Genomic DNA, 71166 nt, shown 5'->3' with positions numbered 1-71166 from the left:
TTGCAGTGTCCCTGGATCTCAGAGACTGCTCAGCAGAGTGACTGTCAAATTCCTTGGACATCCTGACCCACCACGCAAGTCCATCACATGATACAGGGTCTATTCTGACATATCAAATATTTCCTGCTCAAATTACCCGTGGTTTTATCAGGGTGGTGAGGCTCTTGGTCTCCACCCATGGAATAATTATGGACAAAGCTTTTGCAAAAGTGTTGTGCATGCAATCCAAGGCAGAAGGCATCTAAACGTGCAATGTCTAAATGTCATCTAAATGCACATCCAGGGCTGTGAGATGCTTTTAAGGAGCTGGGCCATGCATCACTTAGACACAGTGTCACACGGCAGACACATGGCCCTGAGCTCAGTCTCAGCCTAGGGCTACAAAGGACAGAGGTCACTTTGGAAAAATAAAAACATTTTCCTTGTGAAATAGCCCCCCAGATGTCACCTAGACCTGTCCAAAAAGTCATTTTGAACTTGCCCTGGTGTTACTGCATCTCTTCTACACTGCATATGGGAATTCACTAGGAGATGAAAAGTTCAGTGTTGAAATAAAAAGGTAGAAACAATTCCTCCACCTTTTTCTCAGCGCATTCATCATAGTACCCCCAGACCTGCTCCAGAGCTGGGGCTCCTGCCCACGGTCAGCAAAGGACACCTTGTAGGACCTCCAGGAAAGTACAGCTGTGATGGAGCTGTGATGCTACAGAGCAATGACAAACTCCTGGTCCAACTGGACCATCAGCAGTGGCGTGACATTGCAAGGTCCCTGCCCACCAGTCAGCTGCACTTCAAAGCAGAGAGCCCTTCATCACAGCAGCTTGGAATTGGACTCAGAGCATCATATAGATTGAAGGAAACCTCCAGTCCAACTGTCCTACCCAAAGCAAGACCAGTTTTGAAGTTAAAACTAAGTTGCTTAGGGTTTTGCCCAGCTGAGTTTTGAATATCCTGATTTAAATATCTCAGCTTCCCCAGGGAGAGCTCTGCAACGTTGCGTTTGAGACCCCCACTCACAATGGATCTAATTTTATCAACAGTCTTATCCCCAGAGGAGAGGAACTTCCCAGACCTTACAGCATGGTCCACACACCTCCAAACCAGAGCAAGAACCCAAAGTGTGCAACACACTCTTACAACCAGGACAGGAGACAACATAAACCACCATGGTGAGCAATAACTAACCTGCACACTTCATTGCCTCCTGGATGGGAAACACGAGGAGATCCCAACCATTGTTAGTTCAGTCCTAGTTTAGTCAGCACCAGGGGTCACATCTCCGAGTCACCAAGGACTCTGCTCGGCTCATGGAGGCTCACAAGCGCTCTAGACACTTCCTCATTTGTTGTTACTCCATGAAGGAAAATAAGCTCTTGAGCCGCGGACGTGCAGTTGATTCATACATCACTGGGGAGAGGCACAGACATTTCTGCAACACATTCTGTGCAGCAGCCGTGAGCTGCAATGCAGTGTCATCAGATAAATCTGTTACTCTGGGCTGGAAAACCATTTGGATTGCACTCAAATTCTCAAACTTCCAACTGGGTTCCAGGCACTATTTTTGACTTACAACAATCAGGAGCTGTTTCATAAATCCCCACCGGAGAGAGGCCTCGGTGCCTCCTCTCTCACCGGGCAATTTCAAAGCTGTGCTCTGCAGGAACGCGCTCTGCTCGGTTGACTGCTGGGAAGCTTCTTGCTCTCCGGGTCCTGCTGCACCTTTGCAGAGCGATGGCTCTTCGGTGAGGTGCAGGCACAGCTCGGCACAACCAGCAAGGGTTGCAGACCCGAGCATACTCGTCCCTATCCATGCCTCCCCTTCCTGACAAGGGCACGCACTGGTGTCACCTGTGTCACGGGAGGTACCAGGAATGGAACCCATGGTCCTGGTGCTGCACAAGCAGAGGAAGAACCGGGTGGCACAGGAGCTGTATCCATTTGGAGATGGTTGATCCCAGGCAGGAGGGTCATCCCACGAGCTCCTCCAGGAGCAAAGGCCACTTCTGAGCAGGGACCACCAACATGGCTGCTTGGGCTCCTTTCCCCATGTGAGCCCCAGGGCTATGCATCAAGACCTAGAACAGCCCTTCCACCAGCTTTCATCTCATTTTTAGCGCTTGGGAAGGGGATGAAGACCCTGGCTTGGATATGTTCATTCACAGAAACCTTCAGGCTCAGAGCGTGAACAGCACTGTTCAATGTCCCAGGACACTGAGCTTCCCATCCAACAAGTCACGGATCTGCAGGTGGCCCTTGTCGTAACCAGCCCCTCACAGGGACGTCTCAGATCCCCTGGTCCAACATCTGGTAGTCGGGCTGAGCCCTCAGAGTCTGCTAGGCTGAAAGAGAGGAAGAGAAAACCCTGGGGAGGCTTTGCAGCTCGCAGACAGACAAACCCAGGATGAGCCCCAGGCATCCCGCCAGCCGAGCCGGCAGCCACTGACTCAGCCTGCTCTGCTCTGAGCGACACCCCGCTCCGGGTCTGTTTAACCATAACCACATACTTAAATAGTTGTCTTGGCTGACTAGGGCCTCGCTTTCCCCTCAGGAGTCTGGATGCTCTTTCTGAGGCAGCTCAAGCCTGGCTCTCCCCAGGCTCAGCTGGCAGGTCCCTGCCAGGGCTCCATTCCTGCCAGCCTCCCTCAGTCCCTGCCAGCTCTGCCTGAGCGCTCGGCAGTTTCAAGCATGCCTCCAGCATGGTTCTCAAGGCAATATCCCCCCCGGCAGAAGCCACTCTGCTGCTGGTTCTGCTATTTGTGTCTTGATCTGCCCCCTCCAGATGTGAACTGGTCCACACTGATCCCCTGCAAGCTCCGAGGTGCTCGTGGGACCCAGCACTGAAACACGGGCCCCCACCATCACCCCAGAAACAGCCTCCAAGCCACGTCCCACAGTCAATATTTTGGAAACAATGAGATCAGTGATGGTCAGAGCTCCTCGTGCCTCCCCGAAACATCCAGTCAACAGCAAGAAGAATCATGATGTCAAACAGCAAAATGAAACAGTGAAAGCAGGGACCACTGGGCTCTTGTCAGGGACACACGGTCTTCTCTGGAACATTCCTTGAAGCAAAATAAAGGTAAAACATCCAAGAGAAGAGCAGGCTGGGCTTCACCAGGAGAGATCACACCACTCTCAGTCCTTGGAGCTGCAATGACCTTCATGAGTCATGAAACCTGGCACAACGTCTCAGCCAAGGGAAATATCCAGAAGGAAACCCAGCTATGTTCCAGCAAAGGGCAGCCACTGCCACCATCTTCAATTGATTTGGTCATGGAAAATCTGTAATTTACAGGACAAACTGTGACTGTTCATCTCAAATGTGATTTCTACCTTAATATACGGCATGAAGGCTGGAAACCCACCAAAGGTGCAGATGGACGTCAGAGTGCTGCTGAAAACAAAGAACCGAGGAAAACATGAAAGGTGAAATGGTATAAATCTGTCCTGAGCACCAAGATTCATTGCAAAGGCCAGGAACTTATTATCTCCAGTGCTGTCCAGGAAGAAAAAAGAAATCTCTGGGGGATGAAGTAAAGCTGGATCAGGTGCCACAGCTGCCTTGGCAGAGGAGCTGTGAGGAGAGGTGCCCATGAGCTACCGACCATCAAACACCACCTGGAGAGAGAAACCTTTGGGGTGTAGGGTGTGAAGAGCATCTCAGAGCAAACAGAAAAAGCAAAGCCCTACTCAGCCCTTGAACGAGCCTTGGCAGCGTAGAAATGACTCTCATTTAGTGACTGTCTTCAGCAGTGGATCTTCTTCCTCCATGCTCCTCTTTAAAAACACAAAGGACAAGCCCAAAAGGCTTGAGATTGACTTGGCTGCAGAGAGGCTCCGCTGCTTGGCCTCTTCCTCTTGGAAAGCAGAAGTGTCTCCTGTCATCTGAGGAAGTTGGAAAAGGTTGATTATGACCATAGAGATTGGATCTGGAAGTGGTGGCAATGCCAAGAAGGGAGAACAGGAGCCAGACAGAAAAGGTTTGAGCTTGCTGCCTGTCCCTGCCCCACCTGTGCTGCAGCAGCAGCAGGTTTTGGTGTGGGACAGGCTGAGGAGCGAGTGGAAGGGACCTCTCACCCCAGGGGAAGGCTCGTGTACTCCACTGTCCTAGGGTAGGGCAGGGCTTGCTATCCTGTACAGCCAGAGCCCAGTGGGGACAGGCTTAGCTCAGGGTGGGCAGTCAGGGCAACCCCCTCCTTCCAGGGCAGCCAGCCCACCAAATGCTCCCACACATCAGGGTGGTGGTAGCACCTTGCAAGGCTCAAGGCATGGCTGGATCTGTGGCAAGCCAGAGCAGAAACACCACAAGAGGTTGTTTATTACAGTCATGGTCACTTAACTGGCTTAAATGAGTATTTAGGAGCTATTACAGTGAATCATGACTGTGTCTGATCTGAATACACAGTGCAGGAGCCACTGCAGGCAGGCTAAGAATTAGCTGGCAAAGATAAATGAAGAAAGATTAGAGTCTGGAGATGACCAGGGAAAATATTTTTCAGTTTCAGGTGATGCACAAGGAAAGCAGACGAGTTATCTGAGGAGCTTGTGGCTGACTGTCCCATCAAGCAGCATGTGGCCAAGAGCTCCCCCGTTTCCAGAACCCTGCAGCGTTGTGTGTCAGCTTCGGGACAGATCATGCTAAATACTGGAAATCAGTCACCAGCAGCAGACGAGTGCCAGAGGGAGGGGGCAAGGACTGAGATAAGTCACCTCACTAGAACAGTCATTGCGTTTTCTTTTGGATTTATAGGTTTCTCATGAGCGAGATTTGAGCCAAGGTGTTCACACCCTTCCCACAGGGCAGGAGCATCCCTGATCTGATGTGAGCTAACATCCCGGCAGCACAACCCCAGAGCTACCCTGAGCAGTCCTGGATGCTGCACAATCCAGTGCTTTCAGCAAATGAGAGATTTATTTATAACAACGGTAATCACAGAGTTACAACAGCAGGAGGAACGGGATAAGCTATGAATATTCATAGAAGAACCTCACAGCCCAGGACCAAAGAGCAAAATCTTGTGGGAATGGCTTGTGAGTAACCAATTTGAGTTTGATTTTTCCATGCATAAAAAAAATACTGAACCCATTTCTTAAGGAACTTTTCATTCTGAAGCTTGTATCTTCTCCAAAGAGAAAGCCTTCAAGAACGGAAAGCTGTAACTGTATTGAGATTGATACCTGACACTTCTGGAGGCAGATGGAAGTGCCCAGCATCTGAAAGTCAGATCATATTCACCAAATCTCACACCTGAATTTTTGGGGCCAGACCCCCCAGGTCCCTGAATGTTGATCCGATTTCTGGCAACTTATGTCCAAAGTGACGGCAACACTTTGCTGTGTCTGTACAACTACTCCAGCCCTCCTGATCATGTGGAGACCCCGAGGGGGGAATCACACCCCGAGGTGACCCCACCTCTTCAGCTTGGCTTATTCCTGAGTACGGCCCTCACAAAGCCCAGCTTCATCAGCACCAGTTACTCTGAACAACGGCAGCTTCCCGATGAACCCAACACCCTCCTCTCCGTCCTGCCGGCTCCTCAGGCACGCCTCACAGGGTCGGATTTGTCAGAGGCCACGAAGGGATGTGTTTATCACTCTGACATCGCCGAGATGAGCTAAAGTGATTCCATTCATCTCGGAGGAGTCGCACGCTGACAGCCTGGCAGCGCAGGGGACGCAGAGGAGGAGGCCACCGCTCCCAGCTCGGTCCTCGCTGCGTTGGCCAAGCACAACGCCGTGTGCGGTGCAGGAGCTGCCTGCTGTGCTGGCGCAGCGCGGAGCTGCGTGGAGGAACAAGCCCCCCACAGGCTGCCGAGCACCAAGGAGCCAAGGTGCTTTGGATGACTGTCACCTTCTTCCCACTTCATCGCTACCGGAGGGTCTCTCGATGGCCCTGCTGTCATGAGAAAAAACAGGAATAAGTCAAGTTCAACCTTCCAGGGAGAGCTGATGGCTGGATCAATAGTGTGAGAGCAAACTCCTTGGGAATGGACACAAAGCTCACGCCCTGTCTGGAGGCAAGATTTCAGAGCAGCTCCCACCATGCTCAGAGACGGCCACAGGGCAACCAGGGAGGAAGATGGGAGAGTGGCCAGGGCTCTGTGCTCTGGCCAAGCTAGGAAAGGCACCAAGCCCAGTCCTCCAGAATCAGCCTCCCCTGTTGATGTGCCCTGTGCGCCTCTGGCCAGCGCTGGATGGGGAGGGAAGCCAGGACTGCGTTTGGAGGACAAGCATCACAAGCTTTAGCGTCACCATCTGAACCCCGTGTGCCCTTCCTGCCTACCACAAACGCAGAACCTGGTTATAGGGCCCACAAGCCAGCAGAAGCACAAGGGGCTGCCAAATCCCCCCGCCTGGGACTCCAGCCATGGCAGCGACACCCTCCAACGCAGCCTTGAGGAGGACAAACCCTTTCCCAGCCTTTCCCCATCACGGCACGGCCCAGAGAGGGGTTGGGGTTGTAGCCTGGCAGACCCCCTGCCAAGGGAACGGTGGGTTTGGTGCCAGCTGGGCTCCCCGGGGAGACCTCGTGGCCCCTCTCCAGCCCCAGGCTTTGGCGGTGGTGGGTGCTCCCACACCTCTGCGCAGGCACAGCCAGGAAGGCGAGCTGTCCGCAGAGCGAGCTTTTGGGAGAAAAGTTACCACAGGGAGCATTTAGCTTCAGTCCCAGCTGTCTCCCAAAGAGTAAATCAATTGCTTCTACCAGTCCCACAAATCAATCTGCCCAAGCTGTCTAATTAGACAGTGGCCAGCTCCTTCCACACATCAGTGGCCACCGGCAATACCAGGGAGCAAAAGGTCTGATCACAAAGGGCCCAACAGGGTTTCTGAGCAGGAGCAGGGGAAACGTGGGATGTGCTCTCACTCCATCACCTCCCTGCCAAGGACAGAGCATCAGTCCCAGCCTGTCCTCCTGCCCCACATGGCCTGGGTCAGAGGAAAGCACCTCGTTTTGCTTTGGGTATGGGTTAACTCGAGCAGCACCCACTGCCTGAGCAGGGGACTGGGGGTGATGAGGGGACATCCCAGCCTGGGCAGGAGGACCTCCAGCCACCACAGAAAACTGACTGTGCCAAGGGAGTGCTTTAGGGACGGACAGAGAATGCGGGGTCTAACCAAACTAATGTCACCTCCTGAAATTCCTATTTACCTCAAAATTGTTCAGTTTTCATGGGAATATCTGAATGAGAATATTTTTCAAGAAAATACCAACACATTTCTGTGGTCAGAAATGTGGTCATACTGGGTCAAATACATCCATGCAGGGAAGTGGGGAGGGTTTCCACAAAAGATTGAAATTTTCCACTGCAAATGCCTGTAACAAATGTTGCCACTTCCATCAAAGTTTTATATGAAAAGCTAATTCCAAACAGCTGTAGTGACACATTTTTATTTGTTTGTTTCTTTATGATTTCTAAATAGAGCCTCTACCCATAAAAGTTATTTAATTTCCTGAAAATAATGAGCCATCTTTTGAGAGTTTTGGCAAATCCTGTGGGAAAAAAAATAAAATCAATCTGAGCCTGTGCCTGGTGCAGGGGCCTGGTGCAGCCCTGCATCCCCCCACTGCGGGATGCCACCAGCTGCAGCTCATGCAGCGATGGACCAGCACCGAGTCGCCCCAAGTCCCCGCTCGGGGATGGGGAGCAGGAGCTTGTGGGTGACTCTCATACACGTCCTCAGCAAGGTCAGCTGCATCCTCCCTGCTAATCCTGGGCTGGATCCCTGCTGGGGGGGTGGCCAGGACTCCCCCACCTGGGGATGGGGCTCTTTGCTGGCAGGGGGAGCTCATCCAGGGTGTCAAACAGCCCCGTTGGGCTCTTCCAGGCTCTGTCTGCTGCAGACTCGTTCCCCCTTACTCCTGCCCAGGCCCTACAGAATCACTCGGGATAAATGCAAGAGCCTGTTTGTATCCGAGGAGTAACCGGGCAGCGCGTCGTCACCCAGGTTAATTGCTGTCCCCTCCCCAGCAGCCTCACACCCTGCAGCACTCACCAAGCTTGTTAAACGCTGCAATGCACCGCTGTTAATTGGCTTAGCCCAAAACCCCTCCACTTTGGCAGGGTTCAGGCCCTAATTACAGCAAATTATCCTTTATTCAATATTAATGAAATGCAAATTCACAGGAGCAAACAGTCCCCTGGGGTTCGGGACACAGGGCTGCAGTGTTTTCTCTTGCCAGCTCTTGGGGGGAAGGATGGTTATTGTCCCCAAACCACTGGTGTCCCCGAGCCACCAGTGCCAGGCTGGTGGGTCTGCACTGTCTTGGGGCTGGGCACCAGGGCATCGAAGGAGGGGATGGCTTCTCCCCACAGCACATCTTGGCAGCTGGAGGGGGCTATGCCAGGCCTGGGGAGCCAGGCTGTCCCAGCAGCACTGCCCGCACCCTGCTGCAGTCCACCCCATCCCCTCAGCTCCTTCTGCCCCTCTTCTGTTTCCCAGTTTGGGCTTTGCCTTGGCAAAGTCCTCCCCAGGCTGTTACTCCTTCTGCCGTGCTGTGGCACTGCCCTCACCCAGGGCAAATCCAGCCCCCGCCGAGGCTGGCAGAGGGGTTCAGCTGTGCTCCTCCGAGAGCTGATGGCACCATGGGCTCCAACAACTCCCCAGAATCACAGAACCATCTCAGTTGGAAAAGACCTTGAAGCTGCTCCAGTCCAACCATGAACCTCACCCTGACCGTTCCCAACTCCACCAGATCCCTCAGCGCTGGGTCAACCCGACTCTTCAACCCCTCCAGGGATGGGGACTCCCCCCCTGCCCTGGGCAGCCCATTCCAACGCCCAACAACCCCTTCTGCAAAGAAATCCTTCCTAAGAGCCAGTCTGACCCTGCCCTGACGCAGCTTGAGGCCATTCCCTCTTGTCCTGGCACTGGGTCCTTGGCTCAAGAGACTCATCCCCCCTCTCTGCACCCTCCTTTCGGGGAGTTGTAGAGGGCCATGAGGTCTCCCCTCAGCCTCCTCTTCTCCAGACTAAACCCCCCCAGTTCCCTCAGCCGCTCCCCATCAGACCTGTGCTCCAGACCCTGCACCAGCTCCGTTGCCCTTCTCTGGACACGCTCGAGTCATTCAATGGCCTTTTTGGAGTGAGGGGCCCAAAACTGAACCCAGTCATTGAGGGGCGGCCTCACCAGTGCTGAGCACAGGGGTAAGATCCCTTCCCTGTCCCTGCTGGCCACGCTAGTGCTGATGCAAGCCAGGATGCCATTGGCCTTCTTGGCATCCCTCCCCCCAAGGATATTACTGGCCCCCAAAATGCAACGTTCTCTCTACTAGCCCCCACAAGAGCCCTGCTGGGGTCACAGCAAGCTGCTCCACCAGCTCCGAACCCCCTGCAACATTACAGCTGCCCCACGAGTTACCCCAACCCAGCTTTCAGGGAGAGAACATGAGCAAGGAGCTCAGCAGGTCAGCGAGGACTTGAGAGGGGCTGGCTGAGCATCCTCAGCCGGCATCCAGGATGGAGAGAGGTGTGCTCAGGGCCAGAGAGGACGCGTGGCCCCCTCAGATGTGTCTCTGGTGAGGGGCTGGACACTGGTTAAACAGCACCACCATCCTCAGCAGCAATCCCAGCCCTCCTGCCCGGGGGTTTCCATCAAGGACAGGGCAGATACACCCAGGTCTCCCACGGGTTCCTGGTCCAAGCTTCCCAGCTCTTGCCCCGGGCAGACACTGTTTCCCTGTCCCACAGTGTCCTCAAGCCCCCCGGCATGTCCAGCCACCCCTTCCCCAGCCCCGTGGCACGGGACAGAGGTGATGTGCGGTGCCTCGGCAGAGGCTAGCAGGGAACACAGCAAGAGCATGTCTGCCAGCATCTTACAGCACAGGTCACATCCAGGTAATTGGGAACAGGCTCAGTGGAGCAGAAGTGAGCCCCCAGATACAGCAGGCTCAGCCTGCGAGGCAGTAATTCCTACTGCCCTGATCTGACACCCCGTTAATAGAGAGACACGCATTAAATAACCCCCTGCGCGCAGCCAAGCAGCAGCTGCTCCAAAGGGCTGCCAGGAACCAGTACAGGCTCGAGGCTGGTGTGTGACAACAACAGCGATGTCCCCAAACACCAGAGTTGGGTTAATTCACCCTCATTCACCCAAATATCCTTGTGGGCTGGACAACACTAGATCTCACGTGCTTCTGGTGACACACTGACCCCGCTGCCAGCGGCTGTGTCCCACTGCCAAGCATCTTCTCCTGCCAGCTGCTTCTCCTCGGTCAGAAAAAGGAGAAAAAGTTGCCCTTTGCAAAGCCAAAAGATCCAAGGAGATGACAGGCTCAGCTCGCTGCACCTCAGGGAGAAGCCTGCCCCTTGCCGCCAGGCAGCAGCGGGTCAGCACTGACCCGGGTGCAAACCCATCCCTGCTTGAGGAGCGGGGAACGCTGGCCAAAATTCCTTCTGCATCTGCCTTGTCCCTGCCGAGCCAGCGTCCCGCGGTCGAGTCCTGTGCTGCTGCACAAAAACTGGCTCCAGCACCCCGCTGCCGTGAGCTGCGATCCCTCCAGGGAGCCGACGACACCTACAAGCACCGTCCTGTGCCAGGATGGTCCCTCTCAGAAGCCCTGCAAAGACCTCGGGAGACTCTGTCTTTTGTGACAAGGACCTGCTCCCCCTGCCCTTTCCAGCGGGATGATCTGGGTTCGGGGCGCTCTCCCCAAGAAGCGGGGTTGAAGAGCATCCTTTTGCCACCATGACTGTCCCACGTACTGGCACAAGGCGTTCATCACTAAATCCCTCTCCCAGGACTCCGTCACTGCCGCCTCCCCACCGACGCAGACTGCTGAACGCATCTACAGAAATAGCAGCTGGGCACACGTGGTTTCAGCCAGCTACCGATATATCTCTGACTTTAAAAGCTCTCGTCAAGCGAGCTGCACATTTTCGTGTTGACAGAGCACAGCGAGTAACCAGCTACACAACACACGGTATTTAATATTTAAAGCAGAATTAAACCAGGCTTCACAAACACGCATGCGGTACTTGGCAAAAGATACTACTGCAAGTGATGAAATAGGTTTGCAGAGCACAGCCAAGAAAAATAGCAATTATCTAAACCTCTGCACAAGTTGTAGTGCAACGAGACCTGTGAAATGGGACTCTAGTGCTGGAGGAGGGACAAGAAAATTTGGGGCTGAGGGAAGAGTCTTGTTGCGAGGAACAGCAGTAATGACAGCTTCTCTGCAGTAGGTAATCCAGGAAAAGACACAAATCTCTTTTTTCAATATGTAGAATCGATGTGATGGTAAAATTATTAAAGTGAGTAATGCAGTTATTGACTTAGAGATTTACAGTGTTGTCACAATGATCTCAAATCTCTTTATCAAGCAGAAAAGTTTTCGAAACACCTCTGTGCAAAAGGGAAACATTAGAACCCAAACACTGAACCTGTGGTTAAGGAGGGCTTCTTCCCCCGCACAGGGACGACTGCTGCGGGAATTACCTGAGTCTCACCATGACCCTCGTGCTCCTATTTAACGGGCAGAGGGACCTTTGGTGCTTCAAAGCAATGACAGGGATGCCCTAATGGCTCAGGCCTTCCTCCCAAGCCACCCCCAGGCTCATTTCTAGCCCTTTGGCAGGAAGATGTGATGCTTTCCAGGTATTTCCACTCTTTTAGCAGTCACGTTTCTGCAGGGACCATTCCCTCCCTGCCTGGCTCAGACCCTGCACCCCTGACGCCACGCGCAGCCCACGTGTGACTGCTGAAGGAGACCAGGGACAGTGACACTTACGTGTACGTATTTTTGGCTTTGCATTGGTTCTTGTAGGAGAAAGCAGGAAGGGGAGGGTTACTCTAGTACCAGCCATTTCATTCAACAGACGAGGCTCGCAAGGCACTGGGCAGATGAAGTGTGCCACGGTGATCCTGTGGCCCCAGGATTAACCACTTCCAGGTCCCACGTCCATCCTTTGGCATCTCCAAAACTGCACCAGGCTGCTCCCCGCAGGAGGCTGGACTTTCAGAGGTCCTGCCCTATCACTGCTAACTTGGCTCCAGCTCAAGCCCAGCCTCCTGCAAGACCTTCATCCCCATGAAACTGCCCTTTGCACAGGGACCAGAGCACTTTATATTATTACAATTATTGTATTTAATCCCCAGTGCAACAGGCTGGAGAGGCTGAGCCCCAAGATGCAGCCCATGAGTGCAGATCTCCCCATCCCGGGTGCTCTCCCAGTACCAATTTGACTCATTATTTTTTTTTAGAGAGATTTATAAGCACCACCAAGATCTCGCCACACACCAGTGCCTTTACAGCAGTGCCATTGTGGTGGCTGCCAGCAAGCCCAGGCCTGTGCAGTGCTACTATAACTCAGTGCTGCAAAATATTTACAGCCCACTGTAAATCTGCTCACTCATGAGAAGTATTTAAAAATAATTTAAAATCTTCCTCCTGCTATGTGCAAGCTGAGCACTGCTTTCCTATCCAAACTATCTGCACCTCCCAGGAGACTGCTGCTTGTAGCTACTTAAAAAATATAAAATCCCAAGATAATTAATTATCCCAAGAGCTAAAAAAATAATTAAGTTACACTTCCCTCTGAGATGCAGCAAGTGAAATCTCTCTACTGTCCCTTTAGCACAGGGTTTGGGGATGAGGGATGTCCCAGGGCAAGGGGAAATGGGTCCCTCCTCGGGCAGGATCCTGCCCACAGACACCCCTTCCCACATGCTAGTCATGACCCCCAAGATGTGGGGAAAGAGGTTTCAGAAGCCTGGCGAGCAGCTAGGCTCCCACTGCCAGCCCATCGCAGCGAGGCTCTGCCAAGCAAAGCAGATCCGAGCTGCCCAGAGCTCCACCAGAGCCCCTCTAACCGCGTCCAGAAGGGATGTGGGGTGTGGAGTCCCCGGCTCCATCCCAGTCTGAGCTTGGGCAGAGGTCTGAGAGAGGAAGGGCTGGGCAGTGACAGCCTCCACCTCTCCCACAACCACCACGGATCTCTCATGGTTGGGCAGAGCTTAGAGATGGTTCATTTCAGCAGCTGGGATTTCCGCTGCTTCTTGAAGGTCCCTCAGGTCCTGGGGCTCTCCCACCCGGCCAGGACAGCAGCTCACCAGCTTGCTCATGGGGAGGAGCAACCCCCAGGCTCCCAGGCCCCACACCATGCACCAATTCTGCTGGAAAACCAAGAGGTGGATTCAGCACAGTCACCTTGAATCCCGAGGTGACCAGCAACCCACGCTGCAGACCAGGCTACGGTGAATGCCTGGCAGATGCCACAGTCACGGGTTTAGGGTGGTTAACCCTCACTCCTCCTCCACGGCTTAAATCTCATTTAACTGCCTTCATGCCACTGCACCTCTGGAGAAAAGCTGCTAGCAAGCAAGACAGCAGCTGAAGGAAACGTCCCATGTACATGCCAGAAGTCCCCACAGGGAGCAGCCAGCACCACAACCTGCCCTTCAGGGAAGGATTTTCTGTAGCAGCAGCATCACTGGGGCACCACCAGCTCTGCCCCCTCTGCTCGCTGGGGACAGGCAGGGCTGACCCCGTGTTCCCAGGTTAAGCCAACCAACACGAGATACTGCTACCCCACCACGGCTGGGTTACTGCAGTTCTGGGCAGACCAACTAGTTTTACACTCTTAATTCAGATCTTTTTTCTCCATCACCAGTTAAACAAAAGTGAAAAGTACACTGAGTAAAGGAAGTTTTGCACATGCTTCACAGAAGCATCCCAAAAGACTTGGACAACAGGTCGCACATACGTACCCAAGCTGCAGGCTCCTCTCTGATCGGCGACTGTCTGCCTCCAGCTACTGAGGAAGCAGGGCAGGAGGTGACCAGGCTTCATTTTCAGAGGGCACTGACTCAATTTCTGCACAGTCTTGGCGATGAGACTTTCCCCATCCCTGATGAGGTTCAAAAAGCATCTCAAAGACACTCACTGTCAACACTGCATTGGCACTCAGTGGTCTTGGTGTTCAAATAAAGGGTAAGTCTCTGCACACACAACAGAGCCTGTGTGCAGAGATGTGAGATGGGATCTGTCCCTGGAAGAGCCTCACTGAATGAGGCCCGCATCAAACCACCACTTCTGAAGGCAGTCAGACACAGGGATTCCCTATTTCACAGCCAATTTCTGCATTGTGGAATTTATTCTGCTCAGATCTTCCGTTTGTGTACTAGTGCTTAAGATACTGAGTAAAAATCTGAAGTTATTTCACTGACAAAAGCACCAGTGAGAAAACTGTGTGATGAGGGAGGCAGCAGGGACCGTGTCCCACCCGCAGCCTGCCCTGACAGCAGCAGAAATACCGAGCGTGGCAGCCAGACAGCAGGTCTGGGCATCTTCCAAGGGCACAGGGCAGACTCTGCTGTTGAATTTGCCACACTTATTGCCTCTCGCTCTAAGAAAGCTGCTAGAGTTAAACGTCTCACCCAAGGGCTGGGAGATAATCCCACTGACATTCAAAGGAACTGATCCGGACACTCACAAGAGAAGGAAGAACTGGCAATTACTCTCTTTAATCATAATGTCAAGGAAGTGCTGTCCTGCATCACCCTGTTTTGTGCACAGGCAGAACACAGCAGCAGATCAGTCCTTTGATTTCCTATTCCACGATCAATGTTTCTTCCCCCAACCTCACTTTCCGTTAAGAGGAGGCAGGTGACGAATCGACCCACATCACAGCTCCCAAACTGAGCCCTCAGCAGAAATCCTAGAGTCCATGTGAGCGTGCCAGCAGCTGCCCCTCTGCCATCTTCCAGTGGCTACCTGGGACCCCCAGGCCAGGTGTGCCACCCCCCTGACACACAAGTCCAGCTGGTGAAGCCACGCTTGTAATGCACTTTACACTGGAGGTGTGTGAGCTGCGCCCTCTTTTCCCGTCTCACATAATAAATACCTGAGCTACAAGAGGTGATTTTCTACCTGCTATTGCATTTTATTTACTCATTTGTTGCTCGTCTGTCCACCCCTACTCGTGACCTCTGTTCCGGCACTCTGCCCGCTCCCTCACAGCCGGTTACAGCCTCTCTCCTCCACACCATCAGATGAACCCAACAGAGATGCGGTTGTGCGCTCTTTAGTGGCACCAGCTGACGCAATGAACAAACACCAGAAACAGTAATGTTTCCCCTGCAAAGCTGTGGATATGTAAATATTATCACTGGCAGCAAACTCCATCCCTGCAACCAGCCTCCAGAACCTGCCTGATGATGCCCACACCTCCTGAGCCCACACCAGCAGAGAGTCATATGCAAAGTCCTGATTGTACTTGGTTCGGTAAAGTGCAAGACACTGCAGCAACAGAAGGCTTATTGGTGCATCCTGTGCAAGAGATGTATGTTAGCTAAGACCAACACGCCTTAAAGCACCTCTAAGACCTTCTCAGGGATGCTTTGAGGCCACCAGAGGACGACAGCAGATGGGAACTAGACCTGTGACATCTCACTCTCCAATACCCACCTCTGTCCATCACTGGAAACACTGGGAAACACACAGGACCCAAACCAGCCTCCTTCAGCCACAATTAAAAAAGGAGCCAACAGCAGCTGCTAGTGTCTCAGACCATTCACGTTGAACTCTACCGTACATCCTTACAGTGCGATACTACACAGCAAAGCGTAAGGCAGGTATGTCAGACTCGTCCAGTTCGTTACAGGGATTGGTATAACGAGGGCACACCGAATAGCCTGTTCTTCTGAAAAGGAACCAACCCAGCCTCTTCCCCCACAGTCCCTCATACAGCAGACTGGTGCCAGTTCAGAGCCGGCGTGGCTTCAAGAGAGGTACAGGAAGCCCTTGGATGCAATTCTTCTCAGAGAACCTGCTCAGTGCTCGATGAGGAAATGTCCAATAACCTCCACGCAGCGTAGGGGTTGAGCTCATCCTGGTCTCTGCAGAGTGCCCACACGTACAGCATCCGCAGAACCTTGTCCTGGAAGGAAAATCCTGCCGTTAGAACGTGCGTGGTGGTCACAGACCTCCTGGCTCAGAGCTGACGGGGACATGCTCCTCACTTCCTCCAGAGATTGTTCTTGTGGTTTTGCTCTCTGGTTCTAAGCCCGAAGGTCCCGAATAAGGACAGCTCCAGCAACATCTACTAGATTGTGGTTAGACTCTTATCACAGTCAGGAACAGATAAACTTGATTTCCAAAAACAGAATTAGGGTTTCCAAATATCTCTGGCTGACATACATTAACTGGCACCAGTGCCAAGATTGATATCTGACCTTATTTTTAAATATAAATTTCTGGTTTCAAATTGGTTTGGCCGCCAGGCTGTACTGCTCTCTGTAACCTCCAATCAAGTTTAGGCTCTTTCCTGCAGCTATAACTCTGCTTCTCCCACATCAGCCCATGAGCTGCATCCCCTCCCCACAGCTCCCGCACTAGCTCTCACACTTCCATTTGAGCAGCTCAAATTACCCAAAAATTATCATCACCAGGTCTGAGGAGAGACAGAGAGTTAAAACAACAACATTTATCCATGACAATCAGATCATACCAAGTCCAGCCATAGCGTCAGCCACAGAGACACACTAATTCTGCAATCAAATCTTTGCTGTGCAGACAGTGCTTTCACCATCTGGGGTTACGGACTGAAACAGAACTATCAGCTTTTCCATCCCTGATGCACGTAATGAGAATGCCAGCAGTTTTGTTCAGAGTAAGTGAATAAGGATGAAAGCTGTATCTCAGCACATCCTGAGGCCATCGCTCATGGTCTTATGAAAACAACTCCCTGAAGAGTCACTGCAGCTACCAGTGACAAAGTCGCTGCCTCTCCCAGCAGAGAGGTGACACCGCCCATCAGAGACTGGGCTGCCAGGAGCCCAAATCTGGCAGTGTCACAGATCCACTCTGCAAATCAAAGGCTATTTTGATTTTATCATTTAACCATTAACCATGGAGAGTATTTCCCTCAGATAAGAAGTATCACTGAGGGATCAGACTGTGCATTGGCTCAGCTCCCAGATCTGTACTTAACTACTACATTTTTGATCGAATGCATGAATCTTTATAGGTTATAATTTAGGTACACAAATGTGAGAGGGGAGACTTTCTGTACCAGACCAGTCATTAGAAAACTAATGCTTTAGAAACATCACATATCATAAAGCCATTTTTTTCTTGCTCAGTGTTTCAGAACATTAACTTGCTTCAGCTCTGCTCAAAAGCGTTGGAAGTGATTGAAAACTTGAGTCATACAGATGTTTGGGATATGTCAGAAGAGCAGAAGGGACAAGAGAAGAAAAACAACAAAATTTCTGCCTGCTTGAGACAGGCTGTACGTTGATGTACAGTCACAGCAAGGCTAACAGATCTTTCCTGAGTATAAACCACTAAGTATAAGCTCAAAATGAAGTGGGTAACATAACTGATTTAACATTGCCAGTGGAACTTTAATTTGCATGAATTTTGTGATTTTCAAAGTCCATCTCGTAAGATTGTGATGAATGGCAATTTAATCACACACTTCAGCATCAAAGCTCTGCTACATCTGGAAAAGTTTATGTTCTTGAACGTGGGATTTCTGAAGGGATGAACAGCAGATAAACTTAGCGTTACTGGTAATCTTGCAGCATGCAGTACTGAACAAGCAGCACAGCTTTCTTCCTGGAAATGAGACGTGATGAAACATAAAAATTACGTGTTCAGAGTGAAGAGATCTCTGTTTTTCTGACCTGGTGCTTTTATTAATAGCGTACATCTTAATCCTCAATGTACAGTGCATGCTGCTGCATATATTCACAGAAAGTGGGACAGCAAACGCGTGGCCCCCCAAAGGCAGATTTCTATCATGGCCATGCATGTGAGGCAAAAATTTGTCCTTTAATCCCCCAGTCTGCTAGGACAAACAGCATCCTGTCTCACAGTCCTTCAGGGGCTAATTTTAAAAAGACCCCCTTGACCTGGCAGCACTGCTCGCTGGGTTGACTAAGGCCTCATTGTCCCAGATTTGATTTTGTGGTGCTCCGTGGGGACCCCCCTGCGTTAACTACCACAACACCGGGTGCCACCCCGTCCCAGGCTGCCTGGTCTCCCCACACCTCACTGGGGGTGAGCCTGCAGCACAGCAGTGGGAACCTGAACAACTGCAACTAGGTGAAATACCGCAGCAATTACAAGCATATGATTTCTATTTAGAGAGTTTACAATTTGAGGCTCCTTTTCCCTTGAACGTCATTTGTTCAGTACTCCGCAGGAGCAGCTCAGCAGTTAACACCAAATCATAGTTACCAGCCAGCCCGCATCTGACATTTGATTAAAGCTGAAGTTTTGTTTCCAATGGAGAATTTTAATGCATCTCCTTGATTCATTGCCGCTCCAGAGAAATCAGACAGCAAACAGACTTAGATATCCTGTTCAATAATTATCACATCAATATCTATCTTCTAGGAATGCAGTAATTTAATGCAAGAAATCACTCTATCAGCTGTTCCACCCCTGCAGTTGATGTGACAGGCTGTAAATCAGTCCAGATGGGCCCCATCATTAAAATTAGTCCCTTTTTTTTGAAAACTTATAGCTTGGACTGAAGAGAATGGTTGCAAAAAGCCAATATTTATTAAATGCATGTATTAATTTTAATGGAAGTCTGATAGAAACTGCCAGCTCCAGGCCTCTCACAATGTCCCCCATTATATATCATTAAGCTACTTAAACATTCACAGACACAGTGCAAGCCAGAGCTGTCGGGATAGCGAGCCACTCGAGAACAAACGTATTCCAGAAAATGCACAGGGCTCCTTGAGCCTGCTGTGTCATTAACTCTGGGAACAAGCATATTCTGTGGTTATGTCTGACAGGCTCAGTTTAGCATCCCTCACAACAGATTATGCAGGCTGGACTCGCAGGTTAAAAGCTAAACCACAACGAAGTACAATCCAGGGATTTGCTGCACAAATCACCCTGTGTCAGAGGTTCCCACCAGAAGCCTGTACCATGTACAGCATTTAACACAACTGGATACGGGAGAGTTTCAGTAAGTAAAGGCTTGTGGTGCTGTAGATATTTTGTACTAGTGCAGGGAGGCAGCAGCCAAAAACATGAACTTGTACTTTCAGTTGTTTACAGTGATTTTCCCCACCTCCTGCAAATGACTTAAATAACTCCAGCTCCCACCCTGTTTACCAAACATCTTTGTGCTCTGTTCTTACAGCGCCCTTTATGAAAGGAAAAGGGAGAAAAAAAGAACAGGATCAGGAGGGAGCTGTGTGATGGAGCTTTAACTAGCAGCAGGACAGTTCAATTCTGTCCCAGAGGGTGCCAGAGGGGCAGAACTCAGGTGGTAACTGCAGGCAGGGAGGGTGCTAGCCAGGCTCAGCAGCAACTGGAAGGGAAAGCACTGCCAGTGGTCATAGCTCCAGCTCCTCTCCCAACTGGGATTTTAAAATCACAGAATCATCTCGACTGGAAAAGACCCTGAAGAACATCCAGTCCAACCATTAACCTCACACTGACCGTTCTCAACTCCTCCAGATCCCTCAGCGCTGGGTCAATTGAGATAACAATTCTCAATTAATAAGTCGTAACACCTCAGGAGTCTGACAGGAACAAATAGCCCACACCGAGCTGAACCAAGGCCTGACCCACAAGGGCACTACACACACGAGTGAATGAGGACATGCAGACACTTGCTGCTCCACGCACACCCAGGACCCCCTAAGAACGGAGACAGCCAGCAGAGCACCCGGGGAAACTGTGTGAAGCTGAGGAGCATCACTTACCGGGTCACCTTCCACCACCTCCCCTTTCTGGTTCTTAATTACCATCACGACCTGAGCCTGAAAAGTGATGATTAACACTGGTCCCTGCTCCATCATCTTCCCCATAGCCAGCTGCAATGAAAGAAAATTCCATTAGAAAACAAACAATTTCTGTAGATTAATGTAAAAACGTCGGCTATTTAACCCAACTCCTATGGCTTGACACAGGTAACAATCCCATCTTCTCCCAGAGCTGAATCTAGTTATTTTAATCAGGTTATACCTGCTCTGTTAATACAGATGCTGTAGACGCTATTGCAAAGCATTTTACTGAAAACCTTCCCTGTATTTAAAAGCTTTCCCAAAATTGTTCTGAAATTTTTCGTAATTTTTCCAAGTCTAAATATCCGGGAAACATGAACAAGCTCTGTTCCATTATTTCCAAATTAAAAACCAAAAATAAAGGAAACCCTGCTTTTGAAAAAAATTACATTTTCTGAAGAAAGTACACCAACTGAAGTTTCTTCTCTTGCTTTTCAATGAATCTGACATGAAATTGTACTGAACTAGATAAACAGAAGTAAGTAACAGAAAGACTTCAAGGCGAGACCTTTTGTTTGACAGGATTTTTTTCTCTATTCTAAGGTCACTCCATTAAATATTTAAAGAATTTATTAAGTGAAATGCAAAGAGGAATGGAGAATTTTTTCTCCCAAAGCTGTGCTCTTCAAAAATACAACCCTCTTTCTGTCTCTTTTGTGGGAATGCAGTATGCTACAGAATATCTTGCTATTCAGTAACTCTGGAGTTACTGGCTGTGTTACCCAAAAAGGTACTCTACCACCTCAAACTTAAGGTAGCATGATTGTATTCTTTTGTCTATGAGAGATACTGTTTCAAAAACATTGCATTTTCTCATATAATAAAGAATGTAACACAAGAGACAGTTACAAGACTGTGCCATAATTCACCAAAAAAATATAAATATGTGTATTTATATTTTACTCTCCCCTGAGGAAAACAGCACTGCTGCAATGCTCCTTTGCTTAATCTGAGGGAATCTGTTCCCTAGCTCTGCAGTAACTCACGCCATCCCAGTCCACACTGCATTTCTGGAACTGGCCTGACTCATTCAGCAATGATAACGCCTTCCACCCAACTATCAAAAACCAGATCCCACAGCTCTTCGTCAGACCAGTTTCCATGACAGATATTTTATATGACGCCACTTGGCATTGATAATTCGACAACATAAATTTGCATGTGGGTTTCAAGGAGGAGGAGGACTGTTCACTGAATAGGCTGTATCCCTTAAGGGCACCAAGGCTTCCATACTGGTATTGATTTATTTTTTAGTATTACGATCCCAAAAAAGCTCTATAATCAAGACATTATTTATATCACTCCTCCCACACTAAGTTCAGAAACCCCGTTTCACAAGTCACATACTTAAAACTGCATTTAGGCAGCCAAATAAATAGTCCTAATAAATATCAAGGATCCAAAATTCCATTAAATTTAAAGGCAGTAGTTGTCTAGTGAAGTCAAAAGTGCTTAAGCAAGTACCTGGAACATGAGTTCAGATGCTTATGTTTGAAAGACTTGATCTTAATTTTAATGCTGCCAATTTTGCAGCATGTGAATTCCCTTAAATCTTCTACATGGGTTTTTTTTTTTTCCAGGCTCACTGAACTGTTTTTCTGGATGAGATCACTCAACATACTCCCATAAATCTCCTCTAGAGAAACACATTTAAAAATTTAAACACACAACACCCTTTACCCCCCTTCTCGCACTACAGAGAGCGTAAGAACTGCACTCATTTATGTTCCATATCAATCATTTTCCAGCTAAGATGTAATTTTCTTGAGAAATTTCATGCAAAAATATAGGCATCTAAAACAAGTTAATAACGAAATGTCTTTCCAGTCACCACTCAGAATCTGTGCACAACTCTATGCTAATTAGTATCTACAGAGGAAAAAAGTTATTTAGCATACAATGAAATCAAGTCTCCTAGACACTAACAGTACAGGAAAAACCTTTGATTTAAATAAGATGCTTAAAAAAAGCAATCATGAGTATTACTTCCATAGCTTTAATTTTGTTAGACCACATTATTTATTGCTGAAGATAATCAAGAGAATTGCAGATGCCGCAGAAATTTTCCTGCTCATTTGGCATGTGCTTGCAGTTAATATTCAGTTACCGAAGAGGCAGGAATGGCTTCCTCTGAACCCAGATGGATGAGAGAAAATGAGAAGCCTATCAAGACCAAAAGGCAAAACAGTCCTAGGAAGGGGACCAGACATTAGCCTTTTGTGTTAGGAGATGCCCTGTAGATGATCTTCTCGCTCGCTGTGACGATACGTGGTCATTAATCAAGTCAGTTCCCGCTGTTCTTTTGTAGGGCTACACAGGTCAAATTAAGTCTCTCACTGTAGGGCATTTTCTCACAGGTTTCTGGAGCTCTCCTGCACCCACTGCAGTTTTTTAATGATGTGCACACAAAAAGAGAGACTCTGCACAGGGCTGCACAGAGAGAAGAATCACCATCAGTAGTCCTCCTTTCAGGAAACCACCAACAGCATCTGATTTTGTTCCCTCGGTTTTCCATGACAGTTGCTGAATTCTTCCTGCCTTGCAGGGGTGTGACCACAAGTAAGAAACATCTGGCCAGCCAATACATCCAACAACATCTGGAACAGCTCTCCCTTTCTGAACAGCAGCCTTTTACCGCCAGGCTCCGTTTCCATCTCCACCTGAGAGCTTCCAACCCTCCGCTTCCTCACCTCGGTCCAGATCACCACTGGGTTTAAACCCCTATTAAATAGCTCTAACCGTGTCCTCTGTTCCTACAGGAATGCCCCTGCAGTTGGCTTTAAGTTAATTGTCTGAAGGGGTTCAGCTTATCATTTTATTGAGTATAATACTGCCCAGCTGCACAATATTGGACAAGTACACCACAATACTTGGCTCCAACAGAAGCAGGTACTGAATGTTGCTGCCTTTGAGTTAGCACCTTTGATGACAAAGGCAAACAGCCGCTCTGACTTCAGACTATTTCCACCCGTGTTTTAAAGCACCAGTGTAGAGCTGCCCTGTTCCCCTCCTCCCCTTGCACATTTCCTTTGAGGCAGAGCTAGTTATGGGATATGAAAGGCCTGACTAAAGGTGGTAATTTCTTTGAGATACCTTTGCCATTGCAAGAAAGATCTGAAGAAAACTTAAGAGGCCAGTGACAGATGACACTAAAGACTTAAATGAAAGTACTGCTGTAGACTTACTGCTAAGTAGAACAATAACACCTCTGGCTCCTCAATAAAGGGGAACGCAGAGAGGATTACAACTGTGCAGACATCTGGCCAGAGTCCCCAACTACCAGCACTGCTCCTAAGGAGGCAACGGCTCCGCTCACAGCCGTTACCTCCCCGCTCATCAAGAGCCATCCAGAACAGCAGTTAAATCTCTCAAACAGCCACTCCTGCACTGCGCAACCTTGAGCCACAGACGTACTGCACGTCATCTTCCAGAGTAAGCACCAACAAAGCCCTTTGTGAAAGCACTGGGTCAGTGCTATTTGCCTTTATTATTAGCCTTTCTCAGTCTATATGCTGGTGATTGAGACCAAGCTGCCCTGGCAGAGAGGAGACAAACCACAGCTCCGTAACCGAGGCTTGATCACACAGTGGCAAACGTCCCAGGAGCTCTCCCTTCCAGCAGCGGTGACCTGTTCCTCTGTTAGCAGAAAGGGCAAACACCAGAGTGGTGTGAGGCAAAAAACCAGCAGTCAGAGCGGAGAAGAAAACCCCTTCTCAGGCCCTGAGTTTCTAATTCATCCCCCAAGGTGAAATACAGAAAAGGACACTCACATCAATGTTGTCAATGTCAAGAATCCTGGAGTGGAACTGGAGACCCATGGCTTTGGCTTGCTGGATTGGATGAGCAAGCTGACTGTAAGTCTAAATGAAGCAACAAACTTGTGTTACACGTTTGAATTTGTTCTGTCACAAAGAAAAAAGGATTTTCTGCTTAAAGAGTACCACCAAAAAAGAGAAGAATAAAAGTCATTTTTTTGCAAATACGCTGAACACGTCTGTCTTGCAAGGTATCAAACAGCTACATCAAATGCTCTGGGCTCCACATAAGCAAATTCTCACTAAAAATCCCACCTCCCCTGGCCAGAGCAGGAGATCCATCAGTCACTACAGAGTATGTACATCGAGTGCACCTGATAGCTGAGGCACTCGCGATTCTGATTCGACAGCAGACGAGGAGAAACAGTCTGGGAACCGAGCTATTTTCCCAATACCCAGCCAGACCCTGGAGGCAGACCAGCATTTCCTGGCTCCTTTTAGGCACATGCACATATGCTTCATTATTTATGCATCGTGAGCTGTTGTTTGGGACAGTGAATTTCTACTTGCTTCCAGCATTATCACCATATTCTTGGCAGGTATCGAACAAACAGGAGGCAGTCCCTACCTGCCTCCCCACCATGGATCTTCTAACCTTCATCACAAGCATTTAAAAGCAAATATCCTACAGAAGTTGCTGGCAAAGTCACTAGAATGAAGTTGGAGTTACAGATCAGGGATTTTAAGGACAGTAGGCAGGGCAGCTCCATGAACCACGAACTATACCTAAGCCAGTGGGCTGACAGCAACCTGCAGCTCGGTTGGTAAACCTACCACTTAAAGAAGTTTTTGCTTTACTGGTCTGTATTCCAACACTTTAGTGAGCAATATCACACACTTCATGCTTGTGGTATGATCTGTTCAAGAGCCTTATCTCCTGGATTCACAGTAATAGGATTCTCATTTCCTCCTTTGGCTTATTTTATGGATGATTCTTGACTTATGAGCTTAATTTATAACTACAACTAGCTTAGAAGGGTTTGCTTTTTGTCTTATAAACTGCAATGAATCTGCTACTTCCCTCTAGAGATTTGAGAGGAATTCTACGGTGTCATTTCAAAGGCTGCTTGAACCAGTAAAGAACTTTGTTTACTTTACTGCTTTGAATATCTGATTCTTACATACCGCAATACTGTTATGAAGATGTTAATCACAACTAACAACAACAAAATTAAATACAAAAAACTGCCTCTTCCAGTGTGTGCATTTCCAGCCCTCTGCTGGTGGTGATCAGTAAGAAGAACATTCACTTTAAGCAATTAAATTCTTTATTTAATGGCTCTGCGTTGCCTACAACACAATTATTTTGGAGCAGCGTGAAGACCAGAACAAGTGTCCATCTACGTTGTCAGGAAAGGATCTGCTTTCATGAAGTTAAGTGGACAATCACTGAATTGCAAGCAATTCATACTCACTATTTCAAGAAGTGGATCCAATACTGAAAATCTATCCCAACACAAAATCAGTTTTTGTACAACAAAAGAAAGATCTGTCTTCTGCAGTGAGATTATCCAGGCTGCAGACCATCTCTGATGCAATTTCAGAAAAAACTTCAGCCTGCCAGGATTATTTGCTGGGATACTGCAGTGGAGCTGTGTTTGTGTAACAGCTCCAGGGACAACTTGACTCTGTAAGCAGAAAAGCATCGCCTTTTTGGGTCAGCTCAAATGTCTCTGCACCTTCTCATCACGTATCTGGGATACAGGCTCTGCTAAAGCCCATCCAAATCAAGAAGAGCAGTGCAGAACTGGAGCTAGTGACTAGTCTGAGCTTAGCTCTTGATTCGCTGTCTGTCTCTAAAGCTCTTCTCTCACATCCAGACTATTTCAGAAGTCCAGCGTGTACACTTGATTGCATTTGTCTTTTATAGTATGAACACGTTACATGGGGAAGCAGCTGAGCAAAGCAGGTAAGCAACATCATAGATACAACAGCTGGACAGCTTGCAAGCAAAGATAGTCCAATACACCTACTTAAAAGAGAGAATCATAACCTTTTCAGACATTTTTAGGAGCTCCACTTACCGCTTCATAGCACCAATCTTTAAGGATATCAAGCTCTCCAGACATCATAGCCTAAGAGAGGAAAATCAAATAAAATATGAACATTTTAAAACACCTCCTATATCAGAGTTGAAATTATTGGTGGCAAGGTACTTCAAATCCTACATCTTGTGAAACCCTGAATAAAGACAGGAGCTTCAAAGGGGAGCAGCACTAAGAACTTCTATAAACATGCACGTACTGAGTCAGATGTACATAAACCTTTCAATAATTAAGATAAAAGCTATCTTAAACTTTCCTGTCCAAAAAGTCAGAACACCCACTACCCAGAAACCCTGGGAGGTGGGATTAACAGAGGCAGGAGTACAAACCAGAAGTAGATCTACAGTTCTCAAGACTGTGAAAAATTCAGGGCACCAAATGAACAGAAGAATCTGCAATTCATGGAAAGCTTTATCTTTAAATAACGGTGTAATAAACACCTGGGATTCATGAGACAGAAGCTGGGAATTCAGCAGATTTCAAAATAAAGTTAGTTACATGTGGCAGGGTGTTTTTCCAATCTAATGCCTATAAATCTTCATACTTGATGGCATCTGTAAGCTGGCTGCCTACAGTTTGAAAAAACCTCTCCTGTGAAAATTCATTCTCTAAGAGTCAAGAGCCCATTTTTTGCAGCTCGCTTTAGTGACATGGCACCGTTAGGAAAAGCAGATTCACCATGACAGGTCTGTCTTACTTCACTGTCGACTTTACACTTCCAGTCCCAGATCTGATGCACAAGTCAGTCACTACAAAGACAGCAGTGACAAAACCTAACTATGCATCAGTTTGAATGTTTGTATCTGTAAGCATCAAATTATTTTTATTCACCCTATAATGCTAGCTCATGACTAGCAGTATCATAAATATTTCTACACGTGTATTAGCATGTATCAATTTGAGATATGATCACTCACTGCACTGCAGGATGAGAAAATAACACTTTGCTCTATCTTAGTGTTTGTTTATCTCTTCCAAACCTCAGTATTTCCAGTCTCACACAAATCTCTCAAAACAATTTCTGCTGTACTTTCTCAAATCCCCTACTTTCACTCTGTCTTTTCTGACATACTGTTACGGTGAGAGGAACTATATCCATTTATACTTGAAGCCACATCCTTCACCAGTGCTATCCTCTGTGTGTTTTTATGCTTTAGTCTTTAAAAACATTAAGTTCCACATATTTTCTTGACTAGTGCCAGAAATACTTTCACTAAACCATTTGTCATGAGCTGGTCTTCTTCCCAAGCAGTCACAGATCATTTAGAATCCAGTAGTACATACGCACCAAATCCTTTATCAATATTTGATATCACCATTTTCCCAGTACTGTTCATTCACCTACTTCAGTTTGATCCCTCTGATGCCCATATCATTTCTCATGGAAGATAATTAGTTGTTCTTGAGGCCAGAAAAAAAATTTACCAGTCTACTAAACTATGAAGTATAGTTTTAAACTAAATTGTTACGTGGGATTCAACTTCCTTTTCCCAAGGTTATCTCATGTTCTGTGCAAAGCTGGATGCTTGAGAAGCAAATGCTGTCCCAGCTTTTAATTTTAGCATCAGAAAACTAAAAGAAAAACCTTCCATGTTATAGTGAAAGAAAAAAATAAAACAAATGCATCATACTCTACCCCCACCTTACCTCCAAGACATTGGGGATTATATCATACTCGCATTGCTTTAAAAACCGATCTTTGTCAAAGGATGGATCCACTTTGAGTATCTCTGTCAAAACTTCAGACATTTCTGTCTTCGAGAACAATCCTCCTAATAAAACAATTCAGTGAGACTGGTGGCACAATAACTGTCGCCAGAAAACAAGAGAAAAACCCTTGGTTATACACCAGAGGGAAGGAACCTGGGAACGACTGCAGACTTTAGGTTAGGCTTGAGATTTATCCCCTACAAGGGCTTGTCATCGTACAGCACTTCTGATCCCGTAGCAGGTTGCTGCGCTGCATGATACTGGATAATGATCCATGCAAAGTATTATAAAGCTCCAGAATCTGCCCCAAAGGTTAGTAACACATGGAGGACAACAGCACGAACAGTCACTAGGAACAGAACTAACACTTTCACAGCAACGATGAAACATTACCTATTAAGTCAGTGACTTTGTCTGTGACAGCTCTGGAAGCTCGAATGAATGCATTATCACTTTCATCATACTTCATTTTCATTTCAAAGAACCCTGAAAGGAGAGGAGACATGAGCAGCAGCGTCCTTCCACTACATTCCCGAATCAGGAAACAACATGCAATGGGTTGTAGATCAAACCTGCTAGTTCGCTTCTAAATCTCTTTGTTGATTAACAAGTATCTATTTCAAAAGTTACTGTTCTCATCTTCCTGCAATGTTCTTAACTATTAGTAACTGTCATTAAGAGAATGATGGTGTTTCTCTGACGTCAGCTGCCAGTAACTCTGGACCTTCTATGCAGATTTTCAGAGAGAAAATACAGTAGACTTGCTCACACCAGTAACAGTCTGCTTACACCTCTTGATTCAGTCTGCTACAAGGGGTAGCAGGATGTGAAACCAATACCAGAAAGTTTAACTGGGAGACAAGTCAAGAATAGACCTTAAATCTTGCAAATTTGTAATAAAATAGCAAGAGATCAGTAAGGATGCAGTTTTTAAGCAGCTCTATGTAGTTCTCAGCCTTGATAAGAAAGCAAGCCAAGCATGTCAGAAAACTACAGAAGTCATTTGATGGGGAAAGAGAACTCCTGCAAAGCAAAATCTCCAAGGCAGAAAAAAAGGCAGGAGGTGAAGTGGAAAAAAAAAAAAAAAAAAAGCCATTTAAGTAAGCAGGCACTGTTGCAACAAACTAAGGTCTGAACCAACCCATTATCTGTCTCTGGACAACATCAGATGGAGCAGAACTGCAGAAGGTAGTTGCAGGATAATGGGCCCTGCAGGGAAGCTTCTTCCCACCACATCAATTAACAGCTGGAAGCCTGCCCTGAAGCTTATGCTCCTTCCAAAAAACACACAGCGTCCTCGGTACAGGTGGTACATAAAGGGAGAGCACACGCTGTAAAGCCTGGAGCAGCCACATCTGCAATGTCGCCTGAATTACAAAACCACAGTCTTGGAAAGATGCATAAATCCTCGAGAATGCACAGAGCTCGTGCAGATGGCACAGGAGTGGAGGATGCAACATGTGAGGAGTTTTAGGAGCTATGAACATCTCTCCTTGGAAAGGCTAACAATGGGATGTAAAAACCCATTCCTGGGTACCTCCCAAGGAGCCCCGCTTTAAAAGAAGTTGGGAAGAAGCACAATCCAAAGTTAATTGTATGTTGCACTTTTACAGTTTTTTTTCCCTTAACAAGTCGTTTACCCTGCAGTACACTGGCAGCAATTATTTTGATTTGTTAAAGGATTCTGGTCTCAGGTTTCTTTATACCCTTCAGAAACATTAAGTGTCTAGATAACTATCAAAAGCCATTGCCCACTGCAGTACAGATATTCAGTATTTTTAGGTTTTGCAATAAAAACAGAAAGGAGGCAAAGTCCCACACATTCCAGAGTTCTAAGCAGATGACAACAGAAACCAGTTCACTGAAGACAAGATTTTTGCTCGTTATAAGCTCATGGAGAAGAGATCTGCCTGCCCTCTCCCTGGTGACACACACGCCTGCATGCCCCAGCCTCTTCCCAGAGCCAGAGTGGATCTGACTAAAAAAAAAATTGAAAAAAGAACAGAGTTTGCTTCTCTTTAAGAAATGGCAAAAGCAGGTTTTGGTACCTACAGGGAGCAAGGACTGATCAAAAACAATGCCTGACTGGGGGAGGGGGTCCAAACACAGATGGAGCAGCTTGGAAAAGCTGCAATGTTGTCAACTACGCCTACATCCCATTCACACCACCTCACAGCAACAGCTACAACAAAAAAAATGGCTATGATTTGCATTATGTTGAGACTAGTTGCACAGATGGCATTAGATCCAACACAGCAAGAATCAGAACAGGGAAAATAATGTGCTACTCCTTTGTCTTTGGAACACTTACTATTGAAGACCACATTGTTGTCCTTGAAATCTTTCCACTGCTGATACCATTTTGAGTCTTTATGCAGCACCACACCCATGGCCTCCCTAGAAAGTGCAGAAAACATGGGTTCTTGGGAACAAGTAACTTACAACCGAGAGAATAAAAAGGAGAACATCCTGATGAGTATCACTGCAGCATGCAGCATCACTGAGGCTACTACACCACATAAATGATACACGGCTTAGTGGAGCAAGGCAGCAGAGAAAGCAAAGGAGCTCAGACTTAGCGCTGCCAAACATAATTCAAATAGCAAGATGTTAGAACTGAGAGAAAACATAACACATGCACAAGTCCAAATTTCATGTCAGAACACTATGTACCCACTTTATAATTTTAAGTGCCCTGTTTTACTATCAGAACATTCCGTATCATCAACTTATGCTGGAAATTTACTCTCAGACCTACTTGCTCTGCTAGGTCACACCTCACCCCACAGCCTCACTTCAGCACTTGGATTTTAACCATCCCTGACCTGTAGTTAAATTTTAAAGTTTTTATCAAATTATACACAGAAATATTCACCCTAAATTAAATCCAATACGTACTCATTAGCTTCAAATATTCGCTCCTCTTTAATCCTCTCGCCTGAGAATTCTGTTCTTTTTCGTAGTCGCTCCGGACGTTTGTAAGGACCAGTCTGCCCTAAAACACTTTCATCTATTTCCTTCTTAACGGTTTCTACACCCTGAAAGGAAAACATCCCTATTAGGTTGATTTACTGCTCCCCCCGGCCCTTTCCCAGAAACTGAAAATCACTTCTGCTGAAGGAAAAAAAATAAAACAGAAAGAGACCACAGGTTATTCACCCCTCCCTTACCCAGCAAATGCTCCTTTGCTGATGTCTATTGACAAACACACCAATAGCAAGGCCTTCTGCTTAAGAAGTTAACAGCCTAGAACAGCAAATGGATGGTTGTATTGAATCAGCCTGAAGAAAAACACCAATACAGTAGAAACTACAGACACAGTCAAACCTTACAGCTGATAAAGGGTAACCTCTACAGAGTTTAAATTGGAATAAATCAAGTCAGAAGAAGGCAAGCATATCAGCCCCCAACAGCCAGCAGCTGCTGATAGAATGACAAGCCCCAGGTAAAAGGGAGAATGATTCCTAGTATTCAAAAGTAGGGGAAGGACTTCAGGACACCAACAACTAACTGCAAAGCCACTGTAAAATCCAGGTTCTAGGCCCAAGCTTAAACCAACAGAAGCATTGCTTTCCCCAAAACAAAAAGGAGCCTTTTTACAGAATTCTACACACCACCTAGCTGAGAAAATAGCTTCGAAGCAAACTGGTTTTTGCCAGAGAGAGATGTGAAAAAAATCACAGTAGTGCCCTTATACTAAAGGAGAAATAGGAGATATTCTCCCTCTTGGGTGAAGCTACATCAAGAAAAAGGACCTGATAAATCTGGACTGGTAGACAGTGAACAGCTACATCCTTAGTCCAGATACTGCCAAGAGGAAGCTCCATCCTACCACAACCATCGTTGGGAATTTTTGTCATACAGTTCAATAGGAACTCAGACTAAAAGGCATTTTTAGTGTTTCTCCTTCATCTTGGCTGCTCTACTTCTATTACTGAACTTTTGAGCAGTACTTTCTCTAATGGCTGTACCTACAAAAGATCCATTGCACAGTAAGCACACTTTCCTATTACAACCAGACACAGGCAGGCAGAAAGGGATTTTGTTATACACACTCTATACAGCTTTTCCCAACTTGCATCTTTATTTAGAACATGCAAGTCATGCAGCCCAAAGCATCATGTGGCTTTATGGGGGCTGCTATTTTTCAGCTTTATTTTATGCAGGAGTTTTCTGGAGGACACACCAAGTGTCCAACACAGCTCTGCCAGCGTAAACCGTCCTCCCCTACTGAAAGCCAGCGTGACTTCTTCCTGAAGAAAGTTACCACAGCGCTCAGGGCCTAGACAGAAGAGATGCCTGAGATCGGATATGAAGCAGAAACTGGAATTTAAGTGACTTTAAACATCAAGGATAAGCAAATAAAAAGCTCCAAAGCTCAGTCTGTTCCTACTGACTATAAAAGACCATCTGAGGGAACCTGGCAGAGAACAGAACGAGACACAAGCCCCCGTGGATATCATCTAGCTCCAGATCGTGCAAATAAAATATCTCCTAAATACCAAAGTCATGGGGAGCTTAAAATGAGACCACTACTACAATTTCTAAGACAACTGTATTTGGTTTTCTGAAGCAGTTGACTGAATATTCCAAATTCTACATACATCCTAGAAAGTATAGCAAAGCTGCAAAAATGTTCACAGCCTATAAAAGGTCTGTGAATCAGTTACATCTGACAATGAATCAAAAGTTTTTATCTGTTTACAGGGAAAACAAATCGTTAAGCCTCAAAAAATGTACTTTAAGGTCCTATAAAATCATTGCCTGCTTATAAAGTCTGGCCTAGCAGTCTGCTTCATAGAAGGATCAAACAGTTCTTAGGCTAGGAGACTGGTGGAGTAAGATAACAGGTTTCATGACAGAAAAAGAAAAAAAATGGTGGATAACGTGATCTGCAGCTACAGCTAGAAGTGACCTTTAGCAGATGATGTCTTATTAGGAACACAGAAAGAGGGGAACTGACACGACTGATGAGACTGAGACTCCTCCTTTTACAAGGGCTAAAGCCGAGGCATGAGGAACCAGTCGAGGGGAACACTTCTTGTCAGGCTGACTGCCAGTTGATTGGTGACATCAAAACAGATGAGTGCTTACATATTTTGAAGAAAAGGAGAGCTTTAAACAAGCCAGTTTGTTCCCAAGAGTACCACTAGTACCTGTCCACAGAAGACATTTGCTATCCTACTCCACAAGCACAGCAACCAGTCTTCCCAGTAACACATTTTAGCAGAAGCTCAGGTACTCCCAACTTACACTTTTCTAGGGCTGTTGAGCAAATCCTAGACCTGCAAAATACATCTCTGGAACTTATCAGCTTATTCCAATGGCTCACAAGATCTGGCTCTAAGAGTTTTGCATTTAATTTTATACTCAGCACAAACTCGCTCATAACTTCCACGTTAACGAGCTGCGTCCACAGCGCTGGGTCCTGCAGAGGCGTGGGACTTACATACCTGAGAAATAGCTTTGAAGGCAGCTGTCTTGCCTAATTTCTCTCCTCCTTTTGTCACTGACTCTGCAGACTGCTTTGCTGTTTTTGCTGCTTCTTCCACACCTTCCTTTATCTTTCGGCCAATATCACTCTTACTTACTTCATCCAAACTCTGCAACAAAACAAAACAGGAGAGAAAAGGTCATTTCAAGTGAAACAGGGGAAAACTTATTTTGAGTAACTCCTCTTTGCGAATGCTGAAGACCACCTAACGCACACACGACGAGACTAATCAACCCTAAGGTGAACACACGTGTCACAGGGGAGGCTTACAGGGACACCGTGGCTTGGCACTGCAGCGTTATCCAACACCTCTGTGCAGAACAACAAATTTGGCTGTTCACGGGACCATATGCATTTGTAATAGCTGCTACCCACAGATTTAAAAAAATACGTATTTTTCTTTACATCAAAGAGAAGGACCAATGATGCCGGAGTTAAAATACCCTAGCCCTTTCTTTTGAAACAATCAGGGACTTCTTGCTTCTTAAAAGAAGGTATAGAAGAGGCTGAGACAGCTCCCTGCTATGCAACTCTTCCTGCAAAATTAGGAAATGCTATTCTCGACCCAACATCTCCACGTACATCACTTTGGCTGTTTACAGAGCCAGCATCTCATATGCAAGAGGTTAAAAGGACTCTGCCAGCAGCTGGTCACCCTTTCCTTCTGCACCGGCACACATCAGATCCTCAAGGATCTCGGCAATCTCACTGGCAGCAGGCCGCCAACCCTGATGGGCCACCAGCCACAACCTCAGAGGAAGAGAAATGACAGGATAACACTCCCAACTGCTTTTCCCTGTTTTTCAGTGAGATTTGGCTAATAAAGACGCTTACAGCGCCCTCAACAGTACTGAAAAGATAATGGTAACGTCCACATCAGCAAAGAGCATTACGTCCAGCTCCTACGTACACACAGTTCAGCTACACCAAAGCACACTTAGAATGAGAGCGAAGGAGTGCAGCAGAGAGCAGGCACCGGGCCCACACAGACTTCAGACTGCACAGAGTTTAAGTCCAGTGTCTGGCTGGCTGCTTCTCAGCGGGGATCCTGACTGCAAGTGTTGGGAACAATCACACGGGCTTTGATCTCAAACCACGGCTGAAAACAGCTCGGCTCACTCTGCTCTGAAGCAGCCTTGCTACAAGCAGGAAGTCTGTGTGCTTCAACTGACGGGTAAGGAACAGCCTCCTGAAGCACCTCTCAGTTCTAACTTACTGCAGAAAATCTTGTACTCCCTTTAAGAGAAAGAGCAGTAAGTTTTCAATCATTGCTGATTTAATTAATCAGTAAGAGGGAAAAACAAGACTCGGGAGTAACCGTCAGGGTGGCAGCCACTGCAGCAACAGCCCTTCTCCAACTCTTCTAGCTCAGTGCCACCTCCTGGGTACTGACAGATCTACAGCAGAAGGAAGGGTAACGACAAACCCCGCAGCAGGACTGGGAGCCAGCGGACTAGCAGGCACTTTCGCCACAAAGGAGTGAGTAGGACTGGATCTGCTCTCTCCTCCTCCTCCTCCTCGCAGCAGCCCTGGAGACTGAGGGCAGCTGGTGCAGTCTGAGCACGCAGGAATCAGCAGGTTGATTCCAGCAGGCCCTGTCCTGCGAGTCATTCCCTGTCTCCTCTGGAAGCAGCAGGGAGATGCTGAATGGATGAAGGGGGCAGAAAAGAGGGAATAAGGAATAAAAGGGTTTGCACCCCGCTGAGGACTGCCCAAATAGCCCGGTTTTGTACCAGCTGAATTCACAGATACCGTAACGCTGCAGATCAGCTTCTGCAGGTGCCACATGCACCTGATTTATTCCATATTAAAAATACTATCAGGAAGACTCCTCATAAATTTCCTCTAGGATAAAAGTCAAAGCATACTAAACACACAAATACATCTGCTCTCTGGATGAACTCGGACAAGATATGAAGTAAATGAGCACAAGCTGCAGTGCTTAGTCCCAGCCTAAAAAATAACTTGAATTCAATTGCTTAAAAGCAGATCTATACAGACACAGTGATCTTTAAAGTCTGAGCCTCAAATGGAAGACAGTCATACCTGCTGGGTATGAACGGTGCCTGCTCCTCCAGGCATTTGGTTATTCCCAAGACACACAGAGCCACGGGATCACTTGCAGCATGCTAACTTAGAGGAGAGCACTTCAACTATAGCTCCAGCACTTCTGCTTACAAATGCCTGGAGCCTCTGATGTTACAAATCGTTTTCAACACGCAGTAAGAAGCCAGAAGCCCTAGCACCTTAGTAGCAAGAAGTGTCAGTGTGAAGAGCATCACATCTAAACAACTTTCCAGGGTGATTTTCCAGCACTGCTCTAACTGCCCTCCAGTGGAAGAACCACCTTGAGGCTTTTTTTACTGCTATACAACACAGAACTGTAAGGACCATCTCCAGTCTCCAAATCTGAGAGGAATCGCCGGACAGTGCCTCTCCTCTGACCACACACTGACTGAATAAGAAATCTATCATATGCCATCGCTGCAATTTTGTTAATGATTCTGGCCTTAAAGATTAAGAATAGTCACCACCTTTGGAATAGCAACCACCTTTCACCAAGAAAAAAGAAAGGGTGATAATTCAAATGTGCACAAAACACAAAACCTTAGAGCAGAACTGCCTTAGGGAAGGGTTCTTCCATAGCTGCGTTTTACCTCTTTAACTGTACCAGTTATTTCTTCAAGTTTCTTTTTAATCACTTCTGAGGTCTTCACTGTTTCAGATTCAATGGTTTTCTGTGGAAAAAAAAAATGCTGCATGTAACTACGAGGAGGGAAAATACTCAAAAATAGTTCAGCACCTAGCACACCCCATTAACACTGTAATTGAGGACAAAAAGAGCTACATCCTAGGGAGCAAACTGAGTAACCAGCTTCAGCATTTCATTTTTGCAAGTAATGTTGTTTATAGTTCTTCAAAGAATGCAAAAGAAGTATTTAACTACTGCCAACATTAAATTTAATGTGTCATTATTTTATCTGCTCATTAGTTGGGAAATCCAGTGAAGAGTCTGTTGGAAAGATTTTCCACTAAAAAAAAACAAAACACCTCTCTAAGGCATCCATCTACCAGCCAGTATTTCCAACCAAGCAGAACTTCTCATAAAAACAGGCATGCTGAACTAAACAGCTCATCTGCAGAAAGATTCAAATTTACATTCAGAACAGTAACAGCTCAGTGGCTGGGCAATGAAAACATCACAGGAATACATGAGGAAGACTTACATATTTCCTCCTTGCTTCTCGAAGCGCATCAGATTCTTCTAGCTTTTTGGCTTCATCTCGGAATTTTTTAATACTTTCTTTCATCTCCTTGTTTTTTGCTAATTCCTGTTTGATGTTCTCCACAAAACCTGATATAAAACCCTTTCTTCCTCCAGAAGAGTAGCATCTAGACTAAAGAAAATCATTACGTGTTGTAGAATCTAAAAAGACGTTAAATTAAACAAGTATCAAAGCCAGCAGGTAGATTTACTTAAGCCAAGCACTGGGTCACTTCTAACGTTTTAAATGTTGTGGAAAACATACAGCTACCTTGAAAAAGAAGCAACTTACCCTCAAAACAGGCAGATGTCCAACACACTTCTAACACCCTGTGAAGTACATCTATACACCCATTAAAAAAGATGCTTCTCCAGAGGAAGTTTAACTCCAGAGGTTAGCTGAGGCTTAAAGAGTTTGGTAGATGAAGTTACCAGAGCACCACTCCTGAACTCTGTCACTTGGACTCAGCTACTACAAAATTCCTTGAATTCATCAGATATATCTTAAAAAGTGGAAACTGTCAACCTAGAACTGGTGCTTCTCAGGAACATATCCACATCTAGTCCCCAGATTAGTACCCTAATGGGAAACCACTTTCAGCCTGAAGTAAAAAAAAATAAATCAGCGGTTAACCAACCTGACGGATCTCTAAAACAGGCCTGCTCATTCTATACACTGTACCCCTGTGGACTGCAGGAACTGGGTATCTTCTGGATATAAGCCATATGCCACTGATGAGACATTTCTGCAATGAAAACATAAGATCAGGTTAGTGCACAATACAAGGTGACTGCAGCCTTAAAGAGCCAAGAAAGAAAGGAAAGAACACCACAAAACGGATAATATTCACTGCTCTTCTGGGAACACCTCCTAAGTGCTGCCAGGAAACACTGCAGGCTGGTTTGATAAGTCATCCATAAAAGCTCTGGTTTGAGCAGCACTACATCCACTTACAAGTTCATTGTGATAAAACCAAAGCTGCAGTCCAAAACGGGGCAATACGCTTTTCACAATTACTTGAGAAAATGTATGTGCTTCACAGAACCCTGATTTTATGAAAACGGTGATGCACAAGTAAATCCATCCTCGAGTCAAAACATGTTAGTGATGAGAAGCATATTGTTTTTTCTAGGAAAACTGGCTCCAAACATAATTTCTCCCAACTGTGGAGGAAACCCAGGACCCCTCTGTATGTACTTGTGCTGCCTGAAGTCAGAGACAAACACCTTTTGCCTCAAGTCACAGAACAGATACACTGGATCACAGAATGACCAGCGAGAAATTCTGCTGCACCTTGCTGAGACCACAAGCTGCAAATTCTTGTATGACGTGGCTAATCCATCAGTCCACCACCCCACACTGAAAGCAGACTATGCAGAGCTTGTAGATTCTTGTCTTTACTCCCTTAATATGATCCTTTAGCACTGACCTAGCTCCTCTTTCCCACATTCTGGGAAAATCTATTCGGTCCATCCTTGGCCTTCAGTCAGGCAAAAGCTGCACCTTTTACCTCAAACTAACCTCCTGTTCTTGGTGGACCTGCATTACCAAATCGTGCAACCCAAGCTCCTTCTCTACCAGACCATGTCTCAAACTGCTCATCCTAAAAAATAAAAAACCCACAAAACAAAACATGGACAAATCAAACAGGCTTTGCCATTAAAAGACTTTGGAAAACGATCTGCAAGCGGAGAATATTTAATTCTGTATCCAAGCCAACAATAACACATCCACCCCTTTATCAGGCTCCTAGATGTTGAAAAGGTTTTGTAACAAGCTGCACTGTCTGATCCTGTGGCTTCAGTGACGGCACCACCAAACACCACAAGCTATATCCAGACTTTACATCTGAGAAGTAACGGTGTAATATCCCCACATTTCCTGCTGGCCCAAAGACGTGCGTTACATTAACTCACTGGTTTCTATACTTTTATTAATTCAGCTCCCTCTGATTTATTGCCTCTGTAGTTACACCCAAGTTGGATTGCTGAGCTTTAAAGTGTCAATTTTATATCAGGGAAGGAAATGCTCTCCGTGGCCTATCTTTGAACCTTGCTGCCCAAGTCATCACTGAGGCCAGGCTTTGTAGCAAGCAAGAATAAGCTAGATCTGATATGCACACCTTAAAAATCTGTATTAACTGTAAGAATTACATTAAACCTTGGGCAGACTGCCTGCTGGATTTAACTGATTGCAATTCTTGACCGAAAGGCACATTTCTTCCATGTTACTGAGCAAAGATGTTTAATCCCATGTTTAACTTTGGGCACAAAAGATCAACCACCTTCCAAGCACGTGACGCTACAAAGCAGCTTTTAAAGCCAGAATCTCCACATTCAGTTCACACCCCCATTCACCTGCTGAACACAGGGGAAAAACCCATATTTATATTTAAACCCTGCAAGAGGCCATCGCTGAAGCAGCTCAGCACCACAGACCCGTCTGTGAAGACTCTTTGGAAGCTCCAAGACCATTCTGGGCTAAACTGGCCTGGGCTGTCCCTTGCTGAGCTTGACGGCAGCGCAAGCAGCGGCCCTGAGGCGGGGAGAGGAGCCTGTGCCTGGTTCCACCCGTCCCCGGGCGCCCTCACTACGGGCCTGGCAGCCCTCAGGGCCGTGCCCCCGCCACAGCAGCGCCGCTACCTCAGCAGCGCCGGTACCTCAGCAGCGCCGCTGCGGCCAGGCAGGGGAGAGGAGGCTCCCGCCACCCCGGCCCCGAGCACCGGGCGCTTTCCGTGCCGGCCCGGCACCACCAAGGCGCTCAGCGCCGGCGCTCTCCCCTCACGGCATCCCCAGCTCCGGACCGGCCGGGCCGCGCCTCCGGGGGCGGCGGGCGCGACCCGCCCTTGTCTCCCGCCGCCCCACCGCAGTCCCACGGCGCCTCGCGGCCCAGCAGAACCGGCCCGGCCCTCGGCGAAGGCAGCGGCTCCCCCGCGGCCGCCGCCCCGCGCTCACCCGGCACCCGCCGGCCCCCGCCGCCGCCGCCATCTTCCGAGCTCAGCGCGTGACCTTCGCGCGGCGCCGCGCGGTGACGTCACTCCCGCGCGCCGCCCGGGGTTACGTGGCCGGGGATGGCGGGAGAGGCCGCGGCGGGCCCGGCCGCGGGGCGGGGGGTTCACCCCGGCGAGCGGGGCTCGGCCCGGCCCCGCCGTGCCTGCTCCGGCGGCCCGGGAGGCGGCGGCAAGGCCCCAGCGCCGCCGGCAAGGCCCCGTCGCTCCAAGGAAACTCCCACAACGTTGTAACTAAGGTTTTTATTGTGAAGCAAAATGCAGCAGGGTTGGGGTTTGGTTTTTTTTTTTTTTTTTTTAATTCCAAAGTACAAAATACCAAGTGAAGTATCTGCTCCTCCCGTTCCTCCAGCACCGCAGCATCCCCCATCTCTCCCGCAGCAAGCGCCGCTCCTGCTCAGCAGCCAACAACGTGCCCCCCCAAAGCTCATCGCTACATTTTCTGCAATAGCAAGGCTGGTTCGAGGTTGCTACACTTGCCTGCTTCAATTTACCTTTCAGGAAATTCCCTCAATGAACTGTAATACCAAAAAACCAAGCCTCCACCCGAGGTTAGTTCAGCTGTTTTATCACACAAGCGCTTCCCTCCCTGTAACTGAGGGGGGAGAGGCAAGAGAGGGGGCTGGTGGAAAGGGCAGGAACCTCTTAGGTGAGATTTTCTTGATGGAGAAAGCAAAGGTGAAACTAAACGTCAACAGTTTGAAGCACACAGAAGGCGTTCTTGAGAGCATGTTCCCTTAAAGCTTATGGGGAGAAAGGGTTAAGAGACCAAGATCAAGTTGTGACATTTTTTTCCCTATAGAGTAGCTCCAAAAATTATTAGAACACCTTCAAGCTGTTTTTCCACATTTCAGGTTTCTGACACCACGCTGGCTCTTGCCACACAACTTGTGGTGAAACGTGCTCTGCTTTATGACACCACCAAGACAAGCAGATAAGCTGTAGCTTATCAACTGCAGTCGATGACACTTCAAGAGCTTTCTGAGGGGCTGTGGTTTGGATGTCAGCTTCGTGCAACACGCCCGGTGGTGAATTTTCAGAGCGGCGGTCCCCACTCTGCACTTGCTCAGGATCAGAAATGATACTGATACATCTCCCTGTGAGAGATCATGGAGAGGCAAAGGAGCCAAGTCCTGCTGACACAGCCAAGCCCACCATGAGGATGTCTTTTCATTTCCCGTTACTGTAAGAAGAATTTAATTTTGGAGGCCACGCAGCTCTCCAGCTGAGCTAAGGGCAAGAAATCCTGTCTTTGGCATGTAGTTTCAGCTCTCCTGCCACAAGAATTCCCATTCCGAAACAATCATTTCTAGTTTGTTATTAAAACTGTATTTGTTGCAGGAGAAGGTGACATATCCCACCTTCCACCTGCAGCAGCTGTTTCCCGACTGGAACCGACACACCTGTGTGCATGGCCCCCACGGGAATGCTCCACATTAGAAAAAAAAAAATATCAGGTTTTTTAATCCATTTTCAGTTCAGGCCTTCAGAATGGCACTGACACAACTGAAGGTAGAGGATATTTTATTTATTTTTTTTTAAAATCAGCATTGCCACCGGAGAAAAATTAAGCTACCAGCCTTTTGCTAAGAGTGGTCACTGATTAGGTCTGAATACAGGAAAGGGAAGTCCCCTGCACCCCGAAGACATTCAAACACTGGTGCGAATGCACAAATGCATCATTTTAAAGACCAATTCATACTGTCATAAACTGACAACCAAGAGGAACATTCTTGCTTGACACTTCACAAGAGAATACAAATTCTAGTTTACTGAGCTCAGTTTACAGATACTTTTGCAAGCATAGGATGTGCTGCCAGTAACGGATGCTGTGACTGAAATCTTTAACTTGCATTTATTATCAAAGTCATACTGTTTACATCTGTAATGTCAACAAGATGCCACAACTACAAAAAAAGATTGTGCACATTGCAGTTTCAATGCAAAAAACAGTAAAATGGAAATCCATTTGTTAAAAAAGTAATTAAAATTACTCCAGAAGCAACTGAATTGTTTTAACACCTTTACATCCAGTCAAATTAAAATGGTTAACAAGAAAAAATACAAATTCAAAAATCTGGTATCAGTGTTAAAAAGGCAACTACTTAAGCATTTCTATCAATTCGCACGTCAATCTCCCTCCCACGGAGCTGTATCCCATTCATCATACGGCAGGCCCGCTCAGCTACTTCTGGGGACTCAAATCTAACCACACCACATCCTTTAGACTTCCCATTCTCCATCTTGATATCAGCATACAGCACATGACCTTAAAAAGAAAAGAAAGGGTCTTGTTTAACCCAGCAGGTACCACGTAACCGTCTGGCAAACCGCAGTTCTCCACCTCAAGCCACAGAAAGCACACTTTAGATGCTGCCATTCCTTTGAAACTTAAAAGCTGCCGGACAACTTTACCAAGTCACTGTTTCAAAGAAGTGTTCTCAGTTTAAGAGATTAATTAATTCAAACGGGTTCTCTCAATTCCCACTCGAGCAGCAGCATCAGAAGTAGATGAACAGAACAAAGCACACGCTAACAAGCCCTGTCCAACTCGTCAACGCCCACTTCACATCATAACTGATGAGGCTGGGACTTGGTTTTGCCATCAGACAAGCAGCACAAAATACTGGGGAGCAAGGTCTGGGCACAGCAACTGCTGCCACAAAAAAACCTCCCCGAAGCTGAACAGCACACCTCAACAGTCAGTAGCTGCATTCAGAAGTTTTTCTTTTCTTTTCTTTTTTTTTTTTTAAGGACAGTTTTCCCAGACGACTATGTTCATTTAGATATAAAGAATGCTTTTCAGCAGCTCTCAGGACTTCCATATCTCTATTTCTATCTCTTTCTGCAACTGCAAAGAGGTTATTGACCTCAGCCCCTGAGAGAGAGAAGGCAGCAAAGGCTTAGAAAAACATGAGTTAACTGGGTTATCAACTAGCCACGCATTTATTTCTTTTTCACTCCACAGAATTCTTGCTGGTATAGCTGGGATAGTAAACATCCTCACAACACTTGTCAATGTTAAGATCTGGCATTTCAGTAAGCCTGAGTGATATTTTAAACACCAGTTTCAGGGACATATAGAGCTAGGCTTTACTGTTTAATTCATATTCAATTCTCAGAGTAATTACCAGTAACTTACCACATTCATTAAATTTATCTTTCAGCATTTTCCATGTAAAATCAAAAGGCAGCTGTGAAAAAGAGAAGAGCAGACCGTTACTGAGGATCTGTTGAACAACTTGCAAGCACTGCCAACTCTTCAAAACATGTTTTCCATCCTGGGACAGCCATTGTTCAGCATCTTCACTTACAGATGCAGAAAGCTCTTCTCCTGCTAAGGAAATGGCTTCAACTCACAAAAGCCTACCTAACTCCACCTTTGGCAGCATCCAGTATTAGATACTCTGACTGAAGTCAACCGAGCGCAGATGAGATCAACATGTCAGTACCAATTGATTTCAGGAGGAAGGAGAGGTAGGAAGAAGGCTACTCACATTTCTCACAAATATCTGACAGGCTTTTCTGGCCACCCCAGCTGCAGGTCCTCCAGTTCCTCCAAGGGAGCCTGCAAAATTGCCTGCAAAGTTTCCACGTTCCATGTCCATTGTTCTTTCAAAATTGCTTCCCATTGCAAGTCCCATTCGATCTATGCCTGCTCCCATGCCCTGCCCCATAGCAGGACCCATTCTTTCCATATTAGTGGCTCCAATGCGCTCCAAGCCCATTCTCTCCATGCTAGCAGCACCCATACGATCTATTCCTATTCTCTCCATGGGAGTGGCACCTATGCGATCCAAACCAGCCGGCATTCTCTCGATCACCTGCCCCATTCCAGTTCCCATTCCGGCAGGGACCATACGCTCCATGCCTATGCCCATTCTATCCATGCCAGAACCCATACGTTCTACGCCTGATCCCATCCTGTCCATCGTGGTGCCAACGCGGTCAATGGCAGCACCCATCCTCTCGATACCAAAGCCTATTCCAGAGCCCATTCTTTCTATGCCAGAACCCATCCTCTCAATAGCTGGGCCCATCCTCTCAATGTTAGGAGCAATGTGATCTATGCCCAGAGGGGCCATTCGGTCAATGCCTGAACCCATTCGCTCCACGTTGGAGCTCATGCGATCCAAAACAAGACCCATCCTGTCTATTTCTGACCCTACTCTCTCCATCCCATGCCCCATCCCAGAAGGAATTCTTTCTATTCCTGAGCCCATACGATCAATGCCAGGTGCCATCCTCTCAATCCCAGGAATGCTGGCATTTCCACCACCTGCAACACAACACACAGATTATCAGTAATCACACAGGGACAAAAAACCCTAATGCATGCTTACACTACTGAAATGCTTTAAGCTCTACCATTACTCAGAAAAGTTACTGCAAGCTGTGTGCTCTGTTGCTGCAGAATATGAAGAAAAGTTTTATTTCAGATGGTAAGAAGAGTACTACTGGTGATTACGCAGACCATCCTGACTACAACACGTGACTTAGGGGAGCAGTCATCTCAGACCACACACTACAGTTGGGATGGAGAAAAGTTTATCCCTTCGCTAAGGAGCTTAACTTCTGTATGCACAAAGAAAGCCTTTCAAGAAAAACAAAGGAGAAAATTTTGAAGGCATAGGCAAACCTAGGAGAAAAATCAGGTGGCAAAAGTGATATTTTAAATATAATCTTAGCTGCTGGCTGTCCTGTGCAGTACGCTGGGGATGACACAGCAAGAATAATAATTCAGTAACTGAAATTACAGTTCAAATACAGATTGCTTAGAAGAGGATTGAAATCACATCATCCTTGCGACGCGACTCAAAGATTGCTTCTGCCAAGCCAGGGAGAGATGTCTATGAGAAAAGCTTGCCCAAACCCAAGAGCCTTCTTATCACCAGAACCAAAAAAAAAAGAGAGCAAATTCCACGCAAGAACCACAGCAGAATGACCATTATAAAGTCACAAAGCATGCTTGGCCTTTTAATGTGGAAATATAAAAAGGCTGCCTGTGCCATAAAACATAAGAATAGGGTTTCTATATCTGCTACATAAAATCCCTCGACTGAGTTGTCCTGACTCTGCTACAGAGTCTTCAAGTTCCTGCAGTAAAAGGATCACTCCCCTCCAGCTTAGGCCATTTTTCTGTTGTCCGAAGGATCTTGGCCATCTATCAAACCACGTTTAGCACTGAGCTCTGCAAAACAATCCTAATTCAGTTTGATTCTTATTTAAGGGAGCCTTAAAGAGTGCATGCTTAAATATTTTTATTATTTAATGAAGAGAAACGAGGTATGTAACCCTAAGATGAGCTCAAGAAAACTGAAGCAACCACATTTGTGAACAACACTCATCCTGCTTCAGGATTTTGAGCTTCAGTAGCACCTTAAACAACAGTATGGGTCCAGGTTACATGACATTTATACTTGTGCAAGCAAATTGGCTTTTTTTTTTTTTAAATTAAGAAAAAACAGCAATAAACATTTACTATTTCTTCAGCTGAAAGCTGAAGCATTGTGCTTTTGTTTTCAGTCTCGTAGAAAAGGGCTAATCCTGTACAGGCAGGCAGAGTCAGCTCTCAGTTATGAAATGTTGTGATTCGGTCATTAAGCAAATGAAGTTAATTCTGTAAATTGGGAAGGGGGAGAGGTCTGCCTACTTTGAGATATTTGGGTTCAGCTTTGTTTCAGAAGTTCTGCAGTTTTGAGTACTCCGTTACTGAAATAGTCCGATATTTCCACTTGCTAGGAAGCCAGATGTTATACAGGCAGTGGGAAGGAGCAGGACTTTGTTTTCACTGAAGAAAATTTAGTATCTTACCAGTAGCATTTCAAAAATGGACAACAGCCAAAGCTGACAGTCTAAAAATGTTTTTTTTTTCCTAGTCTTCCTGTAACCTTTTTTCAGAAGTGTTTTAATGAATAACATTGCTTATCTATTTAAATATTATCTCCCTCAAAACTTTTTATTGCATTATGAGAGATATATATAAAAAAGCCCAAAAACCATTGAGTTACCATAACTGAATTGCTGCTTTAAGTGCTTTGAGGTTTTTTTGAAGGCTGTATTTGCTTTGCAACCTTAATTTTAAGATAAGAATATTTGTCTTTTTTTAATGACTTATACAAAGATCACCCTTCTTTGCATACAAGATCCATTTTTATAGTCATCTGAGTTGTACCAGCAGCACCACACTACATTTCACTTTCTTTAAAAATTAATTGAAGTTATATCAAGTTAGCAGAGCACAGCAATAACAGAGCAATCTCAGCAATGGGCTGAATCAAGCTGTACTCGCACAGAACAGATGCTCACAGAAGACATTAAAAATGTTCAAGTTCTGAATCTTTCCATTAATACCTTTTGTCACCTCGAAGCTGCTACAGACAGAACAGCCCTGCACTATCCTTGCTCAGTTCAAGTAATATTTTACACCAAGTTATCTGCTATATTGATAGTCTTCCTTTTCCCCCTGGGGTTCAAAAGGAAAGACCAAGAGAACACCCCTAATTTGAGCGCTGCACAAGTTGCTCAGCAAGGCCTTCTCTTCAACCATCCGATGTGTGAGTCTATACCAGATTCCTAAAATGTCTGGGAGGAATGGAAGGAAATTAAGGTTTTACCATATTTCTCCTCCCCTCTGCCGAGGCTGCAGACTACGTTTTAGTGACAGGACTGGGTTATGGATCACTCAGAACCTTCCTCTTTGCCACACACATATATGTGAAGCATGAAGTTTCAAGGCACAAGGCACGTGCAAGTACATGAAAACTGTGAGGTTTCCTGTTGCATCTGAAATTCCATTACACAGCCCCACAGATCACTGCTACCGTATCCATCTGCCTTCTGTACAGCTCTTAGGAGTTTGATCAAAACCAAACTATTACAGCAAATATATATAAAATACAGCCTGGTTTGTTACAACAAAACACACACGATTTTTACACACAGTTCAGGTATGAAAAGCAGGTAGAAGTACCACCTAGCTTAATGTACTTACCTATTCCTCTCTCCAAGGTCTCTCCAAAACTACGAGACATTCCCATTTCATTTCTTCCAAATTCTCTTTCAAATCCTCCACCCATGGCACGATCCATCTCTGAAAAGATTAAGTCACACATATTTTTCAGGGTGTCAGAATGACTCCTGAGAGAACATTTTAATACAGGCATAATTTTTAAAGATTAACAGCAAGGTAAGTTTTTCATTAAGTTCTCCTGATCATTTTATCATGCCTTCTTGAGACCAAAAAAACCAACAAAAGCAGGACTCATCTCAGTAAGGACAAACACATTTGAGGCAGCCACTTTGCTCTGGAGAAGTCTCTCTGGTGAATACAGACAGAGCACAGTTCTTCTCTTTCTAAACTAGTCCTTCAACAGAACCTCAACGCATCACTTGTTGTCTACAGCACAGAGGCCATGAGTGATTCATGCACACTGTGTTAGCTCTAAGCTTTAAGTTTTTCCAATAAAAGCCAAGAAGAGGAAAATGACCTGTCCAGAAAGTCTCTCCAGTGTTACGTTTTCAGAGAACACAAGTCAGGAGTTGGAAGCACAAAGAACTAATGCCTACCACTCATTCTGCCCATGTTCATTCCAGCTGGGAAGCGACCAATGTTTTCCATGCCACCAAAAGGACCTTCCATTCCTGAAAGAAAATATTTTTCAGGGATTCTTTAGCAATGCATTTCAACTCAACACTACACTTCACCCACATAAGCTGTTTTCACAGAACATTTTCACAGGCACCAAGACAACTCCGTATCACTGATGCACAAAACAAACTTTGGTCAGAATTCGGTGACGCTATCTCCTAAACCAAGGGCAGTTTTAACAAGTTACGTGACAAAAACATCGGTCATGTTTTATCTGAGGTGTTAACCCTTCCCCATACACCTACAGCAGTTTCATTATTACTCAAAAAGAAACAAGTTATTACTAAATTGGTGACGATTTCAAAGAACACAAATGCCTGCCAGACATATATGGCTACGTTACATGAATTTGAGAGCCCAAGCTATATACATGTCAAGAAAACACAGCTTACCTCCCATTTTATTCATTCCAAAGCCCATGCCTTCCATTCCCATTCCTCAAAATAAAAGAGAAAGCTTTATATAGCAGATGTAATTCTACAAAAGTTCAGCCATTAGACTGGCTGTAGAAACAGAGACCATACAACATGTCCACTGTTTGGACTGAAGAGCTTACATGTGATAACTCCGAGTAGATTGCAACATTCCTTCTCAGAAAATAAAGCAGCAAAGGGGAAAAAACCCATAGGCATTTATAAATTGAAAGCTGAATGTGTGCTACTTTTTAGGTGGCTCTTTAAAACTTGTGCTGTTTAAACATACCCTAAACAAAGATTTGCAAGCCCACTAATAAGTGTTAAAAGTGACAGATGGTTTTAAAAGTTTAATGTATATTTGCAGTGTCTGCTGCTCATGCTCAAGAGTCAGAAAATGAGAGCTGTGCCTTGACCACAGTGAAAAAAAAAATGGAGCAGTCGGTTAAATTCAAGTTTCCATTATCAAGCTCATTACTTAGCTCAACAAAAACTCATTTGGCTTTAACACTCCTAATACACTTCAACTTTTTGTGTAGGCAAAACAAAGCTATCTACCTTCTACACAGCTTAAAGCTCTCATGAAACAAAAGCATAGGAGTAATCTTCTTACCTCCAGGTCCCATGTTGCCCATTCCCATGCCTTTGTTTAAATGATTTGCATCAATAGGTTGACCTCCAGGTCCTAATCCCATGCCAATACCACCAAGACCATCTGAAGAAAATATTCAGATATCAAAAAAGCCTTCTTTCCATAGTTTGACAAAACAGCAAGTTTTATTCTTAAGTAATTGACTTCCATTCTCCAAAAAGCTTGCTGTGTTCCCACTTTGGGGTGTGTACTTAAAGCATGAAAGCGTATAGTAAATCCAGAGTAGATGTGTCTTGAAATATACTAAAAACTATCTCAAATATTTTTTTTTTTCTCATAATCCATTTTCCAGCTTACTACTGAGAAAACTTGCTTGGTTGGTTGGTTTTAAGCTGACTCCTGAAAAATAACTGGCTAGAACACTGCTTATTTTGTGCAACTCCTCAATCTAAGGAGAATCGAGTGGGCAATTTAGTATAAAGATCTTCTAACCTTTGCACAGTATTACCCTTGATTGACAAATGGCTTATTTCCACCTTTGCCAAGGTTCTTCCCTTGTAGGAAAGAATTTCACCACAAAGTTCAACCTATCATTATGATAGCCACCTATAGAATTCAGAGCACACAGCCAGCCTCTTCTCTGAGCAAACAAAGTATATCATCCCCAGGCATAATTTTGAAACTTCCTGTACCCAAACGAATTCAGGATTCCCCAGTCCAAAGAAAGAAGAAAAAGCCCTCATATTTTCCTCATAGTTAATCAGGAAGAAAGCGTTCTCTGCTTGCACTTGCATTAAACAACAGCTTAATGGCATTCTTTGCCTATGAGAAGAGGACTTCCTCATTTACAGCTCAGCATAATAAACACAGGCAGTGTTGAATCTTGTTTTAAAACAACACAAGATACCCCTTCCCCGCCCCAATAAAGGCCAAGAAACAGGCTTCCACTGGTATTTGTTGAATTTTATACAAAGATAATTAAATTGGAACCCAATGACTTTCTCTTGAAAGAGAAGTACACCATTATAGAAAGTCAAGGCAGCAGTAAAACCCATGAATGATACTGCTGCTGAGTAAGGCTTTGACCGATACCAGAAAACTGAACTAATTAAAGGATGGATTGGTTGATGATCACTAACATTGTGCAAGTTAGCAGCACACAACAGGTTTGGTTCCCATGCCTAAGAAAACAGCAACTGGCTGAATTAACAGCATTACGTTAAACAGCCACACTTCGCATTTTTGCTGTATTTAAACAAATTACGCCTGTGTTCTCTCACCTCTAACTCTTCCCTTCCAACCCAGACTCTTCCTGTTCAATACTTTCAGTATCTTATCACAGCATGGTTGAGGTTGGAAGGGACCTCTGGAGATCATCTGCTCCAACCCCGCTGGCTTGAGCAGGGCCACCCAGAGCTGGTTACCCGGGACCGTGTCCACGCAGCTTCTGAGTATCTCCAGGGACGGAGACTCCACAGGCTCTCGGGCAACTTGTTGTTCCAGTACTCAGTCACCCTCACAGTCATGTTTCTTTACATTCAGATGGAGTCTCCTGTGTTTCAGTTTATGCTTAATGCCTCTTGCCCTGTCACTGGGCACCACTGAAAAGAGCCTGGTTCCCTCTTCTTTATATCATCCCTTCAGATATTTATATACATTTTAGACACCTGAAGACCTGGAAGATTCTCAGGTCCTCAGTTCAGCCCTTTCAACTGAAGGAAGAACATTAGATACCCAGAATACCATCACATAAAAGGGGGCATACTTTTCCCTACTGACTGATTAATTACGTTTCCACTAAATCCCACTATTAACAGTAGTTTTATAAGGCATCGGCATCTTCAAATTGCCATGGAGAGATCTGGAAGCCTTGAGAACGTGAATGGGATACTGTTTTAAGACAGGCTTCTAGCTATGATCTGAAAGAGGTATCCAAAAAAAAGACTGAGCCACTGCTCCTTACTATTTCCCCCTTTGATATTATTCAGACCATTTGGATCCCAGTTTTCCAAAGCCTGAACCAGTCTTACTGGGGCTGGGATTGGGCCCCAGTTGCTGAACAGCAAAATAAAAAACAGAACATGTTCAATCATGCAGGAGAGACTTACGAGGAAGTTGCTGGGGTCGCTCTGGAGGAAAGAAGTCTCCTTTGGGAAAGGCTCGTTCATCCTAAACGCAATTCAGTACATTAAAGTTTGCGAGAAAAGAAAGAAATTATTTCTTCCTTTTCTTAAAAAAAAAAAAAATAAAATACAGAAATTTAAAGCTAAAGCCATCTTCACTGTACTGATGACTGTCTTTTAACAAAATAAGCAGAATTAACCTTCCCCAATGGCATGGGTTGACATCACTAGGAATTAGGCAAGTCACACATTCCCCTCCCCACCTGGTATTTCAACCCAACCTTGAAACCACACATCATCCAACATCAAGAGCACAATTTCCAGTTCAAAAAGCAGTAAGAATTTGAACATACTTACCATTTTTACATGCATCGGTCTGTCAAACAGCAGCTGCCCATTAAACATCGCTGTTGTTTCATTAAGGATCATCGTTCAAGTGCTAGAACCACGCAAAGCCCTAAAGCTTTAAGCGTTATCTGATGCAGAGTACAGAACCCCAGTCAGAAAACCACACCTCTCCGGGTTGCTTCTTAAGCTATCGTTCACAGATTATCAAAAATCCTTCTGCCTTCTCCAAAACTAAAAAGCTTTGAAATGCAAATAACTGAACAGTCAAAGAATGGCTGTTAAGATTAAAATACAAGTTAAAAATACTCTTCTGGTTAAGTTTAAGTTCATTAAAAGATCACTCAAAATGTGACTCCAAACCAGTCTAGGTGTCTAAATGTTTCATCAGTAACTTTAGCCACTTAAAACAGGAGAAAACATGCAGAAGTTCTCAACATTTCCAAATCAACAAATAGCCAAATTTTGAAATATGCCACGCTAGTGAATCATGTGAAATTTGTATAAGTCTTGCTCCCACGAGGCTTAATTTTAGGTGCACACGCAGAATGGAATTAACATTGAAATAGAAACTTTGAGAGGGGAAAGAGGGAAATATTTTCCTCCTTTCCATGCCACAGCCACAAGGTGAGAGATCACGCACACAGTAGCATCTGTACTTTGTGGTTGTTCGGTTTGGTTTTGTAGATTGCTACATGACAAACCTTAGCTTGCACTGTGTAAGGATACAAGGAACAGAGGAACACACTAGGTCAAGCCATCTGACATTGCAAATGGGTTTGCTGCATTCCTCCATCACAGGAATTTAACACAAATGTTTTCTCAGAAATTGCATTTTAATACTAGCTACAACCTAGAGTCGTTCGGGCTAGAAACACATATATTCAATGTGGGAAAGAGAATCCACTTTGTTAATGATTCTGAGCAAACAGCAACAATTCTTTCGTGATGGCCTTTCTTATCCTTTTTCAGTTTTCCTTACGTTTTTCATTCACTGCAATGCCTTGACTTTCTCTGACACAGCAATATCCTTACTTGTAATACTACAATTTATATTTTCATCTTGTTTTGTTTACTAAGTTGCTTGCCTACTATTTACCATCGTTACTCTTCAAGGATACATATAGCCTGAACAGCCTCTATAGCTTGCTCAAAAGTGACAGTGCCGATCCCACGACTTTTGCCATCTTTATCTTCTAGTATGTCTGCCCGAACCACAACACCGGCCATGCTGAACACTTCTTTCAGTTTCTTCCAACCAACCTTGTAATCCAACTGAAAGACAAGTGATATTGGAAGTATGAAAAAAGATTTCCACCAAAAAACAGCTTTACTGTTTGTACATTTTGTTTCCCAATGTGAGCAATCTTAACAAACAGTCTTCACAGAGATAGGATCAAATTTAAATAGTGTAAAGAATGCTACAGAGTTTAATGCAACGTTCTTGGCTTTGTTCAAAAATACAAATTAACAGACACCGTAACACATAGGATACATCCTAGTTTACAACTTAACTAGCACAGATAATCAACAAGACTAGCCACAGAGTAAGTTACTACTCAGTTTTACTGGACCAGAGCTGGAAGTCTAAGGCTTTTCTTCTAATTCACCAGACTTAACTCCGTTAAGACCCAGATATTCTGTTCATGAATTACACAGCACTTACATTTGCAACAAAGACAGTGCTTCCCAGTCGCCCTGCCTGTAGGGCATGAATGATCTCATTGGGTATGTTGGGATTGTTGAGTATACTGGGCGGGATATTGATCATGCCGGGGCCGCCCGGGCCTGGACCAATACCCATTCCACCAGCTGCTGCCATGACCTTCTGCATCGCTCTCCTGGCGTGCTCACCATCAGGATCCTGCAAAAACAGAAACAACAGACTCGGTTCCCTCCGTACTCTACTAAATGCGTGGGGGTTTAGTGGCATGACTAAAACAGTCAAAAGAAGGGCTTTCCCTTCATACAGGGCTATCTGCTCCCTATAGCTCTCCAGCCAACTACTTCACATATCATTGCCGTCCACTAATTTATTTCCTTTTAACCAATATGCCAGCACTCTTCAAGTTAGCAAGTTATTCCTAGTCATGCATTTCCACCGATTCTGACAGTGGTTACCTCTTACTCAATACCAACAATAAACCTCAGTTACGTCTGTTCCAAAGACTGATAAACCCAGAACAGCATTGGAGAGGTTTTGGAAGACAAATGCCAACTGACTCTTGGCATCTTCAAAACAATTCAACAATTCATTTACCTTGCATTTGGACTTCTTTACAAGACAAGACACAGCGTGTACAATTTCAAGAAGGTTGGTTTGGGCAACATTTTCTTCCCCCCCCCCGCCCCCGCCCCGCATTGGCTTTCTAAGCCAAAACACCCCACCTTCTAATGTATCCCCCTATCACTACATAATCTCACAATTTTAGGACATGCTAGAGAACATGAAGCATAGGATGAAGAATTCAAGGAAGGAATTAAGATTAATTATTGTCACTTCACTTTATACTGAAAGTGAAGGTAAGTACCTTCACAATACAAGGCAAACTTATGTTACTTAAGTTGCAAATGTCACACTGTATTCAGTGAGCAAAATGCACCAGCACTGCAAGACTGCTGAAGGAAGTGAAATGTCAAATATAATTGATTAGTCAGAAATACAGGTGCTTTAAAAATAAAAGCTATTCAAGTTAATTTTAATCTTGATCCGAATTTTAAGACTAAACAATAGCACATTTTGAAAACTAGAGAAAGGATAGCTTTCACATGATTGTTTCAGCTACAGAAAATCATAGTAGTCTGAGGTGGAGAACACATTAAAGTGAATACAAGTCACTTCTCAATTTAATTTTCCTATTTCACTGTTAAAATAGGGTATTGCTTAAAACCAGATTAGCTCCAATAGAAAGTCAAGGAGCGGTTGTCATACAAACCAAAGCCTTCTGATCAGGCACAGAGCTTTATCTATTCTGCCACATAATAATTTTTATCATCATGTCACTTGAATGCCTTCATGCTCCTCAGCAGTGAGACAGCCAACACGGAGAGGTATGAACCAGACAGCTGGCAAAACTGATGCTAATGGTCATCCACAATAATCCACAAATTCATTCCACACAGTCAGACTGGGGCACTTTGGGGGGGATAAGCATTGCTAAAGTCCCTAATACTGACAAAATGCTTCTTCACTGATTTCAACTATCATTTCTGTTCTGTGTCATACAGGCAGAAATATTCAAGTATGCCAACAGTTTCATGAAGAGCTAGGCAAATTACAAGTACCTCTTCAAGAACTGAACCAAAGGGCAACCTGACTTCCAGTACTAACGGTATATCATTAACAGGAAAATTGACCCAGATGTGGCTCACTCTCAATAGCTTTTTCTTCCAAGGGCCCCTTAGGAAAGTCAGTGCCTGACAACTTCCAGGTACAACTATGTTTTTCTAACCTTCCATTTCACCTCTTCTTTCCTTTAAGAGGTAGTGAGAAGTCAACAGTGCCAGAAGACAGCTTGTACCCAGAAGCAGGCTGCTGCCCCCAGAATTCATTACTCTACTTACAAAATCTGCCAGATCTGAGAAGTGCTGCCATTTGCTGTCCTCATCCTTCTTCCCGAGTGCTCCTCAGACTACAGCAAGAAGCAGGTTACCAAGGGCAAACCTTCTACACACATTCTCTTTCTTACACTCATGCAGACATCTTCCACCCCTCACCATTATGTGGGCAGGGCACAACAGCACGTGAAGCCTGCTTAGCCAAGAACACAGCTCACATACCCTAAGGCCAAGAGTCAATGCTAACACTGAAGTAAGTCCCTTTTTATTTTTGTTCAACTGAACCTTCAATGCAGCTACAGGTCCCAAATTGCTGGAATAAAATTTTAAATTTGTCAGCGGTTAAGAATTAACTCATGGTAGAGTTGAGCGTGTCATACTGGTTGACAATAGCAAAGCCATTAAAATGGAAATAGATTTTTGAAGATTTTCAGAAAGCAGCTTATTCTACAGAATTGTTTGTAGAATACATTTATTATGATGCAGAATTAAAAGGGAAGGCAGTCAAGACCAAACAATACTTATGCAGGTTTCTTCTTCAAATAACTGAACAAGAAAGTATACCTGCAGTTAAAGCCAAACTCTTGCTTTGTCCGAGTTCTGCATTGCTACCATCAGCACCTATTCTTTAAATCAAGTTTAGTCTTGATAATCACGTTCAAACTCAAATTCAGCAGTACATGCTGATGGTAAAAAAAGGGTGGACTGTCTTTTTTTAATCCTATTTGATGAGTCCTGCCTTTTGTCAATTATTCTTATCTGCAAATGAGTCCGCCATAAATCTTGACTAAGAACTACCCCTTCACCTTCAAATTCAACATACTGAAAGAACAGATGCACGTCTTACTTCTTTCACTTTCAATGGTCTTCCACCAAGACTATGCTTGTTCAAAACCTCTGCAGCCTTTTTCATGCTTTCTTCCATCTTGAATTCAACAACACTGTGGGGATACAAGACATCTAAGAACATTGCTTATTTTTTAAGAGTTTCCTCATTTCTTGCTATAAATTCATAAGTGAACTTACGCGCATCCCTGATGAGATGATTTCACAGGCGAGTTACAGGGAGGAGAGGAGGGAAGAAAGAAGAAATAAAGTAAGTAAAAGCACAACACACACAAAAAAACCTTTTTTTTTTTTTCTTTAAAGTCAAATCACATTAGTTAGCCCTAATAGTGAAAATAAACATAATCTTACCCAATAAAGCCTTCAATACTTGAATTCCATAAGATATAATTTCTTATGCGTTAACAGGATTAAACTGTAGTTTCTGAAGTTGTAACAAACAGAACTAAGTCCCGATTCTCCAAGAAAAATACCACACGCTTCATGTGACCTGTTCTTCCCTGTCATACAGCAAAACCCTTGCCATATTCTCTCACCCTAAATCCATATCCTTCAGGAAAGCGTGCTCCTACTATTTTTCTCCCTGTAAGATACTGTCACTGGACTAAAGGACTTAAGTACCTATGATGGCAATATACATTTACGTTTAGGAATTGACTTCTCTTTACTGGCACAGGAAGTGTAGTTTACAGAACCTGCTTTTGCACACTGGCCTTACAAATTCAGCAAACCACTACAGTGACGTTTTCCAAAACACAAGTATTACGTTAATATTCCGTACCACTATACATACTGCTAGGGTCCGTGGGTCATTCAAACAGCCAACGCCAACTGAACACAGTGGAAGACCACCCTAACACTGTTTACAAGGCCCCATCCCACCTCCTCCCCACCCCAAAAGAAGCTTTAAGCAATCCTGTTATAGCCACTAAGCATACACACTCTCTACCTTCCTGACTGCGTTTCGTTCCACGCCACCATACAGTTACATTTGTCATGTAGAAAATCCACAGAAGAAATCTCTCAAACACTTACCCTTGACTTTCCTTCAGCGTCCATTAAGAGCTCCACGTATGTTACCTCACCAACTACAAATCAGATTCCAGACGACACATATACCAAGGGAGAAAAGCCAAGAAAACAATGGGAATTTAGAACAATCAACAACCGTGTATGGAGCCTCTGCCTTATAAGAAAGCCCAGAAACACTCCATGTTCTCTAGACCACAAAACTGGACAATTACAGGTATGCAGTAAAGTCTTAAAACAGTTAAAGATGTTCTTGATTTTCCTCCACTTCAAAAGCCAGCTATTTCCACAATATCAGTTTCCTTGATCTTTAGCACCCACTCATTACTTGAGGCAATCCAAATCCATGGGAAAGTCTGCAAGAACAAGTTTCCTTCACCTTACATAGTATGCAATCTTGTCTCTGTTGTCCAGAACTTCAACAGTTACTTGCCTCTCTCTGGATTTAAAGACAAACTTCCAAAAAGGGAGTCAGACTGTTCCGAGACACCGAGAGATCACTGACTGCCTACTATTTATTTCAGCAGGTTTTCAGCCTTTTGTTAAGCCCCAATAAAGTCCATTTCTTAGCTTCAATAAGTAGTGTTAAACAGTCCGACATTTGCTCTCAAGACAAAACCGTCTACAGCAAAGGGCAAAACACACTGGAAAACTACTTCTGCACCTTTCCTCACAAGATTAGGATTGCCTTTTTATAACCACGTAACCATATCATGTACCTCCAGAATACAACTACCGAAATGGCTGCTGCCTTTGAAGTGACTGGCATCCAGAAGAATCATCGAAAAAAACGCTTTTGACCTTCTTTCTGGTTTTAGAATTCCTAGTTTTTAAGTTTAAGACAGGAGGACTCCAAGTTGCATTATCTGAAAGGCAGAAAGCAGTCTTTGTGGGAAACCACGACCCAGTCTGAAGGTTGATAACATACTTTGAGCAAGGAACTGGAGTCTCACACTCAAGCAAGGGACAGATAGGAAGAGGTGTTCAGCCTGATCTCCCACAGGACCAGTCATTTACAGGACACTTAGTGTCATTATGCAAAACGAACATCCTGAAAGGTCCCTCTTGCTGAAAGAAAAGGAATGCTTAATGAAATCACTACTTTTTTTTCATTTCCATTTCTTATTTAAACAAATGATTTAGCAATATCAGCATTCCAGCCAAAGAACAGTTAGCTAGACAGAATAAACAAACTCTGATCCGTTTGTTTTTATGAGGATAGTGTTTGAGACTGGTAGAGACTACCAAGCAAGTCCCTTTGAAAGGGACGGGGCAGATCAGTGGTCGATCACTGTCCATAGCTTCACAATCTGAACAATACTTCTTGAAATACAGCCTAAGGAAATTAATTCCATCCTCTAATCTGAACAATAGGAGATCACACAGCATACATGGAATTGTTTCCGCAGTCTGTGTAGCGAAAGGGACTGTGCTGTAAACAGCCCTCCTGGACTAGTCCTTGGTGGCACATGGTGGCCATGCACCGAGTCCAAATACTCAGCATTAGCAAGTCATTCTGAAGCCATCCATCTCAACAGCAGCAGCCAGAGTCCAACCAAACTTTGATCAAGAATGCAAATGTGATTCAACAATTTATGTAGGAAGACAACAAATTCCCAGATTACCTACAATACAAAACCACGCCATTTCACAGAGGCCAGAAGTCACAGGTTGGAAGTCTGTGACTTTGCTCCTAATAACACTCCTGAGCCCCTGGATTGAGGGCTCTCCTCTCCCAACCACTAATCAAATTCAGCTACAATTCTTCCTTCAGATCCACACAAACACTTCCAAAGAAGTTTGCCAAGCTTGAACGTAACAGATTAAACATGATTTAACATTTACTCTTTTAACAAATCTGAGCTCTGAACCACAGATTTCCAGGAGTCTATCACAGCAGCAATTGTTTGTCACACTTGGAAGAATCTACTATGTGCCAATTTTGCTCAGTGCTTCACATTTGAGCCTTATAGACACGTACATTAGAAACTAAATATACATCTTGAAGTAGCTGTTTTCCTTCAAAGGACATCTGAACTTCCTGAATAGCCAAATTTAAAAAAAAAAAAAAAAAAAAAAGCAGGGGGAGGGGAACGTCACAAATAGTGTAATAGCTCAGTAGCCAAGACACCAAGTCCAGAGTACAAAACAACTGCAATAAAATGTACTTTTTCACCTAAAAAACATGTAAAATGATTCAACATGACACTTCTTGCAAGAGACACTGTTTGAGGCTGGCAAAGGAAATTTTTTTTTTTAAGAACATACACTGGGTCACATTTTATTTGGCTTTTTTCTAGATCCCAAACCACAGCGTATCAGAACATCAGGCACTGGGGATAAAGCAGCAGTAGCAGACAAGGGTAACCTATGATAGTGCACAGGCAATTAAGCCGTGGAAAAGTACCAACAGCAAATATCCACGTACTAAACCTGCTTCAGAGAGCAGAAGAAATGCACAGTGATCCAGGCAGATTTTCTTTCTGCTAGAGAACAGTTGGTTTATATCAGGAAAGATATCCCATATCCGTAAGTGAAGAAATGTCATTCAAGCACAAGAGACTTACTTAAAAAACTCAAGTTTATTATTGGACCAGCCTCCAAAGGGAGATAAAACTTGCAGAAAATACTAGCTCTAAGTCAATGCAAGTATAATTAAGGAACATGTTCCCCATGGTGTCTTTAAGACTTATTTTAGAGCAGACCGATTTATTTCTTTAAACCTCACACGTGAGAAAGTTCAGAAACTCAGCGTTTCCTAAAACAAGAGACTGGAGCAGAAATCACTGCAATAACTAGAAATACAAACCACAGGGATCTCCACTGTTACTTATCATTACAGTCATATTTTCACTCCCCCTCAAACTTTATATCCACTTCCCAAAGTTCATCTGCACAGAAAATTAAGGTGTTCAAGCCAGGCTGGTCTGTCAGAATTCAGATATTCTCCAGCGACTGTTCAGGAAGTTCAGATAGGTATGTCCAGATGGTGACCTGAGGCATGGCTGAGCTGGGTTCGCTAACCCTAAGGACATACTTGGGAAGTAACGAGGATAACCAGCTCAGATGTAGATGTCAACTTTGAAGACTCTAAAGTTGGGCAGTATGATTTTAACAGTTAGCGACAAACCAAGAAGCTCTGAAAGGCATGAAAAGTGCAGAGAGGCAAGTCTCAACAAGAGGAGAAACACAGAAACTGAAAAAGGAGTAAATGCTTTATATCACGGTAATTTCTTTGGCCTAGAGGGTCAAAAGTAAATACTAGAGAAGGAAGACTCTCAAGACATTACCAAAACTATACGAATGTCCCATCATCTTCTGAAGTAAAGAACTACAAGCAATGTGACTGATTCAAGAGGACGCTGCCATCGAGAGCCTCATACTTTCAACGTGAGGCAATTCAGAATTGGCCACAGCTCCTCCTTCATTTACAGTGTTTAAAGCTCATGACAGACAACCTCTAAAAAGTTACGTGGGGGACTTGGGCTGGGGAGAGAGAAGAGAAACACACTTTATACATGTACAAAGCTTTAGTTAAAAGGAGAAAAGATAAACGTTCTCCCCAAAGTAGAGCGAGAGAAGAGTTCGCAAGCTTTCCTACACAGTAGGGGAAGGGAAATCTCACTTTTGCATGAGAGAACCCAGAGAAAAATATGGGAAATTTTGGCTCTTTAAGAGCCCAGGGAGGAAAGAGGGAGAGAACAAGCTCATTGCAGCCACTGATGAAGGACAGTGCCTCCTTGAAAAGACAGTTGAGGCCAGGGAAAAATAGAGCAACTCATTAGCGCATCTACTGAAAGTAAGGGGGAAACGAGGCAGATGTGGAACAGCATTTCCACATGGCTCATCCATCCTTTTCTCTTTGCCCACCTAAAACTTCAGTCTGCAAGCACGCTGCGACAGAATCTTGGGCACCGAAACCCAGGGGACTCTCCAGTAACAGCTGTCTTCAGGTACTGGAGTAGCAGCTATTAGTACCGAAGTAACAAAAGTGCTCACCAGTACTTAACCTCTGGGATGGAGTACAATAGCAAGAGGGTGTGAGTTACACCTTTAGGAGGCCACAAAAGGTTCCAAAAATTTCTGGAGATGGAGCAAGAAAGAAGGCAGCACATGAAGTTTAGCAGCTGCTCTTCTTCACAGAAAGTTTTAAGCTGGGAAAGCTTTGTTGGTTCTTTTCCTCACATCTGTTGACACACCCAGGCTTTGACACGAAGAGGTAAGCGTGCCTGCTCCATACTACAGCTCTGCCTTGCGTAAAGGTGGGTACAACCACGCTAATACAAACAGTCTCCGGGGTGTCCTGGAATCTTTGAAGGCGACATGAGCGTGGCCTTGCCTGCAGCTGCCCCCAGCTTTGCAACAGAGCAGAACATAAATATTGCCTCATTTTACAGCTAATCTTTCTCCTTGTATTGTATGCCATCCTGCTACTCCGGTCAGGAAAAAGGTTTAAAACACAGAAGTCTGTATTTCCTAAAGGAATTGATGAATATCTCCAATTCAAATACAAGTTCTTTTTTATCATATGGTACCACCTCACTTACGCCAGCTGCCATGAAGCATTACCATTTTACTCCCTAAGACAGAGCCGTTGTTGGGGACAGATTAAGACAGCTATTTAGCATTCAATCGTGTTTACGTTTAGACTCCACTTACATGCTGAAGAACTGCTGCCTCATTCTTCTCCTGAAGCCATTCACCAATTGCCAGTTATCAATGCTGATTACGTCAGTTTAGTAGAACCTTGTGTTTGTCAGCCAATACAAGGGAGTGTCAAACAAGAACATTTTTTAATTTCATTAGCAAGTATGTCATACTGCATACCTGTAATTGAGTTTCACCAACAAATACACTGAAATGACTGAACCAAGGCATTACTCTTGAGAGAGATGTCACCTTTAGAAGACTGTACGCATCTGAAAAAACCAGGTTGCAGAAATATGAGCAGACCTCAAAGCTCATGTCTCCTAAACCATACTTACTGACGCAAACCAGCCGATGGAGGTGAACTCCTCCTACGTTCAGCAACCTGCTATGCCATTGCTGCTAACAGCTTAAGTCTTCACAACTGCCAAGCGATGGAGCAGTCATGAAATGCCTATGTTTACCCTTTGGGTACAGATCTCTTTCACGTGCTCCCAAAACCTTGAACGTTTGGCCTGTAATTCTTACACTTACAAACCAAGAATTCTAACATTTAGATTTTTCCAGGGTCACATTCCTGGTTCTTGGAACTACTATGCCTTGTATCAAGAAGTACCGATTGAGCAAGTTCAAGCACAGCACGAGAGCACCAATTTGGTAGAAGTCAGTGACTAATTATAGTGAATCGCAACTACACAGCAAATCTAGACTGTTGTATTTTAACAAGCAGTCCCAAAAACCAAGAACAATGCTTCTCAATGTTTAGCGTAACAAGCCCTGCAGACAGAATGGAGAGGTTTCAATGTTCCCCTAGGAGTATCTGCTGGAATGAGCAGCTGAACAGCAAGGCAGGAAACAATCTCACACCGGACTTTTCCATCCACGTGAACTGGAGAGAAACCACAAGACACTTGGAACGGAATTCAACATAGTACTTAAAATTAGACATCTACACATACAGATACTCCTATTAACCAATGTATCTTGTGTAGCAAAGTGAAAGCACAGTTTAAGGCAAGGGACCATTCATAATTAGGGCCTGTTAAAGCAATCTTTCAGACTGTAATTCTTCGTGTTACAGAAAACCATTGCTGAATCTCAAGCATCAACACTTCACAGCCTCTAATTATGGAAGTTTCCCAGGGCTTATACTCCTGAAGTTCATTACACAGACTCAGTTCCATTTTGCCTCCAAAGACAAACATTTTAAAACCCTCTGGAAATTTGTTCTCCCATTCGTTAGGCCACACCTTGTGAACACATTAACTATCATTCCTTACCCAATTCAAACACAAGTGAACACTGATCACTATTTTGCAAGACATTTATGACTGATGCTATGTATTTTAGAAGTGACCCACAAGAGGAATGGCTGTATTAGTTACTCTTAGCTTGTTCTGAGACATTTTAACGATGGAGAAGCCAAGTATTTTCTTGCCACTCCGCTGCATTTCCAAGGTGACTTGAAAACTAGTAAGTTGGGCATCAGCTTAAAGAAATAACACTACATTTAGACTCGTCACCACCTGAGAGTAGTCAGCTCAATTTCTTCATCTTCTTCAAGAGATGAAGATGCTAAGGTCAACAAACTAAGGCGGCTCCCATTCACATGGGACAGTTAAATAGAAGTGGGGAAAGGGGAAACACCATGAACATGATATCCAAAGCCCTAACTGTGCTGCAGCACATGCCAAAGTACAAACCTGATTTTTCTTTTTTGCAGGTCACCCTTAAATACATTTTACTGCTATCAAACGGCAGCATGGATCTTTATCGAAGCACAAATCGCTACAAAGTTTGGGGACACAGCTATATATACACGCACCAGATCAGCAGTAAATATCTACCTTTATTACCCAAAAGACATTGAAATGCTTCAGAAAGTTTTGTTGCATGTCAAGGCTAAAACCTGATGAAAGCCTCTTTTTTCCCCCCTAAGAAAAATACTCTTTAAAACTCCGATGAAGCACTATTAGCTCTATGCCAACATGCCTATAAAGGAACTATCCATCTGGAAGGCTGCCAGGGAGCAGATGTTGTGCAACACCCAAAAAGGCTTCAAGACCTTTTACAAAACTCATGTCACTAAGTCCACCCAGAACTTCAACTCTTAAGTTTACAAACAAAGTCAGCCACAAGTAAGATGACAGACATCACTTGGCCACCTGAGTTGTACATTACCTTTCTCTTTGACCAGGTCTTTCAGAGACTGCCACTTCACATCAAATGGAATATTTGTAATAAAAGCTCGGTATCTTTTAGCAGGATTAGCATATGGCTCAAAGCGATTTCCTCCTCTTTTGACACTTTTCTCTTTTCTTTTTTCATTTTGGCTTGGTCGTTCACCTTCACTGCAAGCAAAGAAAGATAATCACACACATTAACTACTCTGGCATTGCATCAATGTCATACCACCTCTTGGAACATAACTTGTTACATTCTTAAAACTAAACCAGAACTGGCAAAGTTTCATCCATTTTCGTTTGCAAAATTGTACACCTTTCAACCAAAGCTGGAACGCTCCAGTGCTACATAGTGTATTGTAACAAAGATTTCCTAACAGCAGACAACTTACGTCATGAAGACCCACTATTTTCTCCCACATTTATCCAATGTAACCAAAGATTTCTATTTCTTAAGCTGAATCTCTTTAAAGCCGACCAAGCCTCACTCCTCCTCATAACGCTCCAGACCAGACATCCACCCTATTTATTTTCTCCACAGCACACTATACTACTTAAATACCTTTAAGTCAAATAATACGTTGACTCACCATATTTTTAGTCTTACACTAGAAGAATTTTAACAAAATAATCCTCTATCTAACTACGCACTCAGGTCAATGACTCTTACCTAACACTTTCTTTCTCCTCCAACACATACAGGTTTTGGATGACACAAATTCAAAGCCTCTGTGCATTCCAACAAACGTATTGAGTAGTTCTTTTAACTATTTCAGAATACCAGCTCTAACATATCAAAAAATTTAAAAATTAGAAATGAAGACTATTTCTCAACCAACCTAGAGGACTATCAAGTGTTAATAGGACACAAATGCCCCTGAATAACAGTATTAAAAAAAAAAACCAGGAGAATTAAATACTTCAGCCTCAGCCTGACATGATTTCCTTAACTAATCCAATTAATCTCATTGTTCACTTTGTGCTGGTTGAGAATATGCAGAAATACATCTTTAGAAAGAATTTATGAGAACACGTTAGTCAAAAAAGCTGGAAAAGTTTCCAAAACTCATCTGTACACACACTGAGCTTTTGCTCAACTTAAAACCTATGTAGCCCTGCAAAGTCCAAGCCACACCAGAAAGTCTGGCTCTGATGTGAACACAATTCTGCAACAACACTGTCCGTTGCTTTAGGACCATTTCAATCACCGAACAGATACAAGAGCCTGCAGGGGAAAAAAACAAACAAACAAACAAACAAAAAAAAATCCAACACCAACGAAACAAGTATATTTGAGTGGGTTCCTCATTTTTGTTACATAGCAGCCTACACTTTTTCAGCCACAAGAATATGTTACAAGCAAACACACAAAAATACTGTACTTTATGGATACAGCCACAACCACAAACAGAATTTGGCTCTAAGTATAGCCATCATCTATCACTACATGCCAAGAGACACAGGTTCTGCATGTAAGTAATATGCTGAAAAATTATTAAAATTAAAAATTTAAATTAAAATATTTTTTAAAGTATTCTTTAGTTATGTACAGTATTTATTTTACCAAAAAGGGAAATTTTTAGACTTTCCTCCACTGAACTTTAAAGTTTCTTGAGTAATGAAGTAATTAAAAACCCCAAAATAGACTCAAAATAGGACAATCTTTCTAACACTTTAACTTCTGTTTGCCTGAAGAAATAACACAAATTTAGTGCTTGTGTTAAAAGCTACACCCAGTTTTTTATGGCTGTTCCTCAAACTGGAACTATTTACATTCCCCCTGGGTTGAACTGCTGTATAACACGCTTCGAAGTAACGCGGTATGATGCAGACATTTTTTGCAAACCCGCATTTGAGGCTCTCAAGTCAGCTTAAAAACACCTCAAACTTTAATATACCTGTAAAGAATTCCGACAAGCCACAGTACTTGCTGTTAAATACAAGCATTAGCCTAGAACATATTCCTTATCATATTCAGTGTAACAAAATCCAGCCAGGTCAAAAGAAGCATCAAGGAAAGTACTTCAGAGGTTTGTTCTTTTTCTTTTGCGGGATTTCAGACACCACCACCATGGGTTTCACACACAAAAAAGACAAGAACAGGCAGGCACAGGTCCACAGACATGGTTTAAAAGATGTGGTTACCAAGTATGAAAACAACTGAATGTCTAGGGCATCTTTCAAGGGAGTTCTAGTTCTAGACAGCAGAAAGGAATGAGCTCCACATCACCTCCAAAACATACCATGCCCGTGAGTATCCCTAAGTTTGAAGGGCAAGTGAGATGAAATGCCCACAGCAGCTTCCCCGTCCCAATAAGGAACCACTCTGAGTAACTGTGATCCATTTACACCAAGGCTAATGTAAGATCTACAGAAAATAATGCATTTAAGTAGTTCTTTTCAGAAGATATTTTATCCACTCCGATTTTTTTTTCCCTTGGGTTACAGAACTGAAATGCTTCATCAAGACTAAATGAAAATTCTCCCGTTTGTGATACGTGTAGAAGGAGAAACTGAAAGGGAAGCTCTTGCTTCCTCCAAAGAAACAGACTATTAGGCACATTCCTCTGCAAGATTTCTTAAAACATGCCACCTAGACCCAGTAAGTGTACCAGAAATCACTAAATACAGCAAGAATCAAAATCCAGTATAGGCAGATCCCGCTCTCCTCCCCCCAAGGACATCGAAAATACACTCACGTGAGCGCTGGCATTATCACTGTAGATGCGTTAGCTTTGCTACATGGAGCTTGATACTAGATAAAAAGATAAGCTGTCTGGAGAAACTCCAAATATAAAGGGGGCCGGGGAAAAAAAAAAAAAAAATCAGAACAAAGTAGACATCTCTACTTATGCTTCCAGGAATAAATCATCTCCTCATATAAAGCAAACTATGGATTATGTGTTACCTAGACCTGCAGGCTCTGCTACAGTTGCCAAGAGTGAGCTTTTTGAGACATAAACAGAATCCAAGACATGAATGTCCTCCAAGCTACCCAGAGGAGAAGGAGAGAAGATGAGAAGATCCTTCCCTAGCCCAGGCTAACATACGACATGTCACCGCATCATGTGCCACGGTGACACTGGGATCCCCACCCTGCGGGATCAGGACTGCCTCCGCTCCTGAACGGACCTGCCTGTCTCTGCCTGGCAGGAAGAAGGCAGAAAGAGCTGCGTGAGTGTTTTTTCAGTTGCCATACGCACAGCTGAACTATTTTGTGCTGGAAAAAAACCAGATACAGACGTTTTGCCCAAAAAGTGACACTTGGAAAGCCAACTACCTTCCTGGTCATGTGAAACACATTGCACAAACCCAGGCAGCAGAGGCAGATGAGAGTGGTTTTTCAAACTGAGACACACCGTCATCTCCCCACCATACCCGTATTATCTCAAATTAACTACAGACCATCGACCTGGCCTCTGTCATTCAGCTCTGGGTCACACTACAGATATGCAACATGCCTGGGCATAACAGCCTGCAGCAACCAGCAGCCTGACTGACACACAGCTATGTAACACACCCCAGGAACAGCAGATAAAGAAATCTGACCTCAAGTCTGAAACATTACTCACAGAACCATCAGGTTCAAAATCAACTCTTATCTCCACAGCATGCAAGGCCTGAGGCCAAAAATTACCTGAAGAAAATGCGTTCTTTATTCCACACATTTTGTATTAAAAAAAAAGGCTTTGCTAACCATGAAGTTTTCCAAAATAATGTTAGCATTAACATAGTAAAGTGACAAGCAATTCAAGCTTTTTCTGCTCATCATCCCCACATTTACAGACCTCGAACTGTAACCTGCACTTTTTTAAAAAATCTCTGTAACATTCTAATGACATCAGAAACACAACCCTTACTTAGTGCCTGGCATCACCTTCAAGCTCTCACTCTTGAGGGTTTGAGGTCTCTCGTGTTCCTAACCCACTCCACAGGTAAATCATCAACCACAAAACAGAGCACACTTTGCTCCAAATGTTGCAGCTGTTTGACAGATGACTGTCCGAGAGGAGCTTCGCTACTACAACCTGCCATTGATAGAACAAAAAATCAAAACCATCTCGTTGGCACAGCCTATACGTCATGGAGAGGCTTTAAATTGTCCACTAAGGCCCAGGGAAAGCACTTCCTAAGCGGGATACGCAAAGATATGCAGGATCTCCCTGGCCGCCGTACCCCGGGGCCTGCGCAGTGCACACAGCGCCAGGACGAGCGACCGTGGCTCCTTCCCCGCTCCGACCTCAGGCCGCGGGAGCCCCCGGACGCGCCTTCCCGGGGCGGCTCCACGCCCGCCAGTCTCGGCGCCGCAGCGGGTAGGCCCCACCCGGGCTCCCGGGGCGCGCCCGGAGGCGAACAACGGTCCTAGCCCCAGAAGCGGCCCTGGCCTCAGTGTCGGCCCCGCCGACAGCCGCCCCCCCCCCAACCCCGGCTCCGGCCCTGGCCCCTCCCCTTCCCAACCCGGCTCAGGCCAGGCCCGCGGCGCGGGGAGGCCGCATGCGCCGCGGCAGGCCCAGGCGGTAGCGCGGCCCCACAGCGGCCACCCTACCTCTTGGGGGGCGCATCCCCGGCACTGCTCGCCCCGTTAGGTGGTGGCGGAGCCGCCGCCGTCGCCGCGGCCGCTGCCGGTTCCTCCATTTTACCGCCGGCGCTGTCCGTGGCCGCCGCTACCGCCGCCGTCGCCGCCATTTTCCCAGCGCTGCGCCTTTGTGTGAGGAGAGCCCGCCCCGCCGGCTGCGCGCGAGGCACGCCGGGACGGGGGCCGGGCGGCAACGGCGCTGCGCATGCGCACTGCCGCGCCGCGCTTCCCGCGCATGCGCACTGCCGCGCCGCGCTTCTCGCGCAGGGCGGGCGGCGCCCGAGAGCCGCGGCCTGGGGGGACGCCGGGAGCCGCGTCTGCCCTGTCCCCGCCGGCGAGGTAGGGCCGCCCCTATTATCGGGATTACTAGTGCACTGCTGCTGAGGGACCTTTGGCAGGATTAGAGCACTTACCCATGGATCACCTCACGCACACACACTCCTTCGCTCAAGCTAAGCACTCCAGTTCTCAAGTGTCCCCTTGCACCGAGAGGGTTGTGCCCAGAGGGCCCCTTTCTGCCTTCCAAACTGGCAGTCTCCAGTTCCACGATGCCAAACTCGACCTTGTACCTCCAGACAGCTTCTGTGTGGGCCGCACAGAGCTCCCGGGGGTGCTTAAATGCCAAAATGGGGGTCCCAGGCTGGGCAGAGGGCACATAGAGCTCTGGGGCACGAGGGGAGCCCAGGAGCAGGTTGCAAGAGGCCTCAAGGAATGCTGCAGGGGCATGAGGAGGTTTGGGGAGGGTAAGGAAGGACTCTGAGACATCCTCAGTGGTGTAGAGAGGAGAAAGACTGTTTGGGGGCATAAAGAAGGGTTGTGAGGGAAGCACGGGTGCCCCGAGGGGGTGTGGGAGGGCAGTGGGGCACAAGGAGGATCTCGAGATGGGCCTAGAGAGGCCCTGAGGGATAAATGGCAGCTCAGAGAACTAACGGGGTCCTTGGGGTGGGATGTGAGAGAACAAGGGAAGTCCAAGGCAGAGACAACTCCTCCCAGCCGCCCCATGCCGCAGCGCTCCCTGTCCCAATGTGCCTTGCAGGGCAAAATGCCTGGTGGCATCTCCCCCAGCAGGTCACACGAGAGAGGCCGTTCCTCCCACCATGGCCCCCACATCCAGGAGGTCTGGAGGGGCTCTGGCTGCAGCCACGACCTCCCCTGTGGCCCCAGGGCAGACCCAGCTGGCTGAGGAGCCTTGGGGTGCTGCAGGAGCCCCACGATGAGTAACCCCCTCCCCGGGGCACCCCATGGAGGCACTTTTTACTGAGTGCAAAGGCACAGAGACATGAGTGGAATGAATGAAGCAATTGTTTATTAATTAATGCCTACACACAACACCCAGGAGTGAGGCTGTCACCCGAGGAGCTATTACCAATCATCAGCCCAGTAAGGAAGGGCCAGCTCCTGCTCCTGCTTGTGATGCAGCAAGAAACAAAGGAGCTGCCAGCCTCCCCCCTGCTCTCTCCCTCGGGGATAGGATTCAGCACTGGTATTTGAGAGGGAAAATCCTGATTTCACCCACCTGTACTTCTTCCTGACCTCCAGAACAAAGCCCTTCAGGAAATTGTCACAGCTCACAGCTCATTTTTTACAAAATACAGTGATAAACTCTAACCCCCGGTTAAGAAACCATCCACTACAAACTCAAAACAATAAACCATAAGTGAAGGACTCCAAATCCTCACTTTTAAGCAAGAAACACCAAAGCACACACGAGCAGAAAAACAGTAGAGAGAAGCAGCAGCGTTTCCCTTCATTTGGAAGCCCGGCAGAGCGCTCCCACTGAACCTACCCGCAACACCAAAACCACTAAGATATCTGCATCAGGGATAATTATTTTTTTCCCACCCCAAAGACTGACAATAAAACGCCTCACAGAACAAAGGCAAATTACTGCAGCCGGGGGAATAGTTCATACACAAAACAGGCTATTTTTTAGCCCATTCCCAACACGATGAACGTCAGTCATTGGAGCGCTGGGCCTGCCGGGCCCCGCACCCCGCTTTGCTCTGAGGAAGCCGAGCCCAGCTCCCCGCAGCTCCCCGTCCCGCGCTGCCCCAGCCGGGGCACAGCCACCGCCCCCCCAGGACCCCCCCGGGCCTGGGGCAGAACCGGCGGAACCTTTTATCGGGCCGCGGCGGACGCTTGTCGGCGGCACAGCGATAGTGGGTGGAGCTCCTTGACAGACAGCACAGACAGCCAATAACAGGCGATAACCTGCCAAGAGGCCCTCGTCGCACCAATGAGCGGCAGGGGAGGGCGGGGCTTCTTCCCGGAAGTGGATAGCGGTGCGGGGGGCAGCTCTGTGGGGTGGCACCAGTGGCTGAGGGGGGGTCGCAGCTATGTCGGAGCGGAAGGTGTTGAACGTGAGTTGGGGGGGGTGGGGGGTGGTCTGGGGGGGTCCCCAGGCCGGGGCTGGTCCTGGGGAGGGTTCCCTGATCGCTGAGGTTGGGCCTCAGACCGGGGGTGCTGGGGGGTCCGGAGGCGGAGAGGGGTCCCCGAGGGGACTCTGAGGCTGGGAGGGGGGCGGTTGGGGCGGGGATCCCCAGGCTGGGGGCTCCTGGCAGCGCTTGGAGGGGGCTGGCAGGGGCAAGAGGGTTAGGCCCTAAAATCACGCCAGGGCTGGGGGGCCTGGGGCCTAGGATGTACAGACAGACACACACACACACACCCCAGTTCCTGGTTCTGGCGGGCAGTGGTGGACGGGCCGCTTGGCCCCTGAGAGCGTACCTGGCTAGTAGGGGCACGCTGGCTCCTGCTGCTGCCTGCGGCTGACACGGCAGCCGGGAGCCTGCCAGCCACTGTTCATGCTGTTCTGGGTGACTCCGTGCCCAGCACACACACGTCTCTGCTCTGTCTCTGTAGAAATACTACCCGCCGGACTTCGATCCTGCTAAGATCCCAAAGCTCAAACTCCCAAAGGACCGACAGTATGTGGTGCGGCTCATGGCCCCCTTCAACATGCGGTAAGAGGGGCTGTACCGGTCAGCAGGAGACAGAGGTGGAAGAGAGGAGTTTGCTTGGGAATTGTGTCACCTCCATACGCTGCAGGGGAGCTGCTGCCAGCAGCCGTTAGAGGTGGCACAGACCGGGAGAAAAGGGGCGAGGGAGAGGGAAGAGATGCTGTGGGTGATTTTGGGGTTGTTTGAAGAGTAGGGACTGGATTTCCAAAGGCAAAAATAACCATCGCTGAGCTGACATGGCCTGAAAATCACTTGGACTTTTATTGGTCTGTTTTTTCCCCTTTTTTGACATGTTATGGACTTCTCTTTCTCTTTTCCTAGATGCAAGACATGTGGTGAATACATCTATAAAGGGAAGAAGTTTAATGCCCGTAAGGAGACTGTTCAGAATGAGGTGTACCTGGGACTTCCCATCTTCCGCTTCTACATCAAGTGCACGCGTTGCCTGGCAGAGATCACTTTCAAGGTGAACTATGTTTGGTACTTTCTGGGGAGGTTGTGCAGTCCATGGATGTTACTGGGTGCTGGCCCCATGGCGAAGGGGTGTCCCAGCAAAGAGTCTTGAGTGTGTGCTTTTTGCTGTATCTTTCCTTATGATGGCAGTTTATAGTTCTGAAATGTCTCGCCCATCTGTGGGTGGGCTGCAGCAGCACATCAGCTGGAGCAGAACAGAAGGCCATGGGTGATTGTCTGCCCTGTGATGTGAATGAAATTGGGAAACATTTACATGCGGCTCTGGAAGTGGCCACAGGATGGCTGGAGCAGAATTGTCCCAGTACAATGATTTTGCTGCTTGTTTCTTCCTTAGACAGACCCTGAGAACACAGACTACACCATGGAGCACGGCGCCACCCGCAACTTCCAAGCTGAGAAGCTCTTGGAGGAAGAGGAGAAAAGAATGCAGAAGGAGAGGGAAGAGGAAGAGCTCAACAATCCCATGAAGGTATGAGAACGTGACCTTCTCTGCAGAAGGCAAACCTCTCTCCTGCGCTGGCTGGCTTTCCCCAGTGAAGCAGGTGACTTCGTAGCCATTGGCTTAGTTCTTCAGGCTTCCAAGGTCTTCCTGTGCTCTGGACAGGCAGGAGACAACCCTCTGCTCGCAGGAGGTTTCCTTCCATGCTGGAACTTGTGACAGGCTACATCTTGCCCCAGTT

General features: G+C 45.8%; 3 protein-coding genes across 12 annotated transcripts in view; 1 reads left to right on the top strand and 2 right to left on the bottom strand.

Moving 5' to 3' along the window:
• Positions 1-15496: 15496 nt before the first annotated feature.
• TIMM44 (translocase of inner mitochondrial membrane 44) lies at positions 15497-39100 on the bottom strand. Of its 3 annotated transcripts, XM_074808411.1 has the most exons (13): positions 39040-39100; positions 36723-36830; positions 36047-36217; positions 35477-35557; positions 32779-32928; positions 30224-30363; positions 29637-29722; positions 27719-27811; positions 27263-27387; positions 25595-25645; positions 23526-23615; positions 19675-19785; positions 15497-15878 (listed from the first exon to the last, which is right to left on the bottom strand). In XM_074808411.1, the coding sequence occupies exons 1-13, from the start codon at positions 39070-39072 to the stop codon at positions 15759-15761; spliced, it is 1359 nt and encodes a 452-aa protein (XP_074664512.1). In that variant the 5' UTR covers positions 39073-39100; the 3' UTR covers positions 15497-15758. The 3 variants fall into 3 exon arrangements, with proteins under 3 accessions (XP_074664512.1, XP_074664514.1, XP_074664515.1); XM_074808413.1 differs by lacking the exon at positions 23526-23615; XM_074808414.1 differs by lacking the exon at positions 39040-39100 and having other exon boundaries at positions 36047-36212.
• Positions 39101-40928: 1828 nt separating this feature from the next.
• Positions 40929-67213, bottom strand: HNRNPM (heterogeneous nuclear ribonucleoprotein M). 8 transcript variants are annotated; one of them, XM_074808935.1, is made up of 14 exons: positions 67026-67213; positions 54598-54715; positions 51883-52080; positions 51338-51491; positions 50229-50278; positions 49857-49917; positions 47770-47871; positions 47136-47180; positions 46662-46736; positions 46087-46185; positions 43318-43371; positions 42590-42672; positions 42235-42286; positions 40929-41361 (listed from the first exon to the last, which is right to left on the bottom strand). In XM_074808935.1, exons 1-14 carry the CDS (start codon positions 67163-67165, stop codon positions 41198-41200), a joined length of 1395 nt encoding a protein of 464 aa, XP_074665036.1. In that variant the 5' UTR covers positions 67166-67213; the 3' UTR covers positions 40929-41197. The 8 variants fall into 8 exon arrangements, with proteins under 8 accessions (XP_074665036.1, XP_074665029.1, XP_074665030.1 ...); XM_074808928.1 differs by having other exon boundaries at positions 42590-43371; positions 67026-67210; XM_074808929.1 differs by having other exon boundaries at positions 42590-43371; positions 54622-54715; positions 67026-67209.
• Positions 67214-69323: 2110 nt separating this feature from the next.
• The window catches only part of YJU2 (YJU2 splicing factor homolog), a 6336-nt gene continuing 4493 nt past the window's right edge, over positions 69324-71166 (top strand). The window contains exons 1-4 of the mRNA XM_074808833.1: positions 69324-69415; positions 69915-70015; positions 70334-70478; positions 70821-70955. Of these exons, the coding sequence (XP_074664934.1) occupies positions 69392-69415; positions 69915-70015; positions 70334-70478; positions 70821-70955 (405 nt within the window). The 5' untranslated portion in view covers positions 69324-69391. The remainder of the gene's footprint in view (positions 69416-69914; positions 70016-70333; positions 70479-70820; positions 70956-71166) is intronic.

This window comes from Strix aluco, chromosome 29 (assembly GCF_031877795.1).
Source record: "Strix aluco isolate bStrAlu1 chromosome 29, bStrAlu1.hap1, whole genome shotgun sequence".
NCBI classification, from domain to species: Eukaryota; Metazoa; Chordata; class Aves; order Strigiformes; family Strigidae; genus Strix; species Strix aluco.
Note: the sequence above shows the minus strand (reverse complement) of the source record. Positions and strands in the feature narration are given on the sequence as shown.

What these genes read in the sequence shown, in the direction of transcription:
- HNRNPM (XM_074808928.1), bottom strand. Translation starts at nt 67,165, where the DNA reads ATGGCGGCGACGGCGGCGGTAGCGGCGGCCACGGACAGCGCCGGCGGT. An exon ending in GACCGATGCATGTAAAAATG is followed by an intron (nt 49,918 to 50,228) that starts GTAAGTATGTTC and finishes AATTGCGTTTAG; the next exon opens with GATGAACGAGCCTTTCCCAA. An exon ending in GTCAGATATTTGTGAGAAAT is followed by an intron (nt 42,287 to 42,589) that starts GTGAGTAGCCTT and finishes TCTTTTTCACAG; the next exon opens with CTGCCTTTTGATTTTACATG.
- TIMM44 (XM_074808411.1), bottom strand. Translation starts at nt 39,072, where the DNA reads ATGGCGGCGGCGGCGGGGGCCGGCGGGTGCCGG. An exon ending in CCTTCAAAGCTATTTCTCAG is followed by an intron (nt 30,364 to 32,778) that starts GTATGTAAGTCC and finishes TTTTCCTTTCAG; the next exon opens with GGTGTAGAAACCGTTAAGAA. An exon ending in CAAAGTCACTGACTTAATAG is followed by an intron (nt 27,388 to 27,718) that starts GTAATGTTTCAT and finishes TTGTTTTATTAG; the next exon opens with GAGGATTGTTCTCGAAGACA.